Source organism: Podarcis gaigeae (genome assembly GCF_964106915.1).
Source record: "Podarcis gaigeae genome assembly, chromosome: 17".
Classification (NCBI taxonomy): domain Eukaryota; kingdom Metazoa; phylum Chordata; class Lepidosauria; order Squamata; family Lacertidae; genus Podarcis; species Podarcis gaigeae.
The window spans coordinates 35,777,443-35,848,532 of NC_139694.1; the positions used below are offsets into that span (position 1 = coordinate 35,777,443).

At 43.8% G+C, this 71,090-nt stretch overlaps 7 protein-coding genes across 11 annotated transcripts; all 7 read right to left on the reverse strand.

The window, feature by feature from the left end:
• Positions 1-539: 539 nt before the first annotated feature.
• On the reverse strand, positions 540-13,195 carry LOC310834998 (olfactory receptor 1B1-like). 4 transcript variants are annotated; one of them, XM_083719638.1, is made up of 4 exons: positions 12,533-13,195; positions 2,188-2,923; positions 1,953-2,043; positions 540-1,708 (listed from the first exon to the last, which is right to left on the reverse strand). In XM_083719638.1, the coding sequence occupies exon 4, from the start codon at positions 1,701-1,703 to the stop codon at positions 768-770; it is 936 nt and encodes a 311-aa protein (XP_083575764.1). In that variant the 5' UTR covers positions 1,704-1,708; positions 1,953-2,043; positions 2,188-2,923; positions 12,533-13,195; the 3' UTR covers positions 540-767. The 4 variants fall into 4 exon arrangements, with proteins under 4 accessions (XP_083575764.1, XP_083575766.1, XP_083575767.1 ...); XM_083719640.1 differs by lacking the exon at positions 12,533-13,195 and adding an exon at positions 5,629-5,976 and having other exon boundaries at positions 2,188-2,630; XM_083719641.1 differs by lacking the exon at positions 12,533-13,195 and adding an exon at positions 4,528-4,960 and having other exon boundaries at positions 2,188-2,630.
• A 1,216-nt stretch (positions 13,196-14,411) lies between these two features.
• LOC310834996 (olfactory receptor 1B1-like) lies at positions 14,412-19,823 on the reverse strand. Of its 2 annotated transcripts, XM_083719636.1 has the most exons (3): positions 19,388-19,823; positions 16,991-17,088; positions 14,412-15,451 (listed from the first exon to the last, which is right to left on the reverse strand). In XM_083719636.1, exons 2-3 carry the CDS (start codon positions 17,001-17,003, stop codon positions 14,508-14,510), a joined length of 957 nt encoding a protein of 318 aa, XP_083575762.1. In that variant the 5' UTR covers positions 17,004-17,088; positions 19,388-19,823; the 3' UTR covers positions 14,412-14,507. The 2 variants fall into 2 exon arrangements, with proteins under 2 accessions (XP_083575762.1, XP_083575761.1); XM_083719635.1 differs by lacking the exon at positions 19,388-19,823 and having other exon boundaries at positions 16,991-17,604.
• A 6,250-nt stretch (positions 19,824-26,073) lies between these two features.
• On the reverse strand, positions 26,074-27,054 carry LOC310835451 (olfactory receptor 1f45-like; the record flags this gene model as incomplete). Its single annotated transcript, XM_083720084.1, has 1 exon — positions 26,074-27,054. The coding sequence occupies one exon, from the start codon at positions 27,052-27,054 to the stop codon at positions 26,074-26,076; it is 981 nt and encodes a 326-aa protein (XP_083576210.1).
• A 5,784-nt stretch (positions 27,055-32,838) lies between these two features.
• Positions 32,839-33,790, reverse strand: LOC310835453 (olfactory receptor 1468-like; the record flags this gene model as incomplete). The annotated part of the gene is given in 2 exon segments (XM_083720085.1): positions 32,839-33,123; positions 33,125-33,790. Coding segments are annotated over 2 exon segments (951 nt in total).
• An 8,187-nt stretch (positions 33,791-41,977) lies between these two features.
• On the reverse strand, positions 41,978-42,946 carry LOC310835007 (olfactory receptor 1f45-like; the record flags this gene model as incomplete). The annotated part of the gene is made up of 1 exon (XM_083719651.1): positions 41,978-42,946. One exon carries the CDS (start codon positions 42,944-42,946, stop codon positions 41,978-41,980), a length of 969 nt encoding a protein of 322 aa, XP_083575777.1.
• A 13,759-nt stretch (positions 42,947-56,705) lies between these two features.
• Positions 56,706-57,641, reverse strand: LOC310835459 (olfactory receptor 1E5-like; the record flags this gene model as incomplete). The annotated part of the gene is made up of 1 exon (XM_083720090.1): positions 56,706-57,641. The coding sequence occupies one exon, from the start codon at positions 57,639-57,641 to the stop codon at positions 56,706-56,708; it is 936 nt and encodes a 311-aa protein (XP_083576216.1).
• Positions 57,642-69,488: 11,847 nt separating this feature from the next.
• Positions 69,489-70,434, reverse strand: LOC310834511 (olfactory receptor 1J1-like; the record flags this gene model as incomplete). Its single annotated transcript, XM_083717984.1, has 1 exon — positions 69,489-70,434. One exon carries the CDS (start codon positions 70,432-70,434, stop codon positions 69,499-69,501), a length of 936 nt encoding a protein of 311 aa, XP_083574110.1. The 3' UTR covers positions 69,489-69,498.
• Positions 70,435-71,090: the final 656 nt, after the last annotated feature.

Genomic DNA, 71,090 nt, shown 5'->3' on the forward strand with positions numbered 1-71,090 from the left:
AGAGGTAGAATACAATCTTCCACAAGTGGTGGACATGTAAAAAGGTAAAAGTGTATTGGGAAATGATTTATGATGAATTGGAAAAAAACGTTCAAAACTACTATCCCACAAAAACCAGAGTCCTTTTTGTTGGGGATAATCCAGGCTGAAATTCCCAGGTGTTGGAAAAAGGTTATGTGTGCAACAACTACGGATCGTGTTTTATTAGCCCCCAAATGGAAAGTGAGCGAGGTCCCAACTAAAGAGGACTGGCAACTTAAATTTGACAGAATATGCACAACTTGCAGATTTAACATATAGAATTAAGAGAGCAAGAAGAACATATGTTTCTAGAAGACTGGAATACATTTATTGAATATATGGAAAATAACTGTATACATCTGAAAATGCTGGCAGCATGAAGATAAATTCAACAGAGTAAATAATTTTTGATGGATGTAAAAGTGGAAAACTGATCTGAATAGTTACAGTAAAATATGCAGGGATGTAGAATACATAGAATGAACCATGGAAAGAGAAGAAGGGAAATCACTGGATATTTTAAAGTTTGTAAAATGTTTATTTGAAATTGAAAAATTGAAAAATTGAAAATTTAATTAAAAAAATTATAAAAGAAGAAGAGAGGTGGAACACAAATATTTGAATGAATGAGAATACGTTGAACAAGGTCCCATTATTCCCTTTAGCCATCCACGTCTGAATTGGATTCAGTACATCATAGCTGATACAGTGGCAACATGAGATGCCTGTTAACCAACCTTTCACGATTACTGTTGAAAAAAGGTCCTCTTCCCCAGGAGACCCCACAGAGCTTCCTTGACATCTTTGTTCCTGAGGCTGTAGATGTAAGGGTTGGACATTGGGGTGATGACAGTGTACACCACAGCAAAGACAGCCCCTCGATGCGATGAGTAGCTGGATTTTGGCAGAAAGTAGGCAGCAATGATAGCTCCATAGAAGAGGGTCACCATGGTGAGGTGGGAGCCACAGGTGGAGAAAGCTTTGCGCCTCCCCGAAGATAACTTCATCACAGCTACCACAATGCGGACGTAGGTGAGGAAGATTAATACACAAGGTCCAAGAAGGACGACGGAACCTTCAAAGAAGATGAGGGCTTCATTGACGCTGGTGTCTGAGCAGGACAGCTGCAGGAGGGGCTGATGGTCACAAAAGTAATGGAACAAGTGGTTGTCCCCACGATAACTGAGACGCAGGAGGAGGCTGGCATGGAGCATGGAGTGGAGGGTGGAAACAATCCAGCAGCCAGCTACCAGGTGTCCACAGACCTTCTGGTTCATTACCGTAGTGTAGTGTAGTGGATTGCAAATTGCAACATAGCGATCCAGAGCCATGACGCTCACTATCAGAAGGTCAGTCACGCCAAACACGCAGAAGAAGAAGAACTGAGCCATGCAGCAGTAGAAAGGGATAGTCTTGGAAGAGGAGATGATATGAGCCAACATCTGAGGCACAGTGACTGATAGGAAGCCCACATCCACCACAGAGAGGCTCCGAAGCAGGAAATACATGGGAGTCTGGAGTCGGGCATGCAGAGAGATGAGAATGATCATCATGATGTTGCCCAGAAGTCCTGCTCCATACATCAGCAGAAAGATTAGGAACAAGAGTGGCTGCTCTTTAGGCTGGGCAGAAAAACCCAGAAGGACAAACTCAACGATGTCTGTGCCATTCTCACAGTCCATGGGACCTGCAGAGAGAAACACACCACACAGCTGGCATGAGCCAAAGGGCTTCATAGCATAACTACCTGTGTAGTAATTGCACGGGCTATCCACCCCAACCTGTCCTCCAAATGCTGGAAGGACCTGGCAGGGAGAAGGAGAGGTCGCAAGGTGTTGCAAGTCACAAGCCAAACAGTAAGCTGCCACCACCTCCTTTCCTGGACACCCTCGAATGGGGTCCAAGGAGGAGAACCCCCCTTTGTTATTTACTGGGTTGCCCAGTCCTGTGTCACTGTACCATGACACAGACAGAAATCCAACAGATAGATGTACCAAGGGGTCAGGCACCAGTTTAGCTTCTCTGGGCAAAGACACAAAAGGTAAAAGTCCTTTTCCAAGTTTATTGAAAAGGCCACTCAGAAAGTAAAAGCTTGCACATTTCTTGGAAGGTTACAAACAGAAAATAGAAAACATTATAAAATATAGCTAACTAAAGCATACTCACAAAATCCAATAGTTCAAAGCACAGCGAGTAGTCAAAATCTCTTTGCTGGTCAAATGCCTTCTGGCAACAAATGCCAGGGCAAGATGTTCTGCAGTTTTCATCTGAATTCCCCAAAGCTTTATCCTTGAGAATCCCACGTGGAGAAGGGGTTTAGGGACCAATCATTTCTTTAGGTTAATTACCAATTACCAATGGCTGTATGATGGGACTATATCTGCTGATTATCAGGAGACCAGCACAGCTGAACTTTGTTTATGCTCAAAGGACCTTGAGATCAAAAGACTGCTTCTTTGTTCCCAGACTTTTCTGACATGTATCAGGCTCTTGAGCTGTAAATTGCCTGATAGCCTTTTCACACCCAGTCCACATCCGAGCCCCCAGCTGCCAGGATCTACAAATCAGATAGCATCTCTTTCCTGCTGTGACGGTAACATATGAGAGTGCTGGAGGTGAAATAGTTAAACAGGTTACCCAATCAGAACCCAGGGGGGTGGAGTCAGAGGGACTATTAAACCAGCTCTGGGAGGGATGAAGGGAGAGTTTGTTGGGTGGTTGGTTGGAGTGGGAGTGAATTGGGATAGAGTCTGTGGGTAGGTTGAGTGAGTGTAGCAAAATTAACTGAGTCAGGAACAGTTAGGAGCTAGGAAGACAAGTAAATATCTGAGAGGTGGTTTAGTGAGTGAGAGCAGGTAGCGGAACATATAGGTCTGGATAGGCACCCCATGATTGTAATTGACTGAGACTGTTTAAGAAACCACACGCTTGTTAAATTGCAATAAATAAACAGAAGTTTATGTTCCAATTTAACCCTGACTGGACTCAGTATTTTACCAGGTAGGGCCTGGGTAGTGGCAGCGAGAAATAAAGTGGTGGTGCAGGGATCAATAGACGGTGAAACGTCCGGGGACCTTGTGTGATCGCCACAGACAAGTGGCTGCAGCGGCGGGATTCGATAAGTCTAAGAGCCTGTGAGGGGAAGCAATACACCTGGAGAGGGGAAGGGTAAATCGGTGAAGTGATTACCTGGCCCGAGGGTGTGATTGAGGTAAACCCCAGATTGCTGCGAAGCCGAGATCACCATAAGAGCAAGAGATCTCAGAAGTGTGATGGCCTGGGATTCGGACTCGGATGCTGAACCTGAGGAATCCCAGCCTACACAGGATTCCCCGCCTCCAGAACCAGCTGAGCCGGGGCTGGAGCTTGAGCCTGAAGGGTCCTCACCTGTGCTGGGTCCTCAGTTTCAGGCACCAGCTGAGTCTGCTCGGGCTCCTGAGGGGATGGAGGACCCATTGTCTGCAGGTGCTCCACTCTCAGTCCCATCAGGGGAAGCTAAGGTTGCCTCTGGGTCCGGTAACCCTCCAGCCTCTCCTGAGCTAGAGAGGCGGAGGGAACTAAGTTCCCACAGGAGGAGTGCTCGCCTCCAGGCCAGTGGACCTGGGCCGCCCTATGCCTTGGGGCGGATAAAAGCCAGCCAGCCCCAGTCCCAAGTTGCTGGAGCAACATTGTTGGTAGCCAGTTCCTGCCTGAACCCTGTCCTGCTTTCTTGCTGGAGCTCCTGACCTCACTCGACTCCCTGCCCTGTGCCCAGCTTCAGCTTTGATGGACTTCCTCCATACTGCACCTTCGACCTCGGACTGGACTCGGACCTCGCCTCACGGTTAACCCACGGGACCAGCACAAGAAGACTGTTCTGGCAGAGGCTTAGGCTCAGGGTCAGTGGAAGTACAATGGTGCCTCGCAAGACGAAAAGAATCCGTTCCGCGAGTCTCTTCATCTTGCGGTTTTTTCGTCTTGCGAAGCAAGCCCATTAGCGGCTTAGCGGCTTAGCGCTATTAGCGGCTTAGCGGATCAGCTGCTAAGCGGCTTAGCTGCTAAGCGGCTCAGCGGATCAGCTGTTAAGCGGCTTAGCGGCTTGGGGAAAAGGGGGGGGAGGGGAAAAACCCAGCAGGAACTCGCAAGACATTTTCATCTTGCGAAGCAAGCCCATAGGAAATTCGTTTTGCGAAGCACCTCCAAAACGGAAAACCCTTTCATCAAGCGGGTTTTCCATCTTGCGAGGCATTCATCTTGCGGGGCACCACTGTAAGCTTGAAAGGTTAGAGGCAAAAACCTAAAGCTATACTTTGGGGACCAGGGTCTTGAAAAGCCAAGCCGGGAGGAACAGTGTTGAGAGTAAAATTCTCTTATTTAATTAATTAGTGCAAAATACTAACTCACACATAATGCCCCCCAAGAAGACCAAGCACCCTGTGAGAGAAAACCCATACGAAAGCTCAGGGGAAGAGAATGGGAATCCCCAGGGGGAGGAAACGAGAATAGAAGAGATGACTAAAACCCCACCTGAAGTAGAAGTTCCACAAATCTCAGAGGATTTTGAAAAGTGGAAATTTGTACAAGAATATAACTTGAAATTAGAGCTTGAGAAAAATACAACTGAACAAGACTTGGAAAAAGAAAAACTGAGGGTTGAGCAGGAAAGGGAATAGCAGTGGTTTCAGTTAGAGATGAGATGGTTGGAATTAATGGTATGATTGGAAAATCAAAATAATAGTAATAACACCGATGGGCAGAATCAAATGAAGATAGATTTAAAACGCTTTCCTGAGTTTAGGCATAAGGATAGCCCAGAAGCATTTTTAGTATCCTTTGAGAGAGCCTGTCACGATTTTCAAGTGAGAGAGGAAGATAAAATGATGATCTTGAGAGCTAGAATAAGTGGTCCTCTATCTGAAATATATGCACAAATGACTGAGGAACAATCCCAAAATTATGAGGTGTACAAGCAGTTAATATACACTTGCTTTGGGATTACCTCAGAGCAGTTGAGAAAAAAAATTAGACGTGTGACAAAGGTGAGGGAGGAAACCTATGTGCAGATGGGTGCAAAGATAAAAGCTTGCCTCACAAGATGGTTAGAGCAAGAGAATGCAGACGCAGTACCAAAGATTAGGGAAGTGATAGTGTTGGAGCAATTTTATGGCACAATAAATGGCCAATTGAAGTACAGTGGTGCCTCGCAAGACGAAATTAATCCGTTCCGTGAGTCTCTTCATCTAGCGGTTTTTTCGTCTTGCGAAGCACGGCTATTAGTGGCTTAGCGGCTATTAATGGCTTAGCGGCTTTAAGAAAAAGGAAACAAACTCGCAAGAACTCGCAAGATGTTTCGTCTTGCGAAGCAAACCCATAGGGAAATTCGTCTTGCGGAACGACTCAAAAAATGGAAAACTCTTTCGTCTAGCGAGTTTTTCATCTTGCGAGCCATTCGTCTTGCGGGGCACCACTGTACCTGATAAAGGAAAGGAACCCCAAGACAATAGATGAAGCAGCTGGTTTAGCTGATAAAATAAATGAAATGGCCCACAGATTTGATGGGCCAAAATTTGGTGGGAGATATTGGGAAACAAATAATAATAAATTTCAGCAAACCAAAGGAAAGATTACCTCAGGAACTGATAAGAGAAGTATCCCCTCATCAAAAAGCCAACATGAGAAGGCACACACCCATACAGAGTTTTCTGAGGGAAAAGTCAATAAAACAAGTTATGTAGGACCCAAAGACATTTCATGCTGGAGATGTGGAAAATTAGGTCATAAAAGTTTTGATTGTAAAACAGGAAAAGAAACGTCTATTGGTAGCACCACACAGAAACAGACATATTGTATCCGGCCTGTGGAGCAGGGCCAGACTAGTCAGGTTGTCAAGGGAACCGACATGCCAGCTAGGCCCGAGCCTGCTGAGGTAGTAGATGCCAAAGTCCTGCACTGTTATGCCATTCAACAAGATAATCTCTTATTAAAGAAAGCTGGAGAATATATCTGGATAGACGGAAAAAGGTATCTTGGGTTAAAGGACACGGGTTCACAAGTCACTATAGTCCAGTGTTTCCCAACCTTTTTTGGGCAAAGGCACACTTGCTTCATGAAAAAAATCTCGAGGCACACCACCATTAGAAAATGTTTAAAAAATTAACTCTGTGCCTATATTGACTATATATAAAGTAACTCTCTTTAATAGGCATCAAATAAACACAAAGAAAGTATTTTATAATTACTTACTGTATCTTGCAGGATACAGATTCTTCTTTAACTCTGCAGGTGGCGAGATTCCTGAATGCGGTTATCTCACACACAAAAACCACCAAAAAACAACAACAACAAAAACTAATCGGACAGTTATGATGAGAGTGCACGACGGATCTCGTCTCCAGTTCTCCTTTCTCTGTGAACCGTCCCTCGGAACTTTCTGGGCCCCAAGCTGTTATTTGTCACTGCTCAATGTCCCACTCTTGCATCGTGGTGTTCCTCTTCTGTCGTTCGATGTATTGGTTTTTATGCTTCTGTGCTTTTATGTTTGTACATATTTTATGGGCTAATAGCCGTAAATAAATATAAGATAAGTTACTTAATTATGAAATAGTAAGTAAACAGAAATATGAAAAATTATAAAATACTTTATTCAGTGCGCAACCTGGGGCTGTTTGGCTGAACACAAAGCTGATATTCTGGCTGGAATCGAAGAAAGACACACACGTAGCTCTTCGTCAACAGCTCTCAGTCTCTCTCTGTTTTTAGTTTTTATAGCAATCATGCTTGAAAAGCTCAACTCACAGAGATATGTAGTGGAAAATGGGAGCAACGTCAAAATAGCTTTGTTTGCCAGAAGGGGGAACTCCTTGGCAGTTTCCAACCAAAAACTGTCCAAAGGTAGATCAGCAAATCTTAGCTTGAAACCACGATTTTGTCTCAGTTCAGTTAGTTCCTCCTGCTCCTGTAAAGTCATGTCCTTTCCACCAACTGATGCTGAGCTATAAGGGTCCCTAACCCAGTCAAGGCATTCAGTGGAGACTGAAGAGAAATAAAATGACAACTTCCCCTCGAGAGTTTTTAAATGTTTAGCTATTATCTCACACAGTGCAGCAGTGTGAACACCTTGCCATTGCTTGGTGAGTGTGAACATTTCAAGATTGCCACTTTCCACGTGTTGATGCCAGAGTTGCACCTTTGCACGGAATCCATTTATTTTATCTGTACTTGTAAGCAGGTTTTCATTTCGGCCTTGCATTCGTGTGTTCAGTTCATTCAGATGATGAAATATATCTGCCAGGTATGCCAGCCTTGCACACCACTCATCACTTGCAAGCAGTTTTGCATAATCTGACCTCTCATTTGTCAGAAACACTTTAAGTTCCTCCCGCAGCTCATACACACGAACCAAGACCTTGCCACGCGACAACCACCGGACCTCCGTATGAAACAGCAAGGTTTTATGCTTCGCTCCCATCTCCTCACACAAAGCTGCAAATATGCGACTTTTCACGGGTCGTGACTTTACAAAGTTTACCATGCGCACAACATCATCCAACACATGAACTAGGTCTGCTGGTAAAGTCTTGGCTACGAGGGCCTCACGGTGCAAAAAACAATGCGTAACAATCACATCTGGATTTCTTTCTTTCACTCTGCTTACAAAGCCTTTGGTGTGCCCGACCATGGCTGCAGCTCCATCGGTGCAGACACTTGTGCAGTTTTCCCACTTAAGTCCTCCTTGTTCAAGGTATTCTGATGTGACCCGAAAAATTTCTTCTCCTGTTGCTTTTTCTGGCAATGCCTTGCAGAAAAAGAAGTTTTCTCTAATTGCATCACCATCAACAAAACGCACATTGGCCAAGAGTTGAGCATGTCCACTGATATCAGTAGACTCGTCAAGTTGTAATGCAAATTTCTCACTGCTATGGATCTTTTCCAAAACCACACTTTCAATGTCTGCAGACATGTCATTAATACGTCTGGAAATTGTGTTGTTTGAGAGAGGGACTTTGGCTATTTCCTTAGCTGCTTCAGGTCCGAGCATCTCCTCTACAATAGCTTTGCAGGCAGGAAGTATTAATGTCTCTGCCACAGTGTGCGACTTTTTTGACTTGGCTATAAGTTCAGCAACGTGATAGCTAGCTTTAAGACCTCTTTCATTTACCTTTGAGGTTTGTCTCATGAAAGTTGCCTGTTTCTCCGTGTTTTCACGCAGGCGAACAAAATAGTCTTCATTCTTGTTTTGAAGCAAAGGGTGCTTCGTTTGGAGATGGCGTTTAAGTTTGCTTGGGACCATAGCACTGTTAGCTAGCTTTTCACCACACACCACGCACAGTGGAATTGGTTGGCTTGCATCTCCGGTGAAAGTAAATCCAAATGAAATATAGCTTTCGCTATATAGCCTTGTGCCAGAGGATTTGCTTGAGCTAACCATCTTTGCTTTCTTTTCATGCCCACTCATACTTGGGCTCTCATCTGGCTCCAAATTTTGTTCAGAGTCCAGTTCTTTTCTTTTCAAAAACTTTTCCATCACTGCAGTATCCGGCCTCTCTGCAGTGCCGACTCCCGCTGAGTCCTGGTCTCTGTGCTCGGGAAGGAAGTCGGAAGATGATGTCCTACTGTGATAGGTCCAGGCTGGAGTCCGGACCTCAGTGCAGCGGCTCCTTTCTGCAAAGGAAAAAAAATGGGTTTAGATGGGGGGGAGAGGCGGGGTAGTCGTTATACAGAACAGTTTTTACTGCCTGTATTACGGGCACGAATTATACATGGGAATGGCGGGAAGAGTGACGGCAGCACACGCAAAAGCGGAAGCCACGAGGCCCCCGAGGGCCTAGTGTGCCGCGGAACAGCGGTTGAAAAACACTGGATTAGAGAGGGCAAGAGCAAGGCAATTTCCATTGAGCTTCATGGCTAAGCAAGGAATTGAACTTCCAACATGGATGTCTTCCCCAGTTTACAGAAAACCTAAAAAGGTTGAAAAACACTAACAGCGGTTGAAAAACACTGTAATAAGGCCACTGTCTGTATACGATGTTAAGTTTGTGAGAAACAGTTTTTGCTATCAAGCCTGCTTGGACATACCTAAACCATCTTTCCCAAATAAATTTTATTTATACCCCGCCCTCCCCAGCCAAGACCGGGCTCAGGGCGGCTAACAACAAATAATAAAAAACAAGTCGATTGAAATATAACAAATAATAAAAAATAAGTCGATTGAAATAAAAACAATAATAAAAAACAAGTTGATTGAAATATAACTTAAAAACAAGATTAAAATACAACATTTAAACATCAAAATGCGGTTGAGTTGAAGAATTCTGCAAGCAGAATAAATTCCACAGCCCCGATGCATTGGCACCTCGTGCCGTTTGAGTGGCAGAATTTATTCAGCACGCAGAAAATGGCCTTTTGGGGGGGTGAATGTGGATGAAGCAGGAAGAGAACTTAAGAAAAAAAAGCTTGCTGATTTCTCTGCACTGTTGTTCCTCGATCCCAGAGGGCACCCACCCGGGGATCAGAAATCCGTAATGGGAATGGCACATGCCTTACACACGCGCATATATATGGGCCATGCAAAGCTTGAGTGTATCTGAAGTGTGCATGCACACGAAAGCTCATACCAAGAACTGACTTAGTTGGTCTTTAAGGTGCTACTGGAAGGATTTTTTTTTGTTTTTTTAAAAAAGGCATGCATGAAATCTAGCCCCAAACACACACATGCACACTTTCCCACATGCTTCTAAAATGCACATTAAATAAAACGAGAGAGAGAAGTGCACGCATTTACCTGCCAGCCTCGGAGCTGTGGAATGCAGCGAAATGAAGCAATCTGTGTCCTTCCAGGCGCCAGCTCAGACCTGCCGTGCTGTTTCGGTAGAGGCAGGACGGCCCCACTTCCTGCTGCCGCCCGACTCGCCCGCTCCGTCCAACGGCACAGCAAAAAGCAGGGAGGTAGGCTGCTAGGCGCGAAAATGTAGCGAGCGGTGATGGGAAGCGCGAAAACTTCGCGCATGCGCAGGCCCAGCAGCGAGCGGCAATGGGATGCAGCCGCTACACACAAAGGCTCGGAAGCACACAAAGGCTCAGTAGCGAGCGGCGAAGGGAGCTCGCTCGCCGCCCCGCGTGTGCTCGCCGCCGCCGCCCCGCCTCTCGCCGCCCGACTCGCCCGATCCGTCCCACGGCACAGCAGGGACCGTCTCGCGGCACACAAGTGTGCCGCGGAACAGGGGTTGGGAAACGCTGCTATAGTCCACCCAGAGATAATCAGGGATGGACTTCCGGGTTGGCGCCATCGCCGAATGGCGGACTCCCTCCGAGCTCCGGAGGGAGCCTGCTCGGCAGGGGCTGGGTCCTACCGAGCCGGCGACGCGGGGACCCTCAAAAACCATGGGCGCTGAAACCCATGGGCATGGTGACTCGGCGGGCACCGTTTGCGCCCCCGACCCGCGAAGGAGCCTTTTTAAAGGCTACGGAGCGGGTGACAGGGGGGTGGTGGTGCTATGAGTCCTCCGCTTTCCCTGCCGAGAGAAGCCGCATGCCATTCAACGAAGAGCGCTGGCTTCTTCCATTGAAAATTTGGACTTAAAAGAATAACCCGTGAGTAATTGGAACTTGGATTAAAAAGGGGGAAAAAATTCTTTTTAAAATTCGGAGCGAGCGGGGGAGGTACAAAAAGGAAGTCAACTTCCCCCCTGTTGTAGAGGAGTTAAAGCAAAGGATTTGACAACTAAGATCGAGTGCAACCTTATTTTGATAAAGTTATTAATTTCGCGATGGAAAATTACAAGACTGGGCTGGAGGAGAAAAGTGGAATGTGAATTAAAATGCAACCCCCCCCCCAGAAACCCCAGGAGCGATCCGTGAGAGTGCCGGGAGAGGAGAAGTAGAGGTTTTGACAGCTGTCAAAGGAGCTGTCAAAGCGGAAGAACAAAAAGACAACTTTGTTACGAGGACTTTGCTGGTTACATTTGTTACAAATTGGATATAAATTGTTTAAAACAAGGAACAATAAGTTACTTTGACTGTTGGGTGTGATTGGGAAGGAAACCGAGTTATTATAATCCCTCTAGAGGAGCTGTGGGACACTACAAGTATTGTTGGCATGGAATTTGAATAGGACTTTTTATCTCCTGGGAAACTGCAGAAATGGAACACTATTTTGTCTACAGAGGTCTACACACTAAAGGAGACAATAGATTTATCTATTGAAGAATGGAAGGGACTTGACGTAATGTTTCGTTCCTGAATAACAAAGCCTCTGCAGAGGAATTAGAAGCTTTTGGAATTAGAACATTTGTGCAGGAGAGCAGGGGGGAAAAAAAAAAGGAGGAGAGAGATCAACAAGAATAACAAGAACTGAACAAAGTTGGAAGTGGGAACATTTGGGACATCCAGATCTGAAAGGTCTAAAGAAATAAAATTGGAGTTTTTACTCTTAAAATACAAAGATCTGGATGGAAAGAATGGACCTTTTTGAGACAGACTCCTTCCAAGATTGGACATTCGAAACTAAAGATGACTAAAAGACGGCAAAGACTATTAAAAAGACAGCAAAGCGGACTGGTGAAAGGCTATGGCTTAGATGTGGGAGCTCCAGGAGGACAGTAGATATTGATGGACATTGGGAACGCAACCGGGAAAGGGGGGAGGGAAATTTGGAATCCAAAGGGTGTTAAATTACATTTTATTCTTTTATTCTTTTTTTATTCTAATCTGTATTGCATATTAAAGAGGGGAACTCGTGGAAGGGAACAGGTCGATTTTAGGGGATGGGAAAATATTTTTAAATTGGGACAATGATAATAATTTTAAAATTTGGGGTAAGAATTTGCTGAATTTATTTGAAAGAATTGGAATACAAGAGGGGGAGGGGAGGGGAAGTCCTGGAAAGATGCCAATGAAAATAAGGTTTTAAATTTGGATGTTTTTCTTTTTCTGTTATATTTGAAAATCTTTAATAAATATTATTATAAAAAATAAAAAAAAGATAATCAGGGATGAAGCCATAATTCCAGGAAAATTAATAAAAATAAAAGGCATTTCTAAACAAGCAGAGATCCTAAAGGTGGCGGAAATAGATGTCAGGTTCAAAAACTGGGCAGGGAAGTGGCAGGTAGCCCTTTCGGAAGAAATTCCCGCCCCTGTGCTCATTGGTTGGGACATTTTAGAACGTGTGCAGAGTACTTTCATAGTTACCAGAGCAAAAGGGAACCCACAGTCACCTAAGCCTGAAGGGGTGGATACAGTAGCAGAGTCAGACAATGCTGAAGGACAGCAAGGGAATGATCAGTATGAGGAAAGAAAAGACACCTTTTTATTTCCTTTGACTAAAAGTCAAACCCCAAGTTTTGCCAAAAAGCAAAAAGAAGATACTGAGTTACAAATGTACTTTGAGGCAGCCGAGTCAGAGAGGCCGTTAAGTCCTGAGTGCCCAGAACGTTTTTGTTCGAGCAAGGACCTTTTATATCGAGACGTCCTTGCCCCACCATCCGGGAGGTGTGTGTGAAGAAGTGAGAAGACAGTAATCCCACATGAATACCAGGGCCAAATCCTGCAGCACGCTCACAATAGTGTATTTGGAGCGCATACGGGTATTACACGTACAAAACGGAGAGTAGCTCAGAATTTTTATTGGCCAGGCATGGGGAAACAAATAAAACAATACTGTCAAGCTTGTGACATATGTCAGAAAAGAGACACCGGTCAAGACAAAACAAAAGCCAAATTGTGCCCCTTGCCTATCATATCAACCCCTTCTCAACGGTTAGGGCTGGACCTGATAGGGCCATTGCCTAGAGCCAGAAGATGGGGAAACAGATACATCCTCACCATAGTGGATTACGCAACCAAATATCCAGAAGCCATTCCGTTGCGAAACATTGAAACAGAAATGGTGGCAACCGCTTTAATTAACTATATGAGTAGATTGGGCTTTGCCAGTGAAATAGTCACTGACTTGGGTTCTTCTTTCACATCAAGACTAACGAAAAGAGTATGGGAAGTGTGTGGTATTAAGCATTTAACATCAACACCTTACCACCCTGAAACTAATGGATTAGTTGAAAGATTTAATGGAACCCTAATGAGAATGATTAAAGCCTATACCGCAGAAAATCCCAATGATTGGGATGATAAGATACAACCACTACTGTATGCATCTAGGGATGTACCCCAAGAAAGTACCGGGTTTAGCTCATTTAAGTTATTGTGCGGGAGGCCCCATTAGCTAAAGTTAAAGCTAAAGTCAGGTTAAGAACAGTTTCAGGTTAAGAACGGACCTCCAGAATGAATTAAGTTCTTAACCCGAGGTACCACTGTATTTAGTTTAGGCTGGGATAGTCAACATGGTGCCTTCAAAACTCCCATTAGACCCAGCCAGCACAGCCAATGCTCAGGGATGATGGGAGCTGGATTCCAACAACATCCTGAGGGCACCATCTTAGCTATTCCTAGTTCAGGGGAATTTAGATTATTGTTGTCTGCCACCTACTAGAAAACTGCTTTATATTAAGTTGGACTGTTGGCCCACAATGCTCACTAATTATATTCACTGCCTGACAGCAGCTCTCTAGGATTTCAGAGTGGACTCTTTCCTCGTTATATCTGGAGTTGTCACGAATGGAGTCTGAAACAGTTTGCATGCAAAATATATGCTTTATCGCTGCATGACAACTGTTCCTTCACTATTGTCCCAGGCTAGAAGAGAGGCGGAATAAATTCTTCCACATGTGGTGGACATGTAAAAAGGTAAAAGTGTATTCGGAAATGATTTATGATTAATTGGAAAAAAACATTCAAAACTATTTTATCCCCAAAAATCAGAGTCCTTTTTGTTGGGGATAATCCATACTGAAATTCTCAGGTGTCGAAAAAAGGTTATTTATGTGTGCAACAACTACGGCCCGTGTTTTATTAGCTCCTAAATGGAATGTGAGTGAGGTCCCATCTAAAGAGGATTGGCAACTTAAATTTGACAGAATATGCACAACTTGCAGATTTAACATACAGACTAAGAGAGCAAGAAGAGCATATGTTTCAAGAAGACTGGAAAACATTTATTGAATATATGGAAAATAACTGTACACATCTGAAAACGCTGGCAGCATGAAGATAAACTCAACAGAGTAAATAATTTTTGATGGGTGTAAAAGTGGAAAACTGATCTGAATGGTTAAAGTAAAATATGCCAGGATGTAGGCTACGTAGAATGAACCATGGAAAGAGAAGAAGGGAAATCACTGGAAATTATTATTATTATTATTATTATTATTATTATTATTATTATTATTATTATTATTATTTATTATTATTTTAAGGTTTGTAAAATGTTTATTTGAAATTGAAAAATTGAAAATTTAATAAAAATTATTATAAAAGAAGAAGAGAGGTGAAATACAAATATCTGAATGAACAAACGAACGAACGTACGCAGAACAAGGTTCCATTATTCCCTTTAGACATCCACATCTGAATAGGATTCAGTACATCATAGCCTGTTAACCAACCTTTCACTATTACTGTTGAAAAAAGGTCCTCTTCCCCAGGAGATCCCACAGAGCTTCCTTGACATCTTTGTTCCTGAGGCTGTAGATGTAAGGGTTGGACATTGGGGTGATGACAGTGTACACCACAGCAAAGACAGCCCCTCGCTGGGATGAGTAGCTGGATGTTGGCAGAAAGTAGACAGCAATGATAGCTCCATAGAAGAGGGTCACCATGGTGAGGTGGGAGCCACAGGTGGAGAAAGCTCTGCGCCTCCCCGAAGATGATAACTTCATCACAGCTACCACAATGCGGACGTAGGTGAGGATGATTAACACAAAAGGTCCAAGAACGACGATGACACCTTCAAAGAAGATGACGGCTTCATTGATGCTGGTGTCTGAGCAGGACAGCTGCAGGAGGGGCTGATGGTCACAAAAGTAATGGAACAAGTGGTTGTCCCCACGATAACTGAGACGCAGGAGGAGGCTGGCATGGAGCATGGAGTGGAGGGTGGAAACAATCCAGCAGCCAGCAACCAGGTGTCCACAGACCTTTTGGTTCATTACCGTAGTGTAGTGTAGTGGATTGCAAATTGCAACATAGCGATCCAGAGCCATGACGCTCACTATCAGAAGGTCAGTCACGCCAAACACGTAGAAGAAGAAGAACTGAGCCATGCAGCAGTAGAAAGGGATAGTCTTGGAAGAGGAGATGATGTGAGCCAACATCTGAGGCACAGTGACTGATAGGAAGCCCACATCCACCACAGAGAGGCTCCGAAGCAAGAAATACATGGGAGTCTGGAGTCGGGCATCCAGAGAGATGAGAATGATCATCATGATGTTGCCCAGAAGTCCTGCTCCATACATCAGCAGAAAGATTAGGAACAAGAGTGGCTGCTCTTTAGGCTGGGTGGAAAAACCCAGAAGGACAAACTCGACGATGTCTGTGCCATTCTCACAGTCCATGGGACCTGCAGAGAGAAACACACCACACAGCTGGCATGAGCCAAAGGGCTTCATAGCATAGCTTCCTGCCTAAAGGAAGACCCATTTAACACAACACTGAAAGGGATGGTTCAGTGGTTAAGATTGCAAATTTTGGAACGCAGATTCTGAAGTTGAACTCTCAGTATGTGAATTATGGCCTTTCTACACTTGTTGAGCAGTCTTTTTCTTTTGTGGTTTTATCAGGTGGAAAATGCATTAGCAAACTGTCAGCTACCAAATACTATCAAATCCTTTCATATCAACAATACCATTTCATATCAACAATAAAGTGCTGTCAACATTTCTAAATATGATACCATATAAGGAATCAAGTATTTTTGCTTAATAAATATTCTGGCATAGCTACCGTTAAATACTAGGTGGTCATTCCCCTCCCTCATTCAGTTGTTTGGATATTGGTAAAGGTCATCTCCTCCTAAACCAGAGATGGGGGACTTGTTGTCTTCCAACTGTTGTTGGACCTCAACTCTCACTGCCCCAGGTAGCACAGCCAACAGTCAGGGATGATGGAAGTTGAAGTTCAACATCTGAAGGACGCAGGTTATCCACTCCTGCTTGAACTATCCTTTCCTGCTTACAATGATTCTCCAGTTTTAGAAACCAGAGGCCTTTCTCCTGGGCATGGTTGGCCAATCGGTGTCAAAGAAGGATAGAACTTTTTTATGTATGCTACAACAGCAGCAAGAATACTTATTGCAAAGTATTGGAAGACACAAGATCTACCCACCCGGGAAGAATGGCAGATGAAGGTGATGGACTACATGGAACTGGCGGAAGTGACTGGCAGAATCTGAGACCAGGGAGAAGAGTCGGTGGAAGAAGATCGGAAGAAATTTAAAGTTTATTTACAGAAACATTGTAAAATTAAGGAATGTTAGAAGGATGTTGGAATGAAGTTACGTGGTTTTAGCAGAAATGTTATAAAAGATTAAGTAAAAAAAGATTGTTAATTGGTGAGAATGTAAAGTTACATTATATTAAGATAAATTATTAGGATAAAAACAAAGATGGAAAGGATTTGCTGCAATAGCTAATTGAACTAGAATACAAAAAAGGGAGGTGTGAGGAGGTCAAGGAAACAAGCAAATGAAAGATAAGTTATGGAAGGATTGATTTGTTTTTTTTTCTTAATTGTTTTTACTTCTTTGTGTTTTTGCTCTTTTTTTCTTTTCTTTAATTTTGTAACCTTTCAAAACCTTAAAAAATATTATTTTAAAAAATAATAATACAATGATTCTCCAGTTTTGTTGCATTATATCTGGCTAATGACCACCAGTCACACTCATTGTTTCAACACACCTATTCGTTTGTGGCTCCACCTTCACAGTTTTCATAGGATGGAACAAGAAACAACACACGACAAGCATGTGATGACCTGGTGCATTTCCCAATTGTTAAAATTATTTTATAATTATTAAAAAATGAAAAAATGGTGCAGGGCTGCCTTTAATGTGCTTTCAACACATAAAGATGCATTATATTGAGTAAAGCCATTGGTTTACCTTGCCCAGTCATCTCTCACTGGCAGCAGTGTCCCAAGATCTCGGGCCGAGATTGCCCCCAATGAGTCAATTTAAGAGTATTAGTTGTGATTGTGAATCTGTGGAACAAAGTAATATATTCACATGGCATGCATTAACTTTTGCAACCTGATGATGTCATGGAAAACCAAGGCAATAACTGATCAAAGAAGAATCTGACAGATTCAGGGACCACAGGGCACATGTGAATGAAGTATAGAGAGCCAGTGACTGAGTGGGGGGAAGTGGATAGCAGATAATCATTTAGCCCTGTGCATCTTACTAGACGTCAAGTGCAGTAGCAGATATATAGACAGAAGATGGGAGGCAGAGAGAGAGGGATACAGACTGGACATATTTTTTGGTGGTGGTGAGCCATGTTCTAAAATATGGGTTTGCTGTTATCACATCTAGTAAGATCACATCATCGTCTGATCACAGTTTCATGGATATTGAACTGGATGTAGGGATGTGTGAACATGTCCATTTTGGTTCCTTTGGTTCCTGTAATCTTAAATTCAATTCTGCACATTCCTACATCAGTGTGTTTTTTATTTTATGTCTGTGTGATAATTCATCAGGATTTTAGTGCAATTTCCCCCCAGTTTGCATATTTTATATGAATGCTTTTACAACGCAAATTGTAATGCAATTTTGTATGTTCTTTTTGGTAATATATGCATTTTTTAATGAGCACTTTGCCTAGTAAATTCATTTTTGGACACATTACTTGACTGAAGAGCCACAATGCAAAGTTCAGAGAAGCATGATATTTGAAGAATGGCTATGTTTCAGTTTTCAGGTGGATTCTGAAAGTGTGGATTAAGTAGCCCACCCTCTTCCCGTAATAACTCTCGCTCTCACTCCCTAATGGACCCACTCTTTCTGCCTGCACAAGCTCCCATTCAAATTCTTGCTCCTCTCCTTCCACCAGACCCACCCTCTGCCCATGCAATTCTGAGGAGGAGCTTGAATATGTGAAGAAAAAGTAGTTCTGTTTGAAGTCCAAACAGGACAGGGGACACTTTTCTCAAAAACGAAAAGAAAAAGACACACTTTTTAAGGGATGGGTGGCAACCCTAGCTAACACTTGCTTTAAAGTATCACGCAGTATCTCTGCACACAAATCAGAATGAATGATAATTAAATGCCCATTATTATCATCTAATCTCCCTACAAATTAATAAACAGGTTTTCTGGAAGCAGTCTATTAGTCTGCTCCAGTGCAAACAATGAAGGGGGCTTTCTGGTGACTGTTTATTGTAGGATCAGTGTTCCTCATGCATGCAAAGGTGTGTGGTTTTTTTGCAGAGGACACACCACATTGTTGTAATGTTTCAAGGACCCATTTGCAAGTTAAGCCCTCGTCTGAAAGCACCCAAAGAGGTGGAAGACTGCGGTAAACACTTGCCCCACCTCCCCACGCAAAATGGGGCAGTATAATTCACAATAACAAGCTTAGGATGTGAAGGTGAGCAATCAAGCTACAGCACATATTAGAGGTCTTCTACTGTCCCACAATAGAGGTCTTACTATACTGTCCGTATAGTAAAAGCTATGGTTTTCCCAGTAGTGATGTATGGAAGTGAGAGCTGGACCATAAAGAAAGCAGATCGCCGAAGAATTGATGCTTTTGAATTATGGTGCTGGAGGAGACTCTTGAGAGTCCCATGGACTGCAAGAAGAACAAACCGATCCATTCTGAAGGAAATCAGCCCTGAGTGCTCACTGGAAGGACAGATCATGAAGCTCAGGCTCCAATACTTGGGCCACCTCATGAGAAGAGAAGACTCCCTGGAAAAGACCCTGATGTTGGGAAAGATGGAGGGCACAAGGAGAAGGGGACGACAGAGGACGAGATGGTTGGATAGTGTCTTCGAAGCTACAAACATGAGTCTGACCAAACTGCGGGAGGCAGTGGAAGACAGAAGTGCCTGGCGTTCTCTGGTCCATGGGGTCACGAAGAGTCGGACACGACTAAACGACTAAACAACAACAACAACACTGTCCCTCAATCACTTTACCTATTTTGTGCTTCCATATATCAAATGTCTACATTTTACATCCTTGTGCACAACATATCCACAGGCTTTCCATTCACAGATCTCTGTTGCTCATGCCTATAGGAACACACACACACAAGCATTTTCTCGCCAAACTTTTGTGCTGGGCTGATCTTGCATCAGAAGGGCTTCCTGGCCTTGCCTTGGTCTGGGCCAGACAAATTCCGTCCCACCACAGACTCTCATTCTGTCTCATCTAGCTGATGAAGGTATAAATAAAGGGTGCCTAGCACACTGTTACAGACATTGTGTTAAAAGTTAATGGGGCATCAGAGACTGTAGCATGCCTTAAGATAGTAGCTAAACCCATCCTTACCTGCCTCTGTTTGGATGCTCTTAACTCCTCACCAACTTGATCTTCAGGCTTGAACAAAAGCACTGGGTAAAATGGAACAAAACCCAACAGAACTGCTTTGCTTAAGTATCTCTAAGTTCTGATAAGAAACAGGAAGGGTCTCGTTAAAGGATTTGCATTGGGAGCCTGTTGAGATCTCTCACAAGCCACTTGAGAATAGCTGCTCTTCAACTCTAAAAAGAAAACTTAGCAATCATGTTCTATATATCAAGTATAAAAATTCCACCCTTTCCCCAGCTTATGTTTCCCCCCATAAACTGGATTGTATCATATCTGTTTACATGAAATCAGGCCACCAAAGATTGCAACAGACTACAACCGACCTTGCTTTTTAACCTCTATGGATTCAGCTAGACTGGTAACGAAAAAGCAATTTATATGTGTTGTATGTGCGATATGAAAGGAAATTGATGACAACTGAATTGTGCTTTATCGGCCTTCTTCCGCTTCTCCACTCTGACTGTGCCCCACCGGTGGGGGGTTTCCATCCAGCGGTTGCTGAGTTGTGTGCCAGCAGTCATGTCCACTTGGCATTCTCTCCTCACACCGGGGTCTCTGAAATCCAAGTTGCCCCTTGCAATGGGTTGGGCCCCTAGCTGACAGCAGTCATTAAAAAAGGGCCACTTCTTTTTTGCAGGCTGTGTATGTGTGAGTGAAAATGAGCCAGGCCTAAGAATTACAATTTGAAAAGAAACCAGGTGAAATTAGATATTTCTGATTTCTTCCTCTCCACCTTGCACTTTCAGGTTTGCTATAGTTGGGAAGGGACGCGGGTGGCGCTGTGGGACGCGGGTGGCGCTGTGGGACGCGGGTGGTGCTGTGGGACGCGGGTGGCGCTGTGGGACGAGGGTGGTGCTGTGGGACGCGGGTGGTGCTGTGGGACGCGGGTGGTGCTGTGGGTAAATCTTTCAGCCAGACATCCTGGAGAGTGAAGTCAAATGGGCCTTAGAAAGCACTGCAAATAACAAGGCCAGTGGAAGTGATGGTATTCCAGCTGAACTATTTAAAATTTTAAACGATGATGCTGTTAAGGTGCTACACTCAATATGCCAGCAAGTTTGGAAAACTCAGCAGTGGGCAGAGGATTGGAGAATATCAGTCTACATCCCAATCCCAAAGAAGCGCAGTGCCAAAGAATGCTCCAACTACTGCACAATTGCACTCATTTCACACGCTAGCAAGGTTATGCTTAAAATTCTACAAGGAAGGCTCAAGCAGTATGTGGACCGAGAACTCCCAGAAGTGCAAGCTGGATTTAGAAGAGGCAGGGGAACCAGAGACCAAATTGCAAACATGCGCTGGATTATGGAGAAAGCTAGAGAGTTCCAGAAAGACATCTACCGTACTTCTGCTTCATTGACTATGCAAAAGCCTTTGACTGTGTCGACCACGGCAAACTATGGCAAGTTCTTCAAGAAATGGGAGTGCCTGATCACTTCATCTGTCTCCTGAGAAATCTCTATGTGGGACAAGAAGCTACAGTTAGAACTGGATATGGAACAACTGATTGGTTCAAAATTGGGAAAGGAGTACGACAAGGTTGTATATTGTCTCCCTGCTTATTTAATTTATATGCAGAATTCATCATGCGAAAGGCTGGACTGGAATTAAGTCGGAATTAAGCCGAAATTAAGATTGCCGGAAGAAATATCAACAACCTCAGATATGCAGATGACACAACCTTGATGGCAGAAAGTGAGGAGGAATTAAAGAACCTTTTATTGAGGGTGAAAGAGGAGAGCGCAAAATATGGTCTGAAACTCAACATCAAAAAAACGAAGATCATGGCCACTGGTCCCATCACCTCCTGGCAAATAGAAGGGGAAGAAATGGAGGCAGTGAGAGATTTTACTTTCTTGGGCTCCATGATCACTGCAGATGGTGACAGCAGCCACGAAATTAAAAGACGCCTGCTTCTTGGGAGAAAAGCAATGACAAACCTAGACAGCATCTTAAAAAGTAGAGATATCACCTTGCCAACAAAGATCTGTATAGTAAAAGCTATGGTTTTCCCAGTAGTGATGTATGGAAGTGAAAGCTGGACCATAAAGAAGGCTGATTGCTGAAGAATTGATGCTTTTGAATTATGGTGCTGGAGGAGACTCTTGAGAGTCCCATAGACTGCAAGAAGATCAAACCACTCCATTCTTCAGGAAATCAGCCCTGAGTGCTCACTGGAAGGACAGATCCTGAAGCTGAGGCTCCAATACTTTGGCCACCTCATGAGAAGAGAAGACTCCCTGGAAAAGACCCTGATGCTGGGAAGGAGAAGGGGACGATAGAGGATGAGATGGTTGGATAGTGTTCTCGAAGCTACCAGCATGAATTTGACCAAACTGCGGGAGGCAGTGGAAGACAGGAGTGCCTGGCATGCTCTGGTCCAGGGGGTCACGAAGAGACGGACACGACTAAACGACTAAACAACAACAACAGCAACATGTGCGAAATTACATTGTGCCACCAGATGGTGATGTGGAGTCCCGTTTTTCTCTACCTGTTTTCCCTGTTTAAATTTACAACACTTTATACTGAAACACTTCTGCCTATGTCAGGCAGGGCAGGGCTAAGACATTTTGGCACCTGAGATGAACCATGAAATGCCCCCACTGCAGGGAGGGGCATGAAGATCTACATCAGGAACAAGGTGGGGGGATATATATGGGGGACAAGGGAGAAGTGAAGAGCTACATTTGGAATAAGGGTGGGAATCAAATCAACCTTACCCAGTGGATGATCTGGGAATCAAAGGCCACTGCAGTGGTAGTGGAACCTTCTCTGAATCACACCAGAGGGGTGCAGATCCCAAGAGACTCCAGAGGGCAGCTCCCACCATTTTCTCCCTGGGGGTGGGAAGAGGCCAGCAGCACCTCCTATTAAAACATTAAAAGTGTGTTATATTAGGGAATGGGAACGTTGCTTTGCAAATGTGTTTATTAGGCAAATTTTCCATATTAAAATGTATATATGGGATACCATTGCACTAAAATGCTTCAGACATTCATTTTTCAATAAAATGCAACCAGGTGCAGAAATATCACGTGACGTCATTATGATGTCAGGACGAAACATTTGCCTTTGCATACTAAAGGTAAAGGTACCCCTGCTCGTACGGGCCAGTCTTGACAGACTCTGGGGTTGTGCGCCCATCTCACTCAAGAGGCCAGGGGCCAGCGCTGTCCGGAGACACTTCCGGGTCACGTGGCCAGCGTGACATCGCTGCTCTGGCGAGCCAGAGCCGCACACGGAAACGCCGTTTACCTTCCCGCTGGTAAGCGGTCCCTATTTATCTACTTGCACCCGGAGGTGCTTTCGAACTGCTAGGTTGGCAGGTGCTGGGACCGAGCAGCGGGAGCGCACCCCGCCGCAGGGATTCGAACCGCCGACCTTTCAATCGGCAAGTCCAAGGCGCTGAGGCTTTAACCCACAGCGCCACCTGCGTCCCGTCTTTGCATACTAGCTTGCATCAAATGATTCATTTCCTGCTTCTTGCTTTCAGCAAGTATTGGCTGCCCTTGGATGCTCTGAACAAAAGGCACCAAATGCAATTCCCACTTGCTAAGGAACCCCCAGGAGTGCTCTTAAAGTGCTCCTTTGCAACCAGGCCTTTGTGGGTGTGATTGGGGCGAGGTGGCCTCACGGGCTGAATTGGGACCTCTAGTGAGCCCAGTCTGAGGTTCCTCATCTCTGGTCTACGTGAAGCCACTAGGAGACATCATCCTGAGGTTTAGGCTGAGACTCCATCAGTCCATGACACCCCTCTCTCCAAAAAAGAGGATGCTGATTTGCATAACAGTTGTACGTGTTAATTTATACGTATAGCTGTAAACTTGGATATAGTTACTATCGTTTAGACAGAAAGACAACAAATCTCCCCAGCCATTGCAGGTGACCTGGGTGTGCCTGCCTGGTCTGCTGTCTAGGTGCTAGTCATGGGTAGGCAGCTTCAAGGGCCATCTACTTGCTCTTCCCTTTGGGGTTAAAAGGTAAAGGTAAAGGGACCCCTGACAATTAAGTCCACTTGTGAACAACTCTGGGGTTGTGGGGCTCATCTTGCTTTACAGGCCGAGGGAGCCGGTGTTTGTCCACATCTGCAGACAGTTTTTCCAGGTCATGTGGCCAGCATGACTAAGCCGCTTCTGGCGAAACCAGAGCAGTGCACAGAAATGCCATTTACCTTCCTGCTGGAGCGGTACCTATTTATCTACTTTAAGGTTACCTGATTTTTTTCAAATAATCCAGGAATACTTCTTTTTTTTTTTTTGAAAAGAGAAAAAAAGTTATTAAAACAGGTGGTTTTTTTTTTAAAAAAAGAAGTAATACCTTCTCTTCTGTGGTCTCCTCTGGCATGTGGCCTTCCTCTGGGCCCGGCCTGCTCTTTTGGAGTGCTAGCCACCATGGAGTGGGTTCGGGTCAGGCCTGGGCTCGGCCACGTGTCCTTGCCCTCCCAGTGCTCTTCTACCTCTTTTCCTCAGTGGCGGCAGTGGCGTAGCAAGATCGGGGCTCCCCTCTTTTTTCTCCTTCCTCTTTCTCTCTCTTCCTTCTCCCTGCGTTGGCTCCAGGGTTTTCCTGGCCCCAGAGCACCGCTGGGCAATTGGCTGGGTGCTCTCACTCCCAGTTCGATTTGGGTCAAGGGGGGATCAGCAGGTTCCCCAGTTGACGCACTGGGCATCCCCGGTTCCCCCTAGGCAGTGGCACTGGCAGCAGCAGTCTCAGCAGCCCGGAGCCAGCCTGGTAGCGCAGTTGGCTCTGGCTGGCTTCAGGAGCTGTTCACTGCCATGGCGCCTGCCATTTTGCCTCGCCAAAAGTCTCCATATGATATGTCTTGTGCCGCTGAACCAATCACGCAACATTCATTCCCTACTAATAAATCTATAACACTTAAAATATAAATCCAGGGGCATTAAATGAAATCTGGGGACATTTCAGGGACGGATTTTGTCCAGGGACAGATTTGTAAATCGGGGGACTGTCCCCGGGAAACGGGGACATCTGGTAACCATAATCTATTTATACTGTGTGCTTTTGAACTGCTAGGTTGGCAGGAGCTGGGACTGAACAACGGGGGCTCACCCTGTCGTGGGGATTCGAACTGCCGACCTTTCGATCAGCAAGCCCAAGTGGCACAGTGGTTACTTATCTTTAAAATGGACTTGGAGCCAGACAGCCTTTCACATAGAGAATGCCTTTCAACAGAGGACTTTAAAGGAGGACACAGTAAAGGAGGACCACTTATGTACATCCTAGGCAGATGGTAGAGATTATGATGTTTCTGAACTAGTATCAAGGAGTAGCCTGAACAAGTGGAAAATTAATCCAGCAGGACAGAGATACTATTTACTGGGGAGTCACGAGTCCTGGAGAATGTGTATGATGGGGTTGCACTTTGCTTTGTTGCTTATGGGTACTCCAGCACTGCCTGAGATTGCCCAGGTGTTTGGGATGGCTTCTTAAACACTTTTGGTTGGTGTAGCTGTTCTGTCCTTTTCCTGGAGAAGTCAGACTTGGCCACAGTCATCCATGTTGCACGCCAATTAGACTACAATAATACAACGAAAGTCAAGTGCATTTAAGGGTGTTTAGAGATTTCAATTGGTTCAAAATGTGGCTGCCAGGATATTAAGTGGAGTTAGTCACACATAATATATAACTGCTATGTTGCTTTTTAGAATTGTAGAGTTGGAAGTGACCCTGAGTGCAGGGGTGTCCAACAGGTTGATTATGATCTATCAATCAATCACAGGATGTACCTGGTCGATCCTGGTCGATTGTGGGACCCTGATGCCCCCCCCCAACACAAAAAAGGCTTTGGCTGACCCTCCCCCCCAAAAAGCTCAACAACTTCGGTCAATTCAATGGGTAGATCACTGCCAGTTTATTTATAGTGGGAGTAGATTACAGTCTCTTGGAAATTGGACACCCCTAGTGCAGCCCCCTGCCATGCAGGAAGATGCAGCTGTCCCATACTGAGCTCCATCATAGAGAGGAGAGGTGGACTTACAGACAAGGAAATTGCTGCATCATCCATAACTGGCAAACACCACTCTGCTGTGTGATGATGAGTCATCTTCCCTTGGAGTAATTTCAAAGCTACTCCATTGTCCTACAAAAAGTCGGATTTTCTGAGTGGGGATGAAGGCTAAACAAGGAAGGCATACTTGATATCAAGGAGGTTCCTTGTCAAAAGTAGGTGAGCAAAATGTGTCTTTCCCAAGTGTGGAAAAGTCAATACAGTGGTACCTCGGGTTACATACGCTTCAGGTTACAGACTCCGTTAACCCAGAAATAGTACCTCGGGTTAAGAACTTTGCTTCAGATTGAGAACAGAAGCCTTGCTCTGGCAGCACGGCAGCAGCAGGAGGCCCCATTAGCTAAAGTGGTGCTTCAGGTTAAGAACAGTTTCACATTAAGAACGGACCTACGGAATGAATTAAGTACTTAACCCGAGGTACCACTGTACCAAGTGTGGCAGCAACTCTATTTCTAAGGTTGCTGCTGGTTTGTTTAACAGCTGTAGTTGGTGTGCAACATTAATCTTTAAATTGTTTGGCGTATTTTATTGATTTTTCTAGCCGCCTTGATTATTCTTTTTATGGACAGAATTTTTTAATATATCAACATCACCACCATCAGCAACACACTCAATGCATTCATGAAAAAGACACTGTGCCTTTTCCAGGTGCCTGCTTCCTCAGAAAATCTCTCATCCTGTCAAGAAGCCTCCGTGCAGCTGCCTTTATGTCCTGGTTCCTCAGGCTGTAGATGAAGGGGTTCAGCATGGGCGTGACCACTGCATACAAGAGAGAGATGACGGTTCCTTTCTGGGCTGCGTAAGCAGAGGGAGGCTGGAAATAGAGGGAGCTGATGGTGCCGTAGAACAAGACCACTGCAGCCAGGTGGGAGCCGCAGGTGGAGAAGGCTTTGCGCTTCCTAGCGGTAGGTGGGACTCTCATGATAGCACAGAAGATGTGGATGTAGGAGATGAAGATGAGAACAAAAGGCCCTAGGATATCCACAACTCCCTCTGTCTGCACCAGAATTTTTATGAGCCCTGTGTCAGAGCAGGAGAGTTCCAAAAGAGGATAGACGTCACAGAAGAGGTAGGGGATCTCCCTAGAGGCACAGAAAGACAGGCGGGATACCAGAAGCGTGTAGAGCAAGGAGTGGAGAGCGGAAACGATCCAGGACCCAGAAGCCAAAATGAGGCAGCACTTGTGGCTCATCAGGGTGGTGTAATGTAAAGGGCGGCAGATGGCCACATAGCGGTCATAAGCCATGCAGGCCAAGAGGAAATTATCAGTGTTGCCAAATGTCAAGAAGAAATACATCTGGATCAAGCAGCCATTGAAGGAGATGGTTTTGGTTTCGGACATCAAACTCATCAATATCTTAGGAACAGTGGTGGAAGCAAACATGGCATCTGCCAGTGAGAGGTAGCTGAGGAAGAAGTACATTGGGGTGCGACGGAGGTGGTCATCAAAACGGATCAGCAGGATTATCAAAAGGTTCCCTAGTAGGGTTAACAGGTAGATGAAGAGAAAAAGAAAGAAGAGGAGACTCTGATGTTCTGCTAGGGCAGAGATACTCAAAAGGACCATTTCAGAGATGCTTGTCTGGTTCTTTCTGGCCATTTTACATCTGTAAAAGGGAATGAGAGACCAAGATACTGTTTAACTGCTGCTGTGCAACCTTGCAACTTAGCCACACAACGAGAAGGGTTTGGTGGGTCTTGCTTACCTGCAGCAGGTCACAGATTTCCCTTTGGAGAATGTGGGAGCTGAGCTCACAAAGGACACACACACACACACACACACAAACAATGTGAATCAAGACTACAGCCTACTTCACATGTCTGTGTGGCAAAATGTGTGAGCCACTTTACTGAGATAGGGTTGTATTTATTGAGTACATTTATGTCCCATGGTGTGTGGGGTGTGTGTGTCTGTGCCAGGAGGGCCGTTGCCCGGGCGCACATTGGGGGGAACACAAACCAGGCGCCCCCCTGGCACATGAGCGCCCGCCTGTCAGCAATGGGGGCTGGGGTGCACAGAAGATGCTCTTTGCCCTCTGTGCCTTGCCCAGCCTGGCGTACAAATGCCCGCCTGGCAGCAGTAAAGGCTGGGGGGAATGGAGGGTGACAAGCACCCGCTGTGCCCTGTGCCTGCCCAGTGGCATCGGCAGCAAGGGCTGGGTGAGTGCCCCCTGGCACGGGTGCACCTGCTCCAGGCTCTGGCAGATGGTGCTATGCCCTTGTTTATATGCCCCTGTTTATTTTCTTCCATCCTGGTTCTTAAGGAGATGTAGGCTACATTCATACCATACATGTAAAGCATGACTTCCCCTGAAGAATCCTGGGAATTGTATTCTACCTTTCATAGAACTACAGTTCCCAGCATCCTTTGCAGTTCTCAGGCTTCTTTGGGGGAAGTCACTTTATTTTACATGGCCCAAAATGCCCCCATTCTCCTATAACATCAGGGCTGCTTCCTTCCTGTTCTTATCCTCCTTATATTCTGGGCTTTCCCACACCTCTTTTTATGTAGTTTCGGAAAACAACAACAATTTACTATTTATACCCTGCCCATCTGGCTGAGTTTCCCCAGCCACTCTGGGCGGCTTCCAGCAAAATATTAAAATATAATCATTAAAAACTTTCCTAAACAGGGCTGCCTTCAGATGTCTTCTAAAAGTCTAGTAGTTGTTTTTCTCTTTGACATTAGATGGGAGGGCGTTCCACAGGGCAGGTGCCACTACTGAGAAGACCCTCTGCCTGGTTCCCTGTAACTTGGCTTCTCGCAGCAAGGGAACCGCCAGAAGGCCCTTGGCGCTGGACCTCAGTGTCCGGGCTGAACGATGGGGGTGGAGACACTCCTTCAGGTATACTGGGCCGAAGCTGTTTAGGGCTTTAAAGGTCAGCACCAACACTTTGAATTGTGCTTGGAAACGTACTGGGAGCCAATGTAGGTCTTTCAAGACCGGTGTTATGTGGTCTCAGCAGCCACTCCCAGTCACTAGTCTAGCTGCCCCATTCTGGATTAGTTGGAGTTTCTGAGTTACCTTCAAAGGTAGCCCCACACATTGCAGTAGTCCAAGCGAGAGCATGCTCCATTATGGTGAGACAGTCCGTGGGCAGATAGAGTCTCAGCCTGTATACCAGAATTGACCTGCGCCTCCATGGACAGCTGTGAGTCCAAAATGACTCCCAGGCTGCACACCCGGTCCTTCAGGAACACAGTTACCCCGTTCAGGACCAGGGAGTCCTCCACACCTGCCCACCTCCTGTCCCCCCAAAACAGTACTTCTGTCTTGTCAGGATTCAACCTCAATCTGTTAGCCGCCTTCCATCCTCCAACCGCCTCCAGACACTCACACAGGACCTTTACCACTTTCACTGGTTCTGATTTGAAAGAGAGGTAGAGCTGAATATCATCTGCATACTGATGAACAATTGGAACAATTGGAAGATACAGTATTCAACATGTTTGTCTTGATGTAACTCAAAGACAATGACCAAGTGTGTGGTAGCCACGAAAAAGGCAAATTCCGTTTTAGGGATTGTTGGGGAAGGGATTGAAAAATCAAACTGCCCTATGTCAATATCATAATGCCAACATACAAATATGTGACTTGGAACGCTGTGCATTGTTCTTCTCACCTCCCTCATAATACTATAAATCAGTACCATCCAAAAAAGCTGAACACTGTAAGATTCAGCATGGACCAATGAAAGTGATTCATTGATTTATCAAAGAGTGCTTACTTAAACTATGGAATGTTCTCTACAGGATGACCGCTAGTTTGGATAACTTTAAAGAGGATTATTATTATTATTATTATTATTATTATTATTATTATTATTATTATTTTATTATGTATTCCATTTCTATACCGCCCATCATCTGAGAATCTCATGGTGGAACAATGGTCTGATTGGGCAATATGAGGGCGTTTCCTAGGTACCTCCCTGGAATCTGTAATTTTATTTACTTTAAACTGCATACAAAGAACCATGTGATGAAGAATTGCTATAGAAGAAGTAAATAAATGTCCAATGTCCAAAATGTCTGGATTTGGCTTCCATGCTTCTCATACTTTCAGTCCTCCTCACTCAATTCCAGCTCCCATCAGCCCCAGCCACCAAGACGGAGAGAATTGAAGTTCAACATCTGGACCATCAATTCTCCATTCCTGACTTATGGGAGCAGGAGATGGTGATGCACACCGGTTATATGGCTCTTAAAAAAAGTGACTGGGACTCACCTGATAAGGAGGTGCTAGTTCCACAAAGTTGGTGCACCCGCCTGTTGACAAAACAGGAATCTGTGTGTGGTAGAAAATATATCCATTCAGGAAAGAAAGCATCATAGCCAGATTTAACTGGCTGAGAGAGATTCTTTTTTCCTTCCTGCAGGCTCAATAAGATCTCTTTTATTTGGATGATAGATAAAAACATTACAAAGTGTAAGGTGGCAGTTGTTTAAAATCAACAGGATGCCTTCTCCCATCGTGGATGTACAAGTTCCACTACACTTTGAAATCCTGAAAGGAGCATATATTTCATTTCATGGAAGTTGTGCAATCTCCAAGGAGGAAAGAGGCCTCTTGATGGTTGAAATTTTGCTGGGCTGCAGCAATGAACACCTCCTTAACCTTTAGGATCTGTGAGAAATCGCAACTGGGAGAAATGTGTGATATGAATAAAATAGATACATAAATAAACTGTTTCATTTGGCTGAGAAACAGTCCCCAGGAGCATTGATAGCAGTGGAGAACTGTGCCAGAGAGAGCTTGTTAATTGGCACAGTTCTCCACTGTTCCATCCATATCAACATGTAAGGCCAAGACCATCTGTCCCTTGGGGAGCAAAGTAGTGGAATAATGTAAAGCCTCCGTGAATGGGGCAATGTTTGCAGACATTTCTTTCATGGTGTTTCTGTAAACATCTTTGCATTTACAAATTTACGGGATGATAGGGAATGTAAGAAACAAAATGGATGCAATGGAATGAAAGTAGCAGCTGGCAATCTACCTCTTACAAACTAAACAACTCTGTACATTGTTACCTCGGGTTACAAACTTACGGTAATTCGTTCCAGAAGTCCGTTCTTAACCCAAAGTGTTCTTAACCAGAGGCGCGCATTCCCTACATAGACCTCCTGTGGCCCCGGAAGTGGATTGTGTTCATATCCCGGGGCAAAGTTCGCAACCCGGGATACCTACTTCTGGGTTTGTGGAGTTCGTAACCCGAAGTGTTCATAAGCAGGACTGTTTGTAACTCGAGGTGCCACTGTATGTAGTATATATAAACTCATTAACAATAATGTACAGCATTTCAACAGCTTCTGTTACATGAAACCTTAAATAATATATATACAATGCCAAAATAATAACGACTTGCGAAACTCGGTATCTCAAAGCCAAGCAGTCCAAATACTTGGACTTTGCTCTTTTTTGAAAGATGAGCAAACTGCCGTTCCAAGGATGGAGCTGATCTATTTGGTGGAGCATTGGACTGCCATTGTATAGTTCCTTTTTGGGCCATCCAGAAGAAGATTCGTGAATCAGAGAATGAAATCTGGGTATATTGTTGTAGGAGTTCCATTGGGACTGCACCAGCACAAGTATATGCATAGAGAGTTTCTCTCATGGACTTATTTCAGAAATATTTGGACTGCTTGCCTTTGTAATTAATGAGTTTTTGTAAACTACATACAGAGTTGTTTGTGATTTATCTCTCTGTATTCCTTGGGTGTGGTGTGGCACTCTACCTGTTAGCTTCCAAATTGAGACAAGTATCTATGAAATCTCCAGAAACACTCTGCTATTTATGGGGAGTGATCTCTTCTTGAGTGCCTCCAGACTGTCGGTTTTATACTTGAGGCAGTCAAGCATATTCTGGAAAATTTAAGTTTGTGCAATTTAAGTGGATTGCTCTATCACCCTTTATGGAAAAAACCCCCTACTTCTTGTGGTCGTTAAAGTGATAGGAAAATGCATTGAAAAGTGTGGATTAAGAAGAGAGAAGATACATAAACACCAAGCAAGGAAATCCAATCTGCTCACTGTCCTATAACAGTGAGAAGACAAACCAACCCAGATTAATTCTCAATAAAGACCAGATGTAGCCTAACCTGTGTGGAAGCTTTGTGCAAGTAAATCAGGATGAGCTCATTATATAATATATTTTTCAAACCTATTTTTATTAGTTTTCATATTGTTATGGAACCACAGAGACAAGTAAACAACGACAAAAAATCATTAATATAGCCAACTAAAGGCAGGGCATACAAAATGTAAACATATAATAACAGAATCTAAAATCGTGAGAACCATTTTTCTCATGAGTAAAAATGCTAGTAAATCTGAAATTGAATGAAATAAAATATCACATACCGAATAGAAATGATCAGGATCTTCCTTTCCCTTAGATTCCAATTAACTTGCATTATTTTTTTGTAATAATTAAATTCCAGAGATTTTTATACCATTATAAAATATATAACAATTAACAGTTTCCACTGTTGTGTTTTGGGACTGTTGTGGGACATGGGTGGTGCTGTGGTCTAAACCACAGATCCTAGGGTTTGCCGATCAGGAGGTCAGCGGTTCGAATCCCCATGATGGGGTGAGTTCCCGTTGCTTGGTCCCTGCTCTTGCCAACCTAGCAGTTTGAAAGGACGTCAAAGTGCAGGTAGATAAATAGGTACCACTCTGGCAGGATGGTAAATGGCATTTCCGTGCGCTGCTCTGGTTTGCCTGAAGCGGCTTAGTCATGCTGGCCACATGACCCGGAAAAACTGTCTGTGGACAAACGCCGGCTCCATCGGGCAGTAAAGTGATATGAGTGCCGCAACCCCAGAGTTGTTCGCGACTGGACGTAACGGTCAGGAGTCGCTTTACCCTTTACCTTTACTGTTGTGTTATAGAGATCCTGGGAGCTGCTAGAATTCATCTCAAAAATGCATTTTGACAAACTTGTGGATGGATTCTTGGGGAGGTTTCAAGTGAATGAGGAGGCAAAATTGTCTCTGCATTTTGGGATCAGGGTTGGTGAATTTCAACTTGGGCCTCTTCTCCCAGCCTAATCTTCCACACAGGAGTGTCGCAAGGAGGCAAGGAGGAGTAATGTAAACTACCCTGAGCTCCATTGAAGAAGATTGGGATAAATGTGTATTAATCATAATAAATCACACCCTATCACTCAGTATTTTATTAAGCAGAAAAATCTGGTGAAAATCAGCTGTGTTGATTTTACATACCAGTTCTAACTTCTCCCTAAGAATTCTGGAATTTAAATTGGAGGAGGATTCTGAGGACTCACAGAGATCTCTCATCCCCCACACTTAAATATGGTTTTTGACAGAGAAGGGATGACCATGAAACCTGTTTAAATCTTCCCTGGTGTCCTTTGTCTTCTAACATCCTTGAACCATTTTCATCTTGATGATCAGTCTTCTCAAAGCAGCTTTCATCTCCTTATTCCTGAGGGTGTAAATGAAGGGGTTCAGCATGGGGGTCACCACAGTGTACATGAGAGAAGCGACAATGCTATTCTGGTCAGACTTCCTGGAGTAGGTTGCCGGCAAGTAGACCCAACAGAGGGTGCCATAGAAGAGGACTACCACAGCCAGATGAGAACCACACGTGGAGAAGGCCTTGCGCTTCCCACTGGTGGATGGGACATTTAGAATGGTGTAAAAAAATGTACACGTAGGAAATCACAATGAGGAAGAATGGGCCCAAAACATCCAAAAAGCCCTCGATTTGAGCTGTGGTCTTCACAGTGCTTGTGTCTGAGCGCGCAAGTCCCAGCAATGGGTAGATCTCACAGAAGAATTGGGGGATCTCCTGAGAGGAGCAGAAGGTCAGATGGGACATTAACAGCGTATACAGAAGGGAATGGAGAGATGCCAGGAGCCAAGAACCAATCACCAGTAGGAGGCAACGTTTGTGGTTCATGCGTGTGGCATAGTGTAATGGGTGGCAGATGGCCACATAGCGATCATAAGCCATAGAAGCCAAGATGAAGCTGTCTGTGTTGCCAAACGCCATGTAGAAATACATCTGCAAAAAGCAACCACCATAGGAGATGGTCTTGACCTGAAAGAGGAGGTTCTGCAGCATCTTGGGGACAATCACAGAAGCAAAGCCCACGTCTGCCAAAGAAAGGTGGCTAAGGAAAAAATACATTGGTGTGTGGAGGAGGTGAGCATCAGAGTAGACCAGCAGGACAATCAGCAAGTTCCCCAGAAGGATCAACAGGTACATGGTGAGGAAGAGCAAGGCAAAGAGATGCTGATGCTCTGGCTGGGCAGAGACATCCAGGAGAATGAACTGCAATGGGCCCGTGTGGTTCTCTTCTCCCATGGCTCAGCTGTGAAAAGTAAGGGAAGAGAGACAGGCATGTACAACTTCTTGACACACCCACTAAAAGGACCAAGGTGAATGTCTTAGGCTGGTGGGGGAAGGGAAGAGAGGTTTGCTCATCCATATGAGTGTCTGGAGGTGGCTGGAGGATGGATGGCAGCTAATGTATTGAAGTTGAATTCCAACAAGGCAAAAGTATTGTTTTGGGGGGACGGGGTGGGCAGGTGTGGAGAACTCCCTGATCTTCAATGGGGTAACTGTGCCCTGAAGGACCAGATGCACAGCCTGGGAGTCTTTTGGACTAACAGCTATCCATGGAGTCACAGGTTAATTCTGTGTCCAGGGCAGCTGTCTACCAGCTCCATCTGCTATGCAGGCTACCTGCCTGTGCACCGTCTTGCCAGAGTGGTCCATGCTCTGTTTATCTCCCACTTGGACTATTGCAATGTGCTCTATATAAATGTGTGTGTGTGTGTGTGTGTGTGTGTGTGTGTGTGAGAGAGAGAGAGAGAGAGAGAGAGAGAGAGAGATCACCTTAATTTTTTGAAGCATTTGCTATTATTATTTTATGCCTCATAATAACCAGAGATACAGATGCCTTTGAGGAGGAATTACATGTGACTGGAAACAGAGTGTGCTTATGGGAGGTAAATGCATCCCTTTGCCATCACTAAATGACAACAGCAATCTGCATGAGATGATCTCAGTTGTCACACCATGGATTTTCTAAACTACATGGTACCTGCTCTTGGAGAAATTATTCCTTCCCTTCAGGGTTTGTGCTAAAGCATGGAAGTGGACACATGAGGAGCTCTCAAATTAAGAGAGTGAGAGAGTGAGAGAATGAATCAGACTAAAAAAGGAAGGAGAGAAGAGTAGATGGTCTACCTCATTCATCCCTTCATCTCAGGAAATGTTTCTTTTAAACCTCCTGCCATCACATCCATAACAGCAGAGTCCTCAAGGTACCACTCTGTCTGCCTGTAAACCTAGAAGGATCCTCCTTGAGTACCTCTGAAATTTGTTGCAAGTCACCTTGTGGAAAATCTTTTAGAAATGAGACATAAATATGATGATAAATAAATAATCTTGGATGCTGACTGCTGCCTACCTAACAGATTCATTCCCCTTTTTTACTTACTGTAATTGCTGTTAGAACACATTCTCCAAGGAAACACTGGGGGATATTAGGCATTTACATTCACAGAAGGGATTTTTGTGTGTGTGTGAAATTAAATTCATTTCTGCTCTACACCATAAGCCTTCTTGTTTGATCCATGTTGAGTTGATCTGCCATTGCTCTTGACAATATCTCAAAACGGCTGAATTACATCCTCTCTCTGCAATGGAGGACTAGTTGGGAGAGAGCAGATAGCATATTGTGTGGAAAGAGTTTGCAATGAAACCAAACGAAATGGATGCCCTGTATAGAAAGCAGGAGAGCTCTGAGCCCCCAGCTGGAGGGGTCCAGGGCAATTACAAGGCCCAATCTCAGGTTAGCAAAGATTCCTGGCTCCAGGCAACCCAGATTTTATACAGTGCAGGTGCTCACCAGGTAAGCAATGTCCAACTTGCTCAGCAGGTTGTCATCTCAATGTGGAAGAAGTCATCAGATTCCTGCAGGAAGTTAGCAAATGAAATGAGGTCCAGTGGTTGAAAGGGAATTGGGGCGAGCAGGGGAAAGTTGTGGCATGACAATCCATTAGAACTGTGACTCAGCCAGAAATGTCGAGTTAGCGAGGCTCTCTGCTGTAGAAAAATGAAGTCATGTAGATTTTTCTGTCCGTCTATTGTGCCGTGTCACTGCCGGTCTTGAAGTCCCTACGTTACAAAAGAGATTTATCTTCCTTTCTTGAGTCCTAACCTGGGTTGTTGCAGCATGGAAGAGCATGCATCTGCATGGCAGTGGGGTATTTTTCAGTTGAGAAGATGCTTTATGTCTCTGAGGGACATGTTTTATTTCCCTGTGTCAGTGGTGTTTGGCACTGTGTATCCCACAAGGAACTTGTTAACTTCAAAACAGCTCCCTTCACTTGGGAATCTTCCACTGCCACCACTCCTTCCACTTGAAGAATGGCCATAGGGTGTTTCAAGTGGTGTTTGCAAGCACAGATGTGGCAGACTTAAGGCTTGTTGGATCGACTTTGTTTATTGCTAGGATGCCCCCTGTCCACCCCCAAGTATCTACCACCCAGAGACAAGAACAGAAGATAATACTGCTAGACTTAAAGAGCAAGGGGCTTCTGGGCACATTCTGAGCCCTAAGAGTTGGCTTTCAGAACCAGAACTAAACTGAACTTATGGTCTTTGACTCAGAAGTCCACCCCTGATTAGCTATCTTCATTTCAGCAGTCTAATTTAGGTGGGGAAGGTGGTTGTAGGCAGGGCTTTTTTTTTCAATCAGAACTTACTGGAACTCAGTTCTGGCACCTCTCAGGTGGGCACCATTGCCATTTTAGGAGAACAAGGTAGGTGAGTTCCGGCACCTCTTTTTCTAGAAAAATAGCATTGATTGTAGCACTGCTGTTGTTGATAAACAACTGGAAATAAGAAACACTTACTGATCTGCTACAAGTCACCCAGATAGATTTACCAGTAGATCCCAGTATACCTTCTGTCCACCTCTGCACCAAAGAAGCAGGCAGCAGTTATATAAAAGAAAATCCTTTATTTTTATTGTTGCGCTGTTTAGGGCATCTGCCAAAAACATTTTTGCTTAGGCAGATCGACTCACGTATGTAGTTGACATGTATCTTAATGTGTAGCTTTATCTTATGATGTATATTTCCCCCTGAATTTCTCTAATCTTTTATTACTATTTTTATTATTTCCATCCAACAGAAAAAATACCATACCAGCAGAGAAGAGAAATATTACACTAATCATCTCCAGTTATCTTCCGCATCAGAACTTTTTTTTTTAAAAAAAAATATTTTTTATTAACTGGCCAATCAAATCACATCACATCACATCACATCACATAAATTCCGAATTACAAAGCCGAATTTTAAATTTTGTTGAGGGAACCCATATTTCAAGATCCGAAGGGGGATTCTGATCATCTTCTTGCCACTGCGTTAATGTCCAAACCAGTACAAATCTGCATCAGAACTTTAAGAATCCATCATTAACACTCAGAAATACTCCATGTAACCTACAGCAATCCAAATGTTTATTCCATCTTTACATGAAAATATTTTGTCAATAATGATGATGATGATATGATTTATACCCCAGCCACCTGGCTTATATAATATTTCTTAAACATTAAGGTTTATGGGACTATATAAAAGGTAAAGGTACCCCTGACCGTTAGGTCCAGTCGCAAACGACTCTGGGGTTGCGGCTCTCATCTTGCTATACTGACCAAGGAAACCAACATTTGTCCGCAAACAGTTTTTCCGGGTTGTGTGGCCAGCATGACTAAGCCGCTTCTGGTGAAACCAGAGCAGCGCACGAAAATGACGTTTACCTTCCCGCTGGAGCGGTACCTATTTATCTACTTGCTCTTTGACGTGCTTTCGAACTGCTAGGTGGGCAGGAGCTGGGACCGAACAATGGGAGCTCACCCCATTGCGGGGATTCAAACCGCTGACCTTCTGATCGGCAAGCCCTAGGCTCAGTGGTTTAGATCACAGCACCACCCGCATCCTATGGGACTATATAGTAATAGCAAATTTAACATATCATATGGTATTGGGGTTATACATTGTTCCCCCTTTCAATACTGTTAGTTTCTGCAAATGTTTTGGAGCAGGCATACTGCTTCATTTCCATTTCCATGCCACCAATTTTCCAGGGATATTTTTGTTCTGCTTTTGTATTGCTGTAGAGCAAGAGTGACCCTCTGGATGGCAATAATGCAGTAACACTGGGGGAGCATGTTGTGTGGAGGGTTCAGTATCTATCCACTACTTATGCACTATTCCTGCCTCAGTGATATTTTGCAGAATGCATATGCAGCCTCCCTCCCCACCTGAAGCGTCTTGGTACCAGGCTATAGAGTTGGGAGTATCCTATACCTGGGGCTGGGAGGATGTGCATCATGGAATAGGTCCCTTTGAGAGACTGTGGAAATTCAGTTGTGAGTTCATTTTCTTTTTGGCCTGTATCTATGTAGTTAAGGGTTCTGCTCTGTGAAGAGGAAAATGTGGATTCTGTTCCTGTTATGTACTGAAGTTCTCACCCTGGGCCAGCAGGGGGATACTGTAGATAGTTATGCAAATGAAGGATCGAAAGTGACGTTCAGTGACTGGTTGGATACTGTAGATAGTTATGCAAATGAAGGATCAAAAGTGTCGTTCAGTGATTGGATAGTTTTAGAAAGTTGTTACAGTTACGTTGTACTGGAGCTCTATATAAGCAGGCTGACTGAGTTCAGTTCTGTCCTGGCCTGTGAATAAACAATAGCTGTTTGAAGAATCACTGTGTTGTCTGATATGTTCACCCACAACTTAACAGTTCCCATATCAGGCCTTCTGTTGGCTAGAGGCTACACTCACTGATCTATCTGTAAACACAGGGAGTTCCTCTGTGGTGGATGTCCTTTCTCAGTGGAGAAGCACCTCCACTTCTCTCCAGTCTAGGCCTCTCCCCTCTGCCAGTAGACCTGAGGGTTAGGATTGCTCTGCCATGTGTTTTAATATTACTGTAAGTCACCCTGTGAATGTAAATAAAGAACGAATTATATTATGAATTCATTTATTATAACAGCTTTTATATATCAGCCTTTAATACAATTCACAACAGTGGTTTACAATAAAATTCAGTCAACTAAAATCACTATACATAAGTAACTAATATGACATACGACCTGGGACCCTTGTACCTACGGGACTGCCTCTCCTGGTATGCCCCATGGAGGACCTTACGGTCCACAAACAATAACATCTTGGAGGTACTGGGCCTCAAGGAAGTTAGAATGGCCTCAACCAGAGCCAGGGCCCTGGCCCCAGACTGGTGGAACGCCCTGCTGCAAGATACCAAGGCCCTGCGGGACTTGACATCTTTCCGCAGGGCCTGCAAGATGGAGTTGTTCCGCCAGGCCTTTGGTCGGGGCTCAGTCTGACCCCTCTCCTTTTCCAAGACCCTGCATATAAGTGGTCTCTCTAACTCTTCTCATCAGCTCATACAAATAGCTGAGCCGGGTGAGTACTTAAGGTTCCCAACCCCTATAGTTATAGTTACAATTTGCGGGTAGTCATCTGATCTTATTTTGATTTTAATCCAATTTTAAGCTGTATTTCAGTTGATTGCTGAATTTTATGTCTTAATGTATTATATATTTTGATGTTAGATGCCCTGAGCCTGGTTCTGGCTGGGGAGGGTGCGACATTAATAATAATAATAATAATAATAATAATAATAATAATAATAATAATACAGAAGTATAACTCAAGCAGCATAAAAAGGTAATAAATGCCATCAAACAGAGATGGGGAACCCCTGGCCGTCCAGATGTTGCTGGACTGCAACTTCCACCAGGCCCAGACAGCATGGTCGGGGGCAAGCAGAGTTTTTGGTTGTTGTTGTTGATGTCTCTCTGTCTTGAGCGACAATGGAAACAGTGCCTCTGGGGCTGAAGTCAAACCTCTGCATTAGCAACACCGAATGGACCTCCTCAGGTCACAAGACTGGGCAGTGTGCCTGGAGGTTCTGGGCTGCCCAGACAACAGGACCCTGCTTTCGGTCTCGCTGATGTGGTCCAAAGGAAAGCAGAACAATATGTTTGGCACCATCTTGGTTGCTGGAAGGAGGCACACAAGGCACCATCCAACCGTCATAGGGACTCCTCTCCGGATTTGTGTAGGGTTTACTCTTTAGACTTTGCTTCTCCCAAAGATGCCCTGCAAGGCAATGGAGGTTTAGGACCAGAGTTTTCCTTCTCCCAAGTGGGTTACTTTCCCAGGTTGATGATCCTCAACTGCCCTCAATTCCTGCATTGCAGGGGGTTGGACTAAAGGAACTTTGTGATTCTATTATTCTCACTTCCCTCTACAGCGTGTGCAGAAAACACCTTCTTGACTTTTGGACCCACTATTGGTCTCATCTGCTCAATCCCACTGTAGTTTCCCCCCTCCCCATAGAAATGTACACTAGGACTTCATAGAGTTGCACCACAGAAAAATGGCTGCCTCTCAGCTGCAGTTGTGAAGGCCCATGAAAGTGAGTACAAAGGGCAGCTGCTATGTGGCAAAAAGCACTCTGAACTATTTCAGTGCCTTCTTCTCCATGCGATACATTCTTTGAAGGACCATTTCGTGCCATTCATAGGTCCCCCAAGCTTCAGAAACCAAGCCCTCCAGAATCTCCTTGCGACCTTCTGCATCTCATTGTTCCTCAAGTTGTATATGAAAGGATTGAGCACAGGGGTGACCACAGTATGGAATATAGATGCCACTTTCTATCTGGAGCCAGAGTAGGTGGATGATGGGCAGGTGTAGATGCCTATCAGGTTGCCATAGTGCAAGGCCACAGTGGTGAGCTGGGTGCTGCAAATGGAGAAGGCCTTGTGCCTCCCAGAGGTTGATGGGACCTTCAACACCTTGGGTACAGTGAAGATGTAGGAGAAGAGGATGAGCGGTCCAAGAGCAGCTGTGGTACCTTCACTGACCAGCAGCATTTCAACATAGGAAGTATCTGAGCAGCTTCAGTAAAGGGTAGAAGAAATAGAGGATTTTTCGAGATGCACAAAAGGTGAAGCCAGATACCTAAAGAACATACAACAGAGAGTGGGCATGTGCCAGGAGCCAAGACCCAGCAGCCAACAAGAGCCAGGGCATATAGTGGTGTCATGTAGTGGGTGGCAAATGGCCACATAGCAGTCTCATGCCATGGAGGCCAAAATGAAGTTATCTGTGGTGCAAGAGAGCAAAAAGAAGTATAGCTGGGCCAGACAGCCACTATAGGTGTGTGTCTGAGCCAGCAAGATCGGAAGCATTTTAGGTACTGTGGTGGAGATGATTACTAGATCAGTCAATGACTGGTGTTTGAGGAAGAAATACACGTGGGCATGCAAATGGCTGGTGTTGGAGAAGATCAGCAAGAAAATCAAGAGGTTCCCCAGAAGCCCAAGGAGAGGAAAATGGGGAAGAGGAGTCCCTGGAAGTCTGGTGCAGATGAGAGACCCAGCAGGATGAATCGAGTAAGGTCAGTTTGTTCCATGGGTCTAAGGAGAATGTGAATGCATTCTTATTCATATCTCAGTCCTGCTGTTCATCTAGATGCATAGATCCATTTGGGGGTGGATAAGAAGAAATACATTTCTTTACTTAAAGCATTTGATATGCCAGCCTTCTGTTGAAAGGAATCTGGCAACCTAACTATTAAAAATAGTTAAATATTAAATTATTAATTAAATAATTAAAAATAACCAGCACACAGGACTGGAATGCCTGTATCTTTAAGAAGATTTTAAAGGTACCGTATTTTTTGCACCATAACACTCACTTTTTTCCTCCTAGAAAGTAAGGGGAAATGTCTGTGCGTGTTATGGAGGAAATGCCTACAGGTGGCATGCCTACGGATTTTCCTCCTCTAAAAACTATGTGCGTGTTATGGTCGGGTGCGTGTTATAGAGCGAAAAATACGGTATATTAAAAGACCTGGGGGAATTTTAAAAGTTCTTCATCTGGCAGTGAAGAACAGAGGCACACTGAAAGCTGCCTGATACCATCTCAGCCCAATCGTCCAGAGAACTCAGTCCTGCTGACATGGACTGACAGCAGCCCTACCTGGAGGTGCCTGGGATTGAATTTGGGACTGTTTGCAAGCAAAGCAGTTCCTCTACCTGCAAGCTAAGGTGCCTCCCCTGAATATTTGTCAACAGGCAAGTCTCTCTTTGAAGAGCAGTGTGTGGCCACCACGGAAAAGGCTCATTCCTGAGTTGTTACATGTCTAACGTCTGAAAGTGAGGACGCAGAAAATGACCTCAGTGTTCAGGAAAGTACCCATGGAGCAAGCAGCCTTTCTTTTAGACACCTCCATCTTAAGCCAAATAGGGCTTTGAAGGCTACATACACTTTGAATTGTACTCAGAAGCAGTCCAGCAACTACAGTATAAATTTAGCTGGAGCAAATGGTTTTATATATGTAGCAAATGGCTGAAAAGCTAGATAAAAGTTGGCATCTTCCCACTGATTGCCCTCTTTGTTGGTTTTCCAAACTGGTGCATGGCTGACTCTTTAATCATCTCATATCCTCTATGCCTCTTGTCCTCTGAAACCAAAGTCTCAGTAGCCTTCTCATTGCCTCGTGCATCTCAGTGTTCCTCAGGCTATATATGAAAGGATTGAGCATCGGCGTCACCACCGTATAGAATATAGATGCCACTTTCAATCTGGAGCCAGAGTAGGTGGACGAGGGGCGGATGTAGGTGCCCATCAGGCTGCCATAGAATATGGCCACAGTGGTGAGGTGGGCGCTGCAAGTGGAGAAGGCCTTATACTTCCCAGAAGCTGATGGAACCTTCAAAACCATCGATAAAATGAAGAGGTAGGAGAGGAGAATGAGTACGAGGGGTCCAAGCATGGTTGCTGTGCCTTCAATCATGAGCAGTGTTTCAGCTGATGAGGTGTCTGAGCAGGAGAGCTTGAGCAAAGGGTGCATGTCGCAGAAGAAATGGGGGATTTCTCGGGAGCCACAGAAGGAGAGTTTAGAGATCGTAGATATATACAGTATTCCCTGGGAAAAAGACAGGAGCCAAGACCCAGAAGCCAACAGCAGGCAGCGCTTGTAGCTCATGATGGTTGTGTAATGTAGCGGGTGGCAGATGGCCACGTAGCGGTCATATGCCATGGAGGCCAAGAGGAAGTTATCTGTGGTGCAAAAGACCACAAAGAAATACAGTTGGGCCAGGCAGCCGCTGTAGGAGATGGTGTTTGATTGAGAAACCAAGATGTGCAGCATCTTGGGCACAGCGTTGGAGCTGAATCCTAGGTCAGCCAAGGACAGGTGGCTGAGGAAGAAGTACATGGGGGCATAGAAGAGAGAGCTGTTGGAGAAGATCAGGATGATGATCAAAAGGTTCCCCAGAAGGCTAATTAGGTACATAAAGAGGAAGATGGGAAAGAGGAGCCCCCCAAACTCTGGCGCAGAGGAGAGGCCCAGAAGGATGAATCCAGCAAAGCTGGTTTGGTTGTCTTGTCCCTTTTCCATGGCTCTGCTGAGAATGAGAATAAAAGAAATGGAATCATGTTCTTATCTACACCCAGGTTCTATACTTCATCTTATGCAATAATAAAATAATAAAATCTAGTTTCAAAGATGATAGATGCAGGGAAGGGGAAACAGTGACCATCTTATTATAATCAAGCAGACAAATTGGGCTTCCTCTCTACCTTGGTGCCCTTTGGATAATTATGGCCTTTTAAACAGGGAGGGTATTGCTTTTGTTTATTACTGTGTTGTGTGTTTTTGTGTTTCTATACTGTAAACTGCCCTGTGATCCTTGGATGAAGGGAGGCACAGAAATTTAATAAATGAATAAAAGAATAGGCTGGCTTTATTCAGGATCTGCTGGTTTTGCACTGACTCCTTAACTACGAACCTTCTACTCCTTCCTCACAAGAATTCCAATGCTGCAATCCTGTACCCGCTTACCTGGAAGTAAACTCCATTAAATACAAAGAGCCTTACTTCTGAATAGGCGTGCAGACCATTGTACTGCAGGGACTCAGCTGTACAGCTGCAAATAAACGTTTTAAGTATGTTTTAAGTGCAACATACAATGTGACACTAGATGCCAATGGTGAGCCTTATGGGAAATTCAATGTATTTTTAAAAAATGCTTAAAGAAACATTTCCAAACCAGTTTTTATATTTGGCTATATTCCACCTAGGTTAACTATAGACTGTATTCTTAATGACTGCTTGGATTTCAGCTTCTTACTGTGTGGTAGCATTTGAAGAAATTGAAGAAGGATGTAGGGAGTACCTTCTCTCAGATTAAACTACCAGAGGAAAGATATGTCTTGGTTGTTAGGAAGAAAGGGAGGGGGGAAGTGGGGAAGTTAGTACGTCTTCAGGATTACAGAGACTCCAAGTACAAGAAAGAAAGAAAGAAAGAAAGAAAGAAAGAAAGAAAGAAAGAAAGAAAGAAAGATTGATTCACTAAAGGGGAGGGGATAACAGCAGCTCCTTCGGATACCAGAGATTTCTCTAGCCTGGTGTTCAAATAACTGAATCACAGTTCTGATTTCACTCATGGCTAAAAAATTCTGAAAGTTGGCCTCTTCTTCCCCCACCTCTTATATGCATCCCTTTACATTTACTTATGTTGAACTGCATTTGCCACTTGGTTGCTCATCTGCCAGTCAGCCTCCCTGAGTTTGAAAATGGAATTCATTATTTACCTCTGCACTCACCCAAAATAATTGTTGTTTCCTGCAAACAGTGCTGCTGGGGTCAAATACAGTACCAGGGAGATTAATGTTAGGGAAATAGTGTCCAGATCAGAAAAACTTTCTGGATTAGGCTCTGTGCAGCTGCTCCCCCCCCCCAGCCGCTTTTCCCCCAAAATGAAAATGGCCAGATTATGAACACATATTTAAAAGAATAAATAATATCTAATTTGCCCCAGAGACAACGGCAAAATGACATTCAGGGGGATACCTGGGCATCTTGAAAAAGGCATTTATGAAAAAGCTCAGCAGCTTCTAAAATAAGGTTCCTGCTTCTATCCTGTTCCTTTTGGAGCTGTATAGCAGGGATGAGGAGCCTGTGGCTCTCCAGATGCTGTTGGACAGATGCTGTCATCTCCCATCAGCCCCTCTCCAGATGCTGTCATCTCCCATCAGCCCCAGACAGTATGCCCAAGCATGAGAGATGATGGCAGTCCAGAAACACCTGAAGGACAACAGGGTCACCATCTATGCTGTCACCTGTGCAGCATCAATCATCACCCTGGAAACATAGCAAAATATTACCTACAAGGTTCAGACTCACCTTGTTGAATCTTGGTAGTTTGACAAAGGGATAGTAATGACGATGATGAAAAAATGTTTTCTGCTTTCCTATATGGAGGGAAAGCAATGGGAGATTGTGCAACTAGCTTAAGGCTAGCTTAAGCATAAAACAGGACCTTTAGATTTCAATGTGAAAGTAATGAACTGATGGGAAGCAGGAATTCCCGTGAGAAAATAAGTCAGAGAACAGAGGATAAATCAACTGTTGATCATGCCAAGTGGTAATGAAAACCCCAGCTATGTTTGCAAAGTTGAAAGGGCAAGAACGACTTGCATACCTGGACATTGGTTTCACTGAAGTACATAAACTGAAGCAGCAGCAAAGAAGAGCATATAAACGTTGTATCAAACTGGAGAGCATTTCAATGGCATGGGCTTTGGTTTCCAAGGACAAAAGCAGCAGGAGAGCATAACTCCACAGGGAAGTTGTTAATCAAAATTAGAGCACCGCACTGCAGGTTCTGTGGTATGAAATCTCTAAGTCCCTCCATACAGCCAACAGGAGATTTTCCAACCCAACTTTCACTCACTTTTCCACTTTAGTGAAAGATAACTTATGACACAGGTCCTCAACCTTTGGGGGCCTGGGAGCACAGCTGGAAATCTAAGAAACTGTTATGGGCACCAGAAAATACCCTTTTCACAGAAGAGAAACTGGCAAGTCTCAGAACAGCCTCCTGCAAATAGGCAAAACACCCCCCAAAAACAAACACCAACAAATAAAAAGTAGAAAACATCCTCCCATGAAAAAACCCAGACTCGTAATCTGGGGAACCGGGTTCGCTTCCCCGCTCCTCCACGTGCAGCTGCTGGGTGATCTTGGGCCAGTCACACTTCTTTGAAGTCTCTCAGCCCCACTCACCTCACAGAGTGTTTGTTGTGGGGAGGAAGGGAAAGGAGGTTGTGAGCCGCTTTGAGACTCCTATGGGTAGTGATAAAGCGGGATATCAAATCCAAATCCAAACTCCTCCGTATCAAATAACTCCCATCCAAAAAACCCTCCTCAATTTATTTTTAAAAAACATGGGAGGGGGCATGGGGCCTTGTTTGTGAGGGTACTATGATGCCCACAGCCACATTGGAGACCCCAGACATACACCATATCTAAGGATGAGCTTTCGGAGGAAATTTCAGAAAATAATACAATGCATGATCTTCAAAGTCATCTTTACAACAAACCTATAAGTAGGTCAGTTTTATTATTATTCCCCTGTTTGCAGATCAGGGACCGAGACAAAGACCAGTCATGCACATTCCAATCTTTGCCTGTCAAGTAAATTTGTTTGTGCAATGTTTTCTTCAGTTTGGGGTTGGTGTGTTTTACCAACATGGAAGATACAGGGTAGTAGAGCTGTGTGAAACCTGTACTTAATCCATAAGGCTTGACAGGGTAGAACTGATTGACAAGGTGGAAGTACTGGGAACCCTGGGAGGAAGTCAGCTTGCTGTTGATGCCTGGAAAGGTCCCAGAACAAATAATTAAACAGTCGGTCTGTGAGCACTTAGAAAAAGAGACAGTGATTACTAAGATCCAACATGGGTTTCTCAAAAACAAATCATGGTATATGAATCTCATTTCTTCTTCTTTTTGATAGTGCGGCAGGGTTGATGGAATGCTGTTGACGCAGTGCTCCTTGATTTCAATAAGGCTGAAATATCTGTGTAAAATAGCAATAAAAAATAAGGAAAAGCTGTAAGAAAGTATTAGATAATACAAAAAGAATAAAGTAATAATTATAAGTACATTTGATAACAGAAATGGTAAATACATTGGGAGCTGACGGGAAGTCTTTTGTATCATAAGAATGTATGGTGAAAGGGATTGTATAGAATTGAATTAGTTTTTATTTGTATATTCAGTACACAAGATTGTTTTTGTTATTAATCAGTTTCAATAAAGCATTAAAAAAAAAATGATATGCTTGTGGATTTTGTAGCTGATTGACTGACCCAACCCAAAGAATATTCATTAATGGTTTCTTGTCATCCTGGAAAAAAGTGGCAAATGGGATGCTCCAGGATTCTGTCCTGGTCCTGCTGTTGTTCAACGTCTTTATCAATGACTTGTATGAAGGAATTGAGGGGATGCTCATCACATTCGCAGGGTGTTATGTACTGAAGTTCTCACCCTGCGCCAGCAGGGGATACTGTAGATAGTTCAGGTCCACATATGCAAAAAAGGGATCGAAAGTGACGTTCAGTGATTGGATAGTTACAGAAAATGGTTACTGTTGTGTTCTAGTGGAGCTCTATATAAGCAGGCTGGCTGAACCCTTCAGTTCTGTTCTGTTCTGGCCTGTGAATAAACAAGAGGTGTTTGAAGAATCTCTGTGTCATCTGATATGTTCACCCACAACTTAACACAGATGACACCAAACTGGGAGGGGTAGCTAATGCTGCAGAAGGCAGAATCAGGATTCAAGATGGCCGTAACAGTTTTGAAAAATGTAAGATTCTACACTTAGGTGGGAATAACCAGCTGCACAATTATAAAATTTGGACATATAAGGACACCTGGCATGTGTCTGACTCTGGCTAATGTGCCAACTTTCCTTTTACGTATTTGCTCATGTGCAAATTGAATAAGCTCCACCCCACCCCCGGTACAGACACAAGAGCTATCCAGAATCACATCTGATCAGCCCGGACACCAGAGCCATCTTTCCTATTGGGATTACTGGCGTGTTGCGCCAGGGCGCTGGCCTCTCAGGGGTGCCCCAGCAAGTGGGGGAGCTGTGTGGCTTTGCCGACGGCCTCCCCTTTCCCAGCACACCTACCAGCTGTGCCCAGTCAACCATATGGCTGGCGGGCATGCAGCTTCCTTCCTAAGCCTCTGCGGGAGGAGAGCAACTTTGGGAAATGGGGGGGGGGGAGGCACCAGAGGGATCTTTGAACCACGGCGCCAGATATGCTTAAGACGGCCCTGCCGGACACTGAGGTCCAGCTCCGAGGGCCTTCTGGCGGTTCCCTCATTGTGAGAAGTGAAGTTACAGGGAACCTAGCAGAGGGCCTTCTGAGTAGTGGTGCCGACCTTGTGGAACTCCTGTCAGATGTCAAAAAGATAAATAATTCTACAACCTTCCATAGACTCCTGAAGGCAGCCTTGTATCAGGAAGCGTTTAATGTGTGATGTTCTGATATTCAAAACTTGCTACACACACCCCAGCTGGCAAGATGTTCACACTAGGGCTGGCCCACCCATGAAGCAATGTGAGGCTATTGCCTCAGGCAGTAGGATCCACGGGGCAGCAGATCTGGCCTTCAATGAATGAATTGGTCACTGCCGCCACCGCTGCCATAATGGTTGGCAGTTGTGGCACACACCTTAAGAGACCAGATCTGCTGCCCCCCCCCACTTCTACATTGGCCTCTTGATGAATACAAGGCACAGCTAATCTCTTCCAATACATATATTTATTCCCTCTCCTTCCTGGTCTTGCACTGGCCCTGGCTCACCCATTACAAATATTTTAATTGTACAACTCAGAGGATTGGAAACTTTCCTGTGAAGTCACTGCATGCATTCATTTAAAATGGGTGCATATTTTTACCCTTATGCCCAACAAAGAATTTGCACACCAGGAAATAGAGGAAGATTGGCTTATTACACAGAAATGAAAGCAGTGCCCAGCAATGCAAGGAGGGAGCTGAAGAACAAAATAGGAAAAATTCAGGGAACACCCAGCTACTTGAAATGAATTCAAATCTCCAGGGAATGATGAGCTGCACCAAAGGTCCTAGAAGGATGTAATCTCAGAACCTCAGTCTATAATCTTTGAGAATTCTTGGAGAACAAGTGAGGTACCTGCTGTGTGAAGGCGAGCAATTTTTGTCCCCATCTTCAAAGTGGGGTGGGAGGAAGACCAGTCAGCTTGACACTGATAACCAGAAAAGGTCCTAGAACAAAGAATTATCGTACTTGATCAGTCTGTGAGCATTTAGAAAAGGATGCTGTGATTACCAAGACCCAGCATGGCTTTCTCAAAAACAAGTCATGCCAGACAAATCTCATTTTATTTATTTATTTTATAGCGTTACAAGTGGATCAGGGGAATGCAGTGGATGTGGAGAGGCTTTTGACAATTCCCCCTCTAGAGGAGATATGACAGTCATCTTCAAATACCTAAAGGGCTATCACATGGAAGATGGATCAAGCTTGTTTTATCCTACTCCACGGGGTACAATCTGAACCAATGGCTTCAAGTTACAAGAGATTCCAGATAAACATCTGGAAAAACTTTCTGAAGACAGTGGAACGAACTTCCTTGGACGCAGGTGGCCTCTCCTTCTTTGGAGGGTCTTAAGCAGAGGTTAGATAGCCATCTGCCATGAATGCTTTAGCTGAGATTCCTGCATTGCAAGGGGTTGAACTAGATGACCCTCAGGGTCCCTTCCAACTCTACATTTCAGCAATTGTATGATTCTATGATTCTAAATGGGTGCTGTCTTGGGCAGCAAGATTGCTCATATATGGGCAGCAATGCAATCATTAAGTCAGTGTTTCTCAAACTTGGGTCCCCAGCTGTTGTTGAACTAGAATTCCCATCACCACTGACCACTGGTCCTGCAAGCTAAGGATTGTGGGAGTTGTAGTTCAACAATAGCTGGAAACCCAAGTTTGAGAAACACTGTGTGAGTGAATAATGCAAAGACCATTTGGTTGCCTTTACTATTCCTGAATCATAAATCTACTCTTGGAAGATTTAATTATCTATTTGAAGTCTGCTTACTACTTACAGGGGAGTGATAGTTAATATAAGGCAAATGTAAGATTATGATGCTGATCTTTCCTTTTTTTGTCAATCAATCCTTTATTAGGCATATTAAACCACACATTATAAAACAAACAGTGTATACAGATTGTGGGAAATACGAATTCAGCATAAGAATTTGCATAAATAATACAGTATAACGCTACCACATCACCGACGATTCATGAACCACTAAATCTCTCTATGATGGCCCAGTCTTTCCACATGGACGCCACACAAATATTTAGCCACTATTAAAGTAATTCCCCTTCATGGATCACTGCCTTGCCGTGGCGAAGGGGCTTGAAGAACTCAGAGAAGCTATGAACTATGCCGAGCAGGGCACCCAAGATGAACAGGTCATAGTGGAGAGTTTTGACCAAACGTGATCCACCTGGAGGAGGAACCGGCAAGCCACTCCAGTATCCCTGCCAAGAAAACTCCATGGACAAAGACAACAGGCATATAAAAGATATGACGCTGGAAGATGAGCCCCTCAGGTCGGAAGGCGTCCAACATGCTACTGGGGAAGAGCGGAGGGCAAGTACAAGTAGATCCAGAGCTGATGAAGCGGCTGGGCCAAAGCCGAAAGGACGCTCAGTTGCGGATATGCCTGGAAGCGAAAGGAAAGTCCAATGCTGTAAAGAAAAATATTGCATAGGAACCTGGAATGTAAGAACCATGAACCTGGGTAAGTTGGAGGTGGTCAAAAATGAGATGGCAAGAATAAATATTGACATCCTGGGCATCAGTGAACTAAAATGGACGGGAATGGGTGAATTCAGTTCGGATGACCATCATATCTACTACTGTGGGCAAGAAACCCATAAAAGAAATGGAGTGGCCCTCATAGTCAACAAAAGAGTGGTGAAAGCTGTACTGGGATGCAATCTCAAAAATGATAGAATGATCTCGATACGAATCCAAGGCAGACCTTTTAACATCACAGTAATCCAAGTTTATGCACCAACTACTTGTGCTGAAGAAACTGAAATTGACCAATTCTATGAAGACTTACAAGACCTTATAGAAGTGACACCAAATAAGGATGTTCTTCTCATTATAGGGGATTGGAATGCTAAAGTAGGGAGTCAAGAGATAAAAGGAACAACTGGCAAGTTTGGCCTTGGAGATCAAAACGAAGCAGGGCAAAGGCTAATAGAGTTCTGTCAAGAGAACAAGCTGGTCATCACAAACACGCTTTTCCAGCAACACAAGAGACGACTCTACACATGGACATCACCAGATGGGCAGCATCGAAATCAGATTGATTATATTCTCTGCAGCCAAAGATGGAGAAGCTCTATACAGTCAGCAAAAACAAGACCTGGAGCTGACTGTGGCTCAGATCATCAGCTTCTTATAGCAAAATTCAAGCTTAAACTGAAGAAAGTAGGAAAAACCACTGGGCCGGTAAGATACAATCTAAGTCAAATCCCTTATGAATACACAGTGGAAGTGAGGAACAGGTTTAAGGATTTAGATTTGGTGGACAGAATGCCTGAAGAACTATGGATGGAGGCTCGTAACATTATACAGGAGGCAGCAACGAAAACCATCCCAATGAAAAGGAAATGCAAGAAAGCAAAGTGGCTGTCCAATGAGGCCTTACAAATAGCGGGGGAGAGAAGGCAAGCAAAATGCGAGGGAGATGGTGAAAGATACAGGAAATTGAATGCAGATTTCCAAAGAATAGCAAGGAGAGACAAGAAGACCTTCTTAAACGAGCAATGCAAAGAAATAGAGGAAAGCAATAGAATGGGAAGAACCAGAGATCTGTTCAAGAAAATTGGAGATATGAAAGGAACATTTCGTACAAAGATTTCCACAATAAAGGACAAAAGTGGAAAGGACCTAACAGAAGCAGAAGACATCAAGAAGAGGTGGCAAGAATACACAGAGGAATTATACCAGAAAGAAATGGATGTCTCGTATACCCCAGGTAGTGTGGTTGCTGACCTTGAGCCAGACATCCTGGAAAGTGAAGTCAAATGGGCCTTAGAAAGCACTGCAAATAACAAGGCCAGTGGAAGTGATGGCATTCCAGCTGAACTATTTAAAATTTTAAAAGATGATGCTGTTAAGGTGCTACACTCAATATGCCAGCAAGTTTGGAAAACTCAGCAGTGGCCAGAGGATTGGAGAAGATCAGTCTACATCCCAATCCCAAAGAAGGGCAGTGCCAAAGAATGCTCCAACTACCGCACAATTGCACTCATTTCACATGCTAGCAAGGTTATGCTTAAAATTCTACAAGGAAGGCTCAAGCAGTATGTGGACCGAGAACTCTCAGAAGTGCAAGCTGGATTTAGAAGAGGCAGAGGAACCAGAGACCAAATTGCAAACATGCGCTGGATTATGGAGAAAGCTAGAGAGTTCCAGAAAGACATCTACTTCTGCTTCATTGACTATGCAAAAGCTTTTGACTGTGTCGACCACGGCAAACTATGGCAAGTTCTTAAAGAAATGGGAGTGCCAGATCACCTCATCTGTCTCCTGAGAAATCTCTATGTGGGACAAGAAGCTACAGTTAGAACTGGATATGGAACAACTGATTGGTTCAAAATTGGGAAAGGAGTACGACAAGGCTGTATTTTGTCTCCCTGCTTATTTAACTTATATGCAGAATTCATCATGCGAAAGGCTGGGCTGGATGAATCCCTAGCCGGAATTAAGATTGCCGGAAGAAATATCAACAACCTCAGATATGCAGATGACACAACCTTGATGGCAGAAAGTGAGGAGGAATTAAAGAACCTTTTAATGAGGGTGAAAGAGGAGAGCGCAAAATATGGCCTGAAGCTCAACATCAAAAAAACGAAGATCATGGCCACTGGTCCCATCACCTCCTGGCAAATAGAAGGGGAAGAAATGGAGGTAGTGAGAGATTTTACTTTCTTGGGCTCAATGATCACTGCAGATGGTGACAGCAGCCACGAAATTAAAAGACGCCTGCTTCTTGGGAGAAGGGCAATGACAGGCCTAGACAGCATCTTGAGAAGTAGAGACATCACCTTGCCAACAAAGGTTCGTATAGTTAAAGCTATGGTTTTCCCAGTAGTGATGTATGGAAGTGAGAGCTGGACCATAAAGAAGGCTGATCGCCGAAGAATTGATGCTTTTGAATTATGGTGCTGGAGGAGACTCTTGAGAGTCCCATGGACTGCAAGAAGATCAAACCTCTCCATACTGAAGGAAATCAACCCTGAGTGCTCACTGGAAGGACAGATTGTGAAGCTGAGGCTCCAGTACTTTGGCCACCTCATGAGAAGAGAAGACTCCCTGGAGAAGACCCTGATGTTGGGAAAGATGGAGGGCACAAGGAGAAGGGGACGGCAGAGGACGAGATGGTTGGATAGTGTTTTCGAGGTTACCAGCATGAGTTTGAGCAAACTGCGGGAGGCAGTGGAGGACAGAGGTGCCTGGCGTTCTCTGGTCCATGGGGTCACGAAGAGTCGGACACGACTAAACGACTAAACAACAACAACAACAATTAAAGTAATTTGATCATTCCCGTCCAAGAGCAAGTCCTGAACCGTTGGTGGCATAGAACCGAGCCTGTTAAGTTGTAAGGCCTCTAACAACTGTCTTCTGGCATAAATGCCAAAATCACAAGAAATGAAAATTTGCTCCAACGTATCAGGTTCCTGCCCTACCACATTTGCAGAGACGCTCTGCTTCTGGGAGAGCTAAATATCTTCCTCTTACTATCATCGAGGGAAACATATCAAATCTGGCTAGCATAAACAGCCTGCGCAGTTCATGGTTCTTCAGATTTGCCATGCAACCCTTTTGAAAATCTCTACACAAAGGGAGATTTAAATAGAGAGGAGAGCAAGTGCTGTGCTTTGCAACCTCAAGAGTGGAGAGAACACTTTTTTCTGTAAAATTCTTCCTGATAATTTCCCAGGTATCTTTGGGGTCAGAATTTTCAAAATCAATTAGATGAAGCCCTATTGAGTTCAATTTTCTCCTACAAACCAATGATAAATTGTAAATTACATTATCACTTAAGAGGTTGTAAAGGAGAGAGTTAGGAGATAGGGCTCTATAATGCAGGAAGACCCAATATTTCAAGGTTCTCAGCCATACTCCTACTGATAAAGGAAGTATTCCCAACTCACAACATATTGATTCATATTTTGGAAAACTCAGCAGTGGCCAGAAGATTGGAGAAGATCAGTCTACATCCCAATCCCAAAGAAGGGCAGTGCCAAAGAATGCTCCAACTACCGCACAATTGCACTCATTTCACACGCCAGTAAGGTTATGCTTAAAATTCTACAAGGAAGGCTCAAGCAGTATGTGGACCGAGAACTCCCAGAAGTGCAAGCTGGATTTAGAAGAGGCAGAGGAACCAGAGACCAAATTGCAAACATGCGCTGGATTATGGAGAAAGCTAGAGAGTTCCAGAAAGACATCTACTTCTGCTTCATTGACTATGCAAAAGCCTTTGACTGTGTCGACCACGGCAAACTATGGCAAGTTCTTAAAGAAATGGGAGTGCCAGATCACCTCATCTGTCTCCTGAGAAATCTCTATGTGGGACAAGAAGCTACAGTTAGAACTGGATATGGAACAACTGATTGGTTCAAAATTGGGAAAGGAGTACGACAAGGCTGTATTTTGTCTCCCTGCTTATTTAACTTATATGCAGAATTCATCATGCGAAAGGCTGGGCTGGATGAATCCCTAGCCGGAATTAAGATTGCCGGAAGAAATATCAACAACCTCAGATATGCAGATGACACAACCTTGATGGCAGAAAGTGAGGAGGAATTAAAGAACCTTTTAATGAGGGTGAAAGAGGAGAGCGCAAAATATGGTCTGAAGCTCAACATCAAAAAACGAAGATCATGGCCACTGGTCCCATCACCTCCTGGCAAATAGAAGGGGAAGGAATGGAGGTAGTGAGAGATTTTACTTTCTTGGGCTCAATGATCACTGCAGATGGTGACAGCAGCCACGAAATTAAAAGACGCCTGCTTCTTGGGAGAAGGGCAATGACAGGCCTAGACAGCATCTTGAGAAGTAGAGACATCACCTTGCCAACAAAGGTTCGTATAGTTAAAGCTATGGTTTTCCCAGTAGTGATGTATGGAAGTGAGAGCTGGACCATAAAGAAGGCTGATCGCCGAAGAATTGATGCTTTTGAATTATAGTGCTGGAGGAGACTCTTGAGAGTCCCATGGACTGCAAGAAGATCAAACCTCTCCATACTGAAGGAAATCAACCCTGAGTGCTCACTGGAAGGACAGATTGTGAAGCTGAGGCTCCAGTACTTTGGCCACCTCATGAGAAGAGAAGACTCCCTGGAGAAGACCCTGATGCTGGGAAAGATAGAGGGCACAAGGAGAAGGGGACGGCAGAGGACGAGATGGTTGGATAGTGTTTTCGAGGTTACCAGCATGAGTTTGACCAAACTGCGGGAGGCAGTGGAGGACCGAGGTGCCTGGCGTTCTCTGGTCCATGGGGTCACGAAGAGTCGGACACGACTAAACGACTAAACAACAAAATAATGACCTCAGAAGGAATGCATGAAATTTATCCAACCTCTTAAGGTCACCTGAAATCCACACTGGGGTGCCATATAAAAGTTGGGCACAAAGTTTCATATCAATCACTTGCAATACAGCTGGAATATATCTATTTCCTACAGGAGAAAAAAAAGGATTTAATATGGTGAGCTGTCACTTTAGCCTTAGCTATTGCAGCACAGATATGTGTGTTCAAGTTCATGTTATTTTTAAATACAATTCCCAAATAATTGAAATGCTTAACTTCTTGTATTAGATGATTATCCAATTTTTTGGGTTCCCTCTCTATGTATATTGCATAATTTTTGTCTTATCATAGTTAATTTTGAGGTTATTAAGAGAGCAAAAGTTTGAAAAGCTCTTAAATAATTTTTTAAAACCTAAAGAGGAAAGTGAGATAATTACCGCATCATCTGCATAAAGTAATTAAAAAACTGGGATATTATTTAAATAAGGAATATGAGTGGTTACATTTTGAAGAAATAATGAAAGGTCAGATAAAAAGATTAAATAGGGTAGGGGCCAGGATACAGCCTTGCCTAACTCCTCGGTTATTCAGAATTGGTCCTACAAGTATACCATCTTTTGAAACTTTAACATATATTTGGTTATTGGAGTGTAAACTTTGAATCAATGTAAGCAGGTATGGGACAATTACAAGGTGTTCTAATTTGGTCCACAGTTTATTACGATCGACCGAATCAAAGGCACTTTTTAAATCTACAAATGCCACAAAAAGTCTTTGTTTGTTTCTCAAGACATATTTGTCTACAAGATGACTTAACACTAGACACTGGTCAAGAGTTGAAGAACCTGTCTTGAAACCAGCTTGTTCCTTACCTTTTGTAAGCATCAATTCTTCCAGTTTAATAAGCAGGAATTTGGCATAGATTTTACTTATGCATGGTAACAAACTAATAGGCATGTAATTCTCTTGGCAATTCCTATCACCTTTTTAAAAAATCAGCACCACTATTGAGTTATTCCATGATTTAGGTACAAGGCCTAAATGATTAATAGAGTTAAAGAGCGGGACAAGATTAGTGGCCCACCATTCCACATTTAATCTCAGCAGATCTATTGATCCATACCAGGGGATTTTCCTTGCTTTAACGAAAGAATTATCTTTTTCATCTCCTCAACAGTAATTTGAAATTGTGTGGTTATTGCTGAAGAAGATTTAAAATTTTCCATCTTAAAAACCTGGGAATCATAAAAAACAGCGGTAAAATACGTAATCCAAGCTTCATCACTTATATTAGGAAAGTCAGTGGTAGCTTTTATTGAAAGGAGTGACCAAAAGGTTTTGGTATCTTTATTTCTAATGCAGTGACAATTTTAGACCATTTGGCTTGTGAAAACACATATTTTCCCCCCAGGAGCATGTTCTTAAAAGCGTTTTTCATTTCAAAATAGGTAGTCCAGAGACCTTGGGAGTTAGTGATAGAGGCTTCTTTTAGACAGGCTCTGAGTTCTTTCTTATGGTTGATACATTCTTTATCAAACCAATTATACTTATTTGAAGGGTTTTTTTTGCTGAACTGGAGATTTCAAAAGGAAGAAAATAATTCCTGAATTAGTATTAGGGTTGATATCTTTGTTCTGCTATCCAAGTGATGTTGGCTCCCACTCCTGCTACTATAAGGTGTGACAGCAAAAGACACTAATGAAAATGGCGCCTAATGATCCTCTTCATGGCTGCTTTCATTTCACTATTCCTGAGACTGTAGATGAAGGGATTCAGCATAGGGGTCACCATGGTATACATGACAGCGGCCACAGTGTCCTTGCGATCCGAGTTGTTGGAACGTGGCTTGAAATAAATCCAGCTCACAGTGCCATAAAACAAGACCACCACAGCAATGTGGGACCCACACGTGGAGAAAGCCTTTTTCTTTCCAGAGTTGGATGGAATCTTAAGGATGGTGTAGAAAATGCCCATATAGGAGATGACAATCAGCAAAAACGGCCCCAGGACCTCCACCGACCCTTCAGTCAGAATCAGCATTTCTATGACACTGCGGTCTGAGCAAGAGATCTTCAACACAGGGTAAACATCGCAGAAGAAATGTGGGATCTCTCTAGAGTCACAGAAAGACATGTGGGACATCAAAATGGTATAAAGCAGAGAGTGGGCAATAGGGATAGCCCAGGACACTGCTGCGAGGAGGAGGCAACGCTTACGGTTCATCAGGGCAGAATAACGCAGGGGGAAGCAGATGGCCACGTAACGGTCGTAGGCCATGGAAGCCAACAGGAAGCTGTCTGAGTTGCCAAAACACACATAAAAGTACATCTGGACCAGGCAGCCATGATAGGAGATGGTCTTTTTCTGAGACAACAAGTTTTCTAGCACTTTGGGGATGGTGGTGGAGGTGAAGCCCAAGTCAGCTAAGGCAAGGTGGCTGAGGAAGAAATACATAGGAGTGTGGAGGAGTTGTAAATCAGAACGGATCAAGAAGATGATTGTTGCATTCCCCAGAAAGGCCAGGAGGTACATAGAGAGGAATAGCAGGAAGAGGAGCCCTTGAAACTCTGGCTGGAATTGGAAGCCATGGAGGAATAACTCAGAGAAGTCTGTTGCATTCCCAGGACTCATTAGGCTAAAGAAGAAGAAGAAATGGTTAGGCTAATAAATTCCTCACCCTCTGCTTGCTAGCTGCCCAAACTGAACTATGTGGAAATCCCTCTTTCCCCTCCTCATATCATATTCTCCATGTCTGTTTTTGAGATACTGCCAGACATTGACATAGCAAGGGACTTTAAGACTCTGGATTAGAAGCTGAAGGGCCTTAGGCTACAGGTGGTTTTTTCATCCCTGCTTCCTGTTGAAGGTTGTGGCCCAGGAAGAGAGGGGAAGATACTGGGGGCAAACCAGTGGCTGCTCAGGTGTTGTTGTCAGGAATGATTTGGCTTCTTGGACCATGGTTTCTGCTTCCTTGAGGATGGACTTCTGGCAAGAGATAGGTTATACCTCACAGTGGTCAGCAAGAATGTGTTTGCTCATCAGGAGAGCTTTAAACTAAATCCTGAGCTTGGACAGGTAGCAGGTTTTAAATTAAACAAAATGAAAACTAAGGTTTTGGAGAAAAATTTAACTGTGAATGAGAGAGAGAAGTTCCAGGAGGAGACAGGATTAACATTGGTCAAGAAAAAACAAAAAATTCCTTCCAGTAGCACCTTAAAGACCAACTAAGTTAGTTCTAGGTATGAGCTTTCGTGTGCATGCACACTTCTTCAGATACACTGAAACAGAAGTCACCAGACCCTTCTATATAGTGAGAAGGTGGGGAGGGGTATTACTCAGAAGGGTGGTGGGAATGGGTGATTGGCAGATAGCTGTGATGAGCTATCTGGTCAAGAAAGTGAAATATTTAATGGTTAACATGACTGTCAAGAATGTGAATCTGTTTAAGGATAATTATGAAAAATGTTGGATTGAAGTGAAAAAGGACTTAGAAATATGGTCAAATTTGAAGCTATCATTGTTAGGTCGAATTGCTGCGATAAAAATGAATGTATTGCCAAGGATGTTATTCTTGTTTCAAACATTGCAAATTATAGACAAAATGGACTGTTTCAAGAAGTGGCAGAGAGTTATTTCTAGATTTGTCTGGCAGGGCAAGAAGCCTCGAATAAAATTTAAGATATTAACTGATGCTAAAGAAAGAGGTGGATTTGCCCTACCAGACCTCAAACTTTACTATGAATCAGCTGCTTTTTGCTGGCTGAAAGAATGGCTGCTTCTTGAAAACACTGATGTGCTGGATTTAGAAGGTTTTAACAATGTATTTGGTTGGCATGCATATTTGTGGTATGATAAGGTAAAAGTACATAAAGCGTTTAAAAACCATATTCTTAGAAAAGCACTGTTTAATGTTTGGATAAGATACAAGGATTTGTTAGAAAATAAAACTCCAAGATGGTTGTCACCAGAGGAAGCGAAGGCACAGAAAAAACTCAATATGGAGGCCAAATGGCCGAAATATTGGGAAATTTTGGAAGAAGATGGAGACAGAGTAAAACTGCAGAGCTTTGAAAAATTAAAAAACAAAGTGCGAGATTGGTTCCATTATTATCAAATAATGGAGGCATATAATCTGAACAAAAAAGTTGGCTTCCAGGTGGAAAAATCAAAATTGGAAACAGAATTGCTAGATCCCAAAATTAAGAATTTGTCAAGAATGTAAAACTTGCTGTTGAAATGGAACACTCAGGATAAAATGGTGAAATCTGCTATGATTAAATGGGCACAAGATGTTGGACATAACATAATGATGGCTGACTGGGAACAGTTATGGGCCACAGGTATGAAATTTACGGCATGTAATGCCCTAAGAGAGAATTTAATGAAAATGATTTACAGGTAGTACATGACGCCAGTCAAGCTTGCAAAAATTTACCATTTGCCCGAAAACAAATGTTGGAAATGTAATGAGACTGAAGGTACATTCTTTCACCTTTGGTGGACATGCCCAAGGATTAAGACATTCTGGGAGATGATTTATAATGAAATGAAAAAGGTTTTTAAATATACCTTCCTGAAGAAACCAGAGGCCTTTCTCCTGGGCATGGTCGGCCAATTGGTGCCAAAGAAGGATAGAACATTTTTTATGTATGCAACAACAGCAGCAAGAATACTCATCGCAAAGCATTGGAAGACACAAGATTTACCCACCCGGGAAGAATGGCAGTTGAAGTTGATGGACTACATGGAATTGGCGGAAATGACTGGCAGAATCCGAGACCAGGGAGAAGAGTTGGTGGAAGAAGATTGGAAGAAATTTAAAGATTATCTACAGAAATATTGTAAAATTAAGGAATGTTAGAAAGATGTTGGAATGCATATCTGTGGTACGGAAAGGAAAAAGTGCATAGGGCTTTCAAAAATCATATTGTCAGAAAAGCACTGTTTAATGTCTGGATTAAATATAAAGACTTTTTGGAGAACAAAACCCCAAGGTGGCTATCACCTATGGAAGCAAAGGCTCTGAAAAAACTCAATATGGAGACTAACTGGCCAAAATATTGGGAAATTTGGAACAGGAGGGCGATAAATTGAAATTGCAGAGTTACGAGAAACTTAAAGATAAGGTGCGGGATTGGTTACACTATTTCCAAGTAAGAGAGGCCTACAATTCGGATAGAAAAATTGGCTTCCAGGTAGAAAAATCAAAATTAGAAACAGAACTGTTAGAACCCAATGCTAAGATATTATCAAGAATGTATAACTTGCTGTTGAAATGGAATACTGAGGATGAAACGGTAAAATCTGCTATGATAAAATGGGCACAAGATGTTGGACATAATATTATGTTTACTGACTGGGAACAGTTGTGGACCACTGGGGTTAAATTTACGGCATGTAATGCCTTAAGAGAGAATATTATGAAAATGATGTACAGGTGGTACATGACCCCAGTCAAGCTTGCAAAAATCTATCACTTGCCCGACAATAAATGTTGGAAATGTAAAGAAGCTGAAGGTACATTCTTTCACCTTTGGTGGACGTGCCCAAGGATCAAGGCTTTCTGGGAAATGATTTACAATGAAATGAAAAAGGTATTTAAATATACCTTTCTGAAGAAACCAGAGGCCTTTCTCCTGGGCATGGTCGGCCAATTGGTGCCAAAGAAGGATAGAACTTTCTTTATGTATGCTACAGCAGCTGCAAGAATACTCATTGCAAAGCATTGGAAGGCACAGGACCTACCCACCTTGGAAGAATGGCAGATGCAAGTAATGGACTATATGGAAATGGCAGAAATGACTGGCAGAATCCGAGATCAGGGAGAAGAGTTGTTGGAAGAAGATTGGAAGAAATTTAAAATCTATTTACAAAAACATTGTAAAATTTTTGAATGTTGATGACACTGAAATGAAATGAATGGGTTCTAGTAAAAAAGGTAAAATAAAAATATGAAAGGATAGATATTAGATGAAAATTAGGAACAAACAATATGAGAAGAAAGATAATTAAGGATAAAATTAATAAGAAGGAATTTGCTAATTAATTTTAAATTGGAATACAAGAAAGGGGGTGCGAGGAAGTCAAGAAAAGTCAAGGTTTATGAATGGTAAGAAATTAAAGAGAGGGATTTTCTTATTTAACTTTTTGAATTCTCTTTTAGTGTTTTAATTTTTTCTTTTTTCTCTTTTTTATGTGTTAATTGTTTGTTTTTATTGTATTCTGATGTTTTTTGTATGTTTATATACTTTGTGTTTTTCTTCATGTAACCTTTTTCTTTGATAAAACTTAATAAAATATAAAAAAAGAAAGTTAACATTGAAAGTATTGGATGTGTTTTTTTAATTGTTTTTGTTTTGTTTTTGTTATGTATATGTAATATTTTTGTTTTTTGTATTGTATTGTATTGTTCTGTTATGTTTAATCCTCTTTCTTTTCTTTTTGTAACTTTTAAAATTTTAATAAATATTATTTTTTTAAAAAAATAAACTAAATCCTGAGGAGGAGGGAGACAATATTACAGATGAAAGGAAAACACCTGGTATTGAGGTTAATAGCTTCGTTGATGCATAGGAAACTGAGGTGGTGCTACAGAAAGCTGCTAAAGGGCTAAAGGTCACATCCACACCAAGCATTTAAAGCACACCTGAAAAACATAGTAAGTCTCTCCCCCACCCCACCCCAAGAATTCTGAGAACCATACTTTGCTAAGGGTGCTGGGAATTGCTTCTCTGTGAGTGGTAAAATACAGATCCCAGAAGTCTTTGGGGATAGGCATGTACTTTAATTGTACTGAGTGAATCTAGCAGATACTGATTAGTAACCATTAAAAAATCCTCAATAGGTTTCTTGGATGTTAGAAGCTTTTAAGTGGGTAACATATTTTTTCACCAATCTATGAGCAGTGAGAGATTCCAGAGGTACCAGTGTGATAGGAATTTTGAGGTCTTAGGTATATGTTAAATGTTCATAAATGTACCAACCAAGCACGTACATAGATCAGCACAGGAAGACCAACCTGAAACCATTTTGATTCCCAAACTGACCAAATGTTTTCTCTGCAAGGTCAAAGGAAAATGGAAAAGCCTCCCCATTGTCTTTTCCTTCACAAACCCTGACTTAAGGGTATGTCTGTGTTTGACTAGGGTGTGAACCTGTGACATGGCCCAGGAAGTAAGTATTTATCATTACAAAGACTGGCCAGGCTCCCCAGGCAATCCAATCTGGTAAGCAGGGTATCCAATCAAGTAACCTGCCAGACAGGAGAAAAACAACATTCACATTTCTGTTTTAGACAGCCTTTTCTGTGATGTAGGTATGATGTATCGGAGGGGTGGTCTTAGGTTACACCCCTTCTGTGATGTATGTATGATGTTTCTGGGGGTGGTCTTGATCTATAGGGTGGCAATTTCAAAAGTCCTCCCTCTTTTGTGTAGTGAGTGAGGACCCTGTTGCAACAGATCAATGAAGATCAGGCTTACTAGCTGCTTTGCTTCTCAATATTCTCCGGTTGGCCTCTGTTATTTTCTCCTACCAATAGGGAACATACATAAGGACTCTATATGGGCTCTTGGATACCCCATAAGGGAAAAGGGCAATTTTTGTTTACAACACCAGGCATGCTTAACAGGGTCTGTGTTTACTTTTGGAACAATGAGGCCAAGTGGTGTCCGTGATCTCTTTATGATACAAGGTTTATTTACATATCTATGCAACCTGTGTCTAGATGGAGAGAGATCAGAGCATTCACATCCCAAGATGGTCCTGTTTCTTCCATTGCTGCAGCCTGAGATTCCAAGAGACTCCAGATATCATGTCTGACCTCTGCTGCAGCTTGAAACAGACTGCCTGCTTCATGCTTTGTCCCCCCCCACTCTCCAGCTTCAATTCTTTCCTGTTTGTTTCCCTCATTGCCCACTGCAGTTCTGCTCCCCCCTCCTGAAACTCTGTCCTTTTGTCTCTGCTAATCATCTCTTACCTCAGCGAGGGCTTTCCCCCTTTTCTCTCCAGCCCAGACAGAAAATGGCCTTCTTAATGGGTGTTTCATGGACATGGAAAAACCGCTTTAAACTCAAGCCCCCATTAGGCCCGGGAATTTAGGGGTTTCCTTACATTCTAACCCTTCACAGAATCCAGACATTTAGGGGAGTCTTGCTCCCACCCAAAAACATAAGAATATTCACACTTACTTAAGTAAAAGCACTTCCTGTTTACTCTCTTGCTCCTGTTAATGTGAAGAACAAAGGAAGTGGACTTGTTCTGCATAGGACGAAACTGGCCTCCTTCATCTGCTGAGGAGATTAGCTCTGTGTTTTCTGATGCAAGGAAAGCTTTTGTTCATCTCTGCTTAAGGGTGGTGATCTCCAGGGTCCAAGGAAGACTCAACAGGGTTCCCCCTCCAGAATTAATAGAATGCAACAGCATAAACTCTGGAGAATGATCATTCAGAGACCCAACCCATCATTCAGCTTAACAAATTAGCTTGTCCTCATTAATAAGTGTTTGAAAAGTTTTTCCCTTTGCGTATGGATGTTGGAGGATTCTGGTTTGCTCCACAACTGGGAACAAGTATGAAATATACTCGGAGTCGAATGTGAATTTCATACTCTTTATTCAGCTCATAGTAGCAATGAATGAAACTTTCCCCAAAATCGCTAGGTATATATACAGTGGTACCTCAGAATGCGAACAGGATCCGTTCCGGAGTCCTGTTTGCATCCTGAATAGAACGTAAGACGTGATGGCGTGTCTGCAGGTGCGGGGGTTGCGTTTTGCCGCTTTCGCGCATGCGCGTGGTGTCATTTTGAGCGTTTTCGCATGTGCGAGCGGCGAAACCCAGAACTAACACGCTCCGTTACTTACGGGTTACCTCGGAGCACAACCCAAAGTCGCTCAACCTGAAGCAAATTCAACCTGAGGTATGACTGTACCTTATTTACACAATGGGCCCCGCGTGATTGGCTAATTCCAGGCTGCTCCTGTAGGCCAATCAGGTTGCGGAGTCACCTCCTCCGGAAGCCTGATTGGCTGCTCCTGCAGGCCAATCAGGTTGCTGATTCACTTCATCCAGGAGCCTGATTGCGATGCTCCGAAGGGTCCAAGAGCCCTCCCGCCACCTTCCCAAAGCCCACCTAGCTGTAGGAAGGAGGCAGCAGAGCTCCAGCATCCTGTTAGAAGCCTGGTGCCTCATTCCCAAGCCCGGGAAGCATCTGCCCAGCTTAGGGAAGGAGTAGCAATGCTCACGGGCACAACATCAACACCCCCTCATCGCCCTGGCAAGGTTGTGCTCCTATGAAAAAATTAACCGCACGCCACTGCTCTTACCCCAAGTATAATTAGATGGGTGGGCTTCTGCCTGCTCCATATTTTTGAGGGTTTTTTGAGCACTAAGTATTTCCCCAGTCAGCTTGGTTTCATCTCACAGGGCAAATAACGTCCTTGCAATTTTTTGGACATCCAAAACCACAGATTCTGGATCTACCCTGAGATGCCTTTCTAACAGTGTAGCGTGAATTGGAAATGTGACAACCATTCCCATATGGGAGCTCCCCATAGTCTTGACCTCTGAAGCATAGCTCCACATCTCAGTCCTGCCTCTCCTCGTTGTTTTCATATTTTCCACATCTCGATTTTAACGCCTTAATATTCTCCGTCCCTGGTTCCACGATTCTCAATCATGTCAAACATCATATATCCTTTCATTCATCAAATACAGCTTTATTTGTATGTATATATTTTTCCAACTGCCTTTTTACCAGCGCAGCTTCCTCTGACTCCATTCCAATCCGGGATGTTATCCAAGTCTGTTATCTGAAGTTAAATGCCTCAGCAACTCCCACTCATTGATCCTTCCAATCCAGGCTGTTGTCCAAACCTTCCTTTTAAGCTTTAATGAATCAGTACCTTCCACATTAAATTGTGGGCAAAACTGTTTGCAATATTGCATTGTAAATAAACTGTATTCCACAAATATCAAGATACACAAATATGTGTATCTGAAGAAGTGTGCATGCACACGAAAGCTCATACCTAGAACTAACTTAGTTGGTCTTTAAGGTGCTACTGGAAGGAATTTTTTTCTTTTGACTATGGCAGACCAACACGGCTACCTATCTGTAACCACAAATATCAGTCATTTGGTGATCGATCAGCCTCTGGAGACCGCACACTCCTCCCTCCGGGCCCTAGAGGGGGGCCTGCTAGACATCCATTTTGCCTTCTCTCTCGCTCATAATGAAAAACTTCTGCAAACAGCTGCACTGTATATTGTCCCAAGTTGTTATCTCAAATCATTGCAAAGTCAGCCAGCAAATAGCTCCTGCTTCCCATGAAGAAAGGGAGAGATTCACATTTTTCCATGCTGCGTCATATTAAAAAGCGCCATCTTGCCTCCTCTTCCATCTTTGTCAATTAAATACCTAATTATAAATAGAAATCCAACTGTACTCTTAAAAAAAAAGTTCTTAATGAGGCTTGGCATAGAAAACCAATTGTAGATGTTAAGAAGGTCGGGGGGGAACCATACCAAACACCTCCGTAATTCAAACGCCATGATGAGAATCTCTTTGAAGTTCGAGCTTAAACCCACAGGGACTGTACAATTTTGCAGGATTTTCCTTAGGCTTCTTCGGTCCAGACCATGCCTGTTTGTTGTACAAATCTATTCATTTTTGCAAACAGATATTCCCGGCTATGAGAATGACATTGGAGAGTGCCAGCCGTATTGTGCTCTGCGACCCAGTGTCCTGCCGCTTGCACCTTGATGCAAGTCGGCCATCTCAGACAATCTGCGGGTCTACGAGACAGTCCTCCCCCACCTTGGGGAGTCTGCCAGGGCTAATTACCCCCATATCAGCCCTGAATTACCAGCACGGCTTGTTGGGATCCACAGAATGCTGGGTGAGATAGTAAGTCTGCAGGCTTGAGGTTGAGAGCTGATGCAACAGGCTGGTGCAATCAGGCTGCAATACTTTCTATGGAGGTGCTGGGTCAGAATGACTCAGCAGTAATGTGCTGACAGTTGATTAGCTGTCATCGGTTTAAAAGGGAAACCTGTCCAGCAGTAAGGTGGTGGGGTAGAGAAGTGTGGTCAGAGAGAAAGAGTCTTCGATATTTGCCTTAAGGTGCAGCCAGGTACTCTGTCTGACTGTATGAACTCCTTCTGTAGATATTTGTATATAAAGCTCACAATAAATAACACTGCACTGAAGAACCTGGAACTCTGAGCATTTCTGCTAAAGCGCCGTGAAGAATTCGCGACAGGATTACAGACCCAGCTCACTTCGGCTGCACAAGAGTACAGGTGGCAGTTATCTAGCCGTGGGTGCTGGAGGTGAGCTGCAGGTATGGAGCAGTCCAGAGCTGGCATGTTGCTGGAGAAGCTGACGGCCACAAACTACAGTATCTGGTCGGTCTGCATGCAACACTTCCTGAAGCGTGAGGGCCTGTGGAAAGTGGTGAAAGATCCACCACAGCCCCCTGAGGAGGATGAGAAGGATGAGAAAGCCTTGGCTACGATCATCCTTGGAGTGGACGATAGCCAGCTGGTCTACGTAGCAGATAAGGTGACGGCAAGTGAGGCATGGAATGCACTCAAGGCTGTCCATGTGTGAGAGACAGCTGGCTCGCTGATAACACTGACCAGGAGAATGTACCGGTGTCGGAAGAAACCGGGGGACTCCCTGGTAAACCACCTAAAGTTCCTAACAGGCTGTTTCCAGGAGCTAGCCTTAAGAGGGAGGCCTGTGGGGGAAGAGGACAAAGTCTTTATAGTCCTGAGTTCCCTTGACGACAGCTATGATATGCTAGTCAATTCCCTCGAGTTGGTCAACTGACTCTGGAATACGTTACCGGACGGTTGTATGCAGAGGAGGACAGGCGTGCAGAGAGAAAGACGACCTCAGCCCAGCTGTTGGAGCATCCCAGAGGGAACAACAGCTGGGAAGAGCAGAGGTGTTGGGAGCTGGAGAAACAGCCAGAAGGAGCTGCTGCAGACCAGCCGGTGGTCAACAAAGTAAAAAGGTGATTTTGCTGCAAGTCCAGTGGTCATCTGCTTCGGAGCTGTCCGAGAAAACAACAAAAACAGCAGAAGCACAGGAGGCAGCAGAGACAGTCTACCGCTTGGGTGTCTGCAGATGGCCAAGAAAATGAAGAGCTGTGGGTTCTGGAGAGCGGAGCTTCTCAAACTTTTTGTAAAAGAAAAGCATTGCTGACTGATGCTAGGGCTTCAGACAAAAAGCATGTAAGTCTTGCTACAGGCCAGAAAGCTAATGTGGTCTGTGAGGGTGAGATTGTGTTCCCACAGCTGGGACACACATTCAGGAATGTGTTGTGTGTGCCTAGTATGCAAAACAATTTCCTGCGTATTCCTGACTTGGCAAAAGCAGGCTTTGAAGTAAACTTCATGGGAGATCAGTGCCAGATAAAGCAAAACGGGGCAGTGCTGGCAAATGCTAACCTTAGAACTAATATGTATGTACTATGGTGTGAGTCTAAGGTTGCGAATGTGCAAAATGTCCCAACCCACGATATGTGTATTCATGTCCTACACAGGCGTCTGGCTCATGCTAGCTTTAAGGTGCAGCCAGGTACTCTGTCTGACTGTATGAACTGCTTCTGTAGATATTTGTATATACAGTGGTGCCCCGCAGGACGAATGCCTCGCAAGACGGAAACCCCGCTAGACCAAAGGGTTTTCCGTTTTGGAGGTGCTTCGCAAAACGAATTTCCTATGGGCTTGCTTCGCAAGACGAAAATGTCTTGTGAGTTCCTGCGGGTTTTTTCCCCTTCCCCCCCTTTTTCTAAGCTGCTAAGCCGCTTATCCGCTAAAAGCCGCTAAAAGCCACTAATAGCGCTAATAGCACTAATCCGCTAAGCCGTCAATGGGCTTGCTTCGCAAGACGAAAAAACCGCTAGACGAAGAGACTCGCGGAACGGATTAATTTCGTCTTGCGAGGCACCACTGTAAAGCTCACAATAAATACTGCACTGGAGAACCTGGAACTCTGAGCGTTTTTGCTAAAGTGCTGCAAAGAATTCGCGAAAGGCTGGGATCCAATCATATGGGAGCCAGCCTTTTCCCACCGCCAGAAACAGGAAGCTGAGTTTGAGTGTCTTGAAGCCCATGACACCTTTGGCTGTTCTCCAACTGGAGCGCTCACAGGCCAGTGTTTCCCAGTTGTCAGTGTATATACTACATTTTTAAAAATTTCCCTTGAGACAGTCTTTAAACCTCTTCTGTTGACCACCCCAGCATTACATTTTTATTTTTAAGTTCGGAATAGAGTAGTTGCTTCCATAGACATCTGAAGGCAGCGTTGTATCGGGAAGCATTTAATGTGTGATGTTCTGATATTCAAAACTTGCTCCACACACTCCAGCTGGCAAGATGTTCACACTAGGGCTGGCCCACCCATGAAGCAAGGTGAGGCATGGAAGATGGAGCAAGCTTGTTTTATCCTACTCCAGGGGGTACAATCTGAACCAATGGCTTCAAGTTACAAGAGATTCGGGCTAAACATCTGGAAAAACTTTCTGAAGACAGTGGAACGAACTTCCTTGGATGTGGGTGGCCTCTCCTTCTTTGGAGAGCAGAGGTTAAGCAGAGGTTAGATAGCCATCTCCATGAATGATTTAGTTGAGATTCTTGCAAGGGGTTGAACTAGATGACCCTCAGGGTCTTGTCCAACTCTACATTTCAGCAATTCTATGATTCTATGATTCTAAATGGGTGCTGTCTTGGGCAGGAAGATTACACATATATGGGCAGCAATGCAATCATTAAGTCAGTGTTTCTCAAACTTGGGTTCCCAGCTGTTGTTGAACTAGAATTCCCATCACCACTGACCACTGGTCCTGCAAGCTAGGGATGGTGGGAGTTGTAGTTCAACAATAGCTGGAAACCGAAATTTGAGAAAAACTGCATACAGCACATATACACAACTTATATCTAAAGAGTAAAATAAATCCCCAATGAACCAAAAAAAAACCCCATAAAGCGTTGGTGTAACAATATGCCACAGACACATGCTAAAAAAAGAGAGAACAAGGGAGACGGTTAGTTTGAATCCAACTATACCCTATAGAGAAGGGGGAAACTTCCTATGTGAGTGAATAATGCAAAGACCATTTGGTTGCCTATACTATTCCTGAATCATATATCTACTCTTGGAAGATTTAATTATCTATTTGAAGTCTGGTTACTACTTACAGGGGAGTGATAGTTAATATAAGGCAAATATAAGATTATGATGCTGATCTTTCTGTATTAGGGTTAAGATATTTGCTTATGGTAGTTCAGCTAATCCAAGCAGATGCTGGCCCCAAATACCTGAAAGACAGATTGCAGTCCGTTTCTCCATTACAGATACCCAACATTTGGGCCCAAGTTTAAAATAGCCCCGAAAGCGCACACACCATCTGTGTGCTCTGCTATCCAAGTGATGTTGGCTCCCACTCCTGCTACTATAAGGCGTGACAGCAAAAGACACTAATGAAAATGGTGCCTAATGATCCTCTTCATGGCTGCTTTCATTTCACTATTCCTGAGACTGTAGATGAAGGCATTCAGCATAGGGGTCACCATGGTAAACATGACAGCGGCCACAATTTTCTTGGGATCTAAGTTGTTGGAACGTGGCTTGAAATAAACCCAGCTCACAGAGCCATAAAACAAGACCACCACAGCAATGTGGGATCCACACGTGGAGAAAGCCTTTTTCTTTCCAGAGTTGGATGGAATCTTCAGGATGGTGTAGAAAATACCCATATAGGAGATGACGACCAGCACAAACGGCCCCAGGATCTCCACCGACCCTTCAGTCGGAATCAGCATTTCTATGACACTGCGGCCTGAGCAAGAGATCTCCAATACAGAGGGAAGATCACAGAAGAAATGTGGGATCTCTCTAGAGTCACAGAAAGAAATGTTGGTCATCAAAATGGTATAAAGCAGAGAGTGGGCAATAGGGATAGCCCAGGACACTGCTGCGAGGAAGTGGCAACGCTTACGGCTCATCAGGGCAGAATAACGCAGGGGGAAGCAGATGGCCACATAACGGTCGTAGGCCATGGAAGCCAACAGGAAGCTGTCTGAGTTGCCAAAACACATAAAAAAGTACATCTGGACCAGGCAGGCATGATAGGAGATGGTCCATTTCTGAGACAACAAGTTTTCTAGCACTTTGGGGATGGTGGTGGAGATGAAGCCCAAGTCAGCTAAGGCAAGGTGGCTGAGGAAAAAATACATAGGAGCGTGGAGGAGTTGTAAATCAGAACGGATCAAGAAGATGATTGTTGCATTCCCCAGAAAGGCCAGCAGGTACATGGAGAGGAATAGCAGGAAGAGGAGCCGTTGAAACTCTGGCTGGATTGGGAAGCCACGGAGGAATAATTCAGAGAAGTCTGTTGCATTCCCAGGACTCATTAGGCTAAAGAAGAAGAAGAAATGGTTAGGTTAGTAAATTCTCCACCCTCACAAAAAATCAGAACTGTGGGAGAGAAAGAGAGATTTCTGGAGAAAAACGCAAAGGAACCTGGCTTGTAAAGTTCTCCTCCTTTGGGTGTCGGGGCAGAAGTCCCCTAAAAAATCAAGATGTCCTTAAAAATTTACTCCTGGAATGTTAATGGTTTAAATTCTCCGAAAAAAAGACTCCAAGTTTTTCATGTTTTGGCGAAACACAATTTGGATATAATTTGCCTACAAGAAACACATGTTACTAGACTGCATAGAAAAATCTTACAGAATAAAAAACTTGGACAGGATTTCATCTCATCAGACAAGGTAAAAAAAAAAGAGGAGTGGTTTTTTTATAGTAAAGAAAAATGGAACCCCAAGTGTTGTTTAAGGATGAGGAAGGGAGATACATTGCTGTAGAAATTACAGCACAAGGCGATAAATACCTTCTATTGGGAATTTATGCACCAAATGATGTTAAAGTGGATTTTTTTAGAAACTTGGGCTTAAAGCTCAATGAATATCTGGATTATAAAATAATACTAATGGGGGATTTGAATGGAGTAGTCTCTACACTTATGGATAAATCACAAGAGCAAAAAGTACAAAATGCAGGCAGACTTCCA

What these genes read in the sequence shown, in the direction of transcription:
- LOC310834998 (XM_083719638.1), bottom strand. Translation starts at nt 1,703, where the DNA reads ATGGACTGTGAGAATGGCACAGACATCGTTGAGTTTGTCCTTCTGGGT.